General features: G+C 42.2%; 1 protein-coding gene and 1 non-coding gene across 2 annotated transcripts; both read right to left on the bottom strand.

Moving 5' to 3' along the window:
- Positions 1-13,217: 13,217 nt before the first annotated feature.
- CREBL2 (cAMP responsive element binding protein like 2) lies at positions 13,218-38,128 on the bottom strand. The gene is made up of 4 exons (XM_032253675.1): positions 37,763-38,128; positions 21,455-21,652; positions 20,104-20,248; positions 13,218-16,353 (listed from the first exon to the last, which is right to left on the bottom strand). Exons 1-4 carry the CDS (start codon positions 37,775-37,777, stop codon positions 16,349-16,351), a joined length of 363 nt encoding a protein of 120 aa, XP_032109566.1. The 5' UTR covers positions 37,778-38,128; the 3' UTR covers positions 13,218-16,348.
- Positions 26,828-26,961, bottom strand: LOC116533904. The gene has a single exon (XR_004261510.1). It is a non-coding gene; the product is annotated as a small nucleolar RNA SNORA5 (small nucleolar RNA).
- Positions 38,129-53,033: the final 14,905 nt, after the last annotated feature.

Genomic DNA, 53,033 nt, shown 5'->3' with positions numbered 1-53,033 from the left:
CTCCCAAAGTGCTGGGATTACAGGTGTGAGCCACCACGCCTGGCCTCTTTTTCTTTTTTTTTTTTTTAAGATGGTGTCTCACTCTGTCACCCAGGTTGGAGTGCAGTGGTGCAGTGGTGTGATCTCTGCTCACTGCAACTTCTGCCTCCCAGGTTCAAGCAATTCTCGTGCCTTAGCCTCCCAAGTAGCTGGGATGACAGGAACACACCACCATGGCTGGCTAATTTTTTTTGTATTTTTAGTAGAGACAGGGTTTCACTATGTTGGCCAGGCTGTTCTCAAATGCCTGACCTCATGATCCACCCACCTCGGGCTCCCAAAGTGCTGGTATTACAGGCATGAGCCACTGTAGCCAGCCCCTTTAATGTACATTTCTTTATAAGTGAGATTAAGTGGCTTTTTATATTTAAAAGTAACTCTTTTTTTCATGTCCTTTGCCTGTTTTAGTAGTGAATTGTATATCAGTTAGGTCACTTCTGATCTCAGTGACATACTCAAATTGACAAAAGGAATGAAATACTCCCCTAACTAAAAATTGTGGGAGTAGAACTTTAGGCGTAACTGGATTTGAGACTCAAACAATGTCATGATGAAGTGGCCTCGTTGTCTGGGGTGATACCCAAGGTTTGTTGTCTCATGCCAAGAAAATCCAGGACGTGGACACACAAGGAGGGAAGTTAAGAGCTGAAGTTTAACAGACAAAAGAAAGAGAAGAGCTCTCTCCTACAGAGAGAGGAGTCCTGAACAGGTTTCCACTTCTGCAGTGAAATGCAGTACGTTTTATAGGTGAGCTTGAGGAGGCAGTGTCTGATTTACATAGGCACAAAAGATTGGTCAGAACAACTGTGCCATTTGCATAAGGTATGAAAACTGATTAAAGCTAGGTGTGCCATTTGCATAGGGCACGAAAAGCTGGCTGCCCCCACCCTAATCTTTTATTATACAGATAGGATCTCTACCTGGCCAGTGCCATGTTGCCTGTTTCTTTAATGTTCATGTGGTAATGAAGAAAAGGGAAGATGGAGCCTCCATGCTGAACATACCTGTTTCCCAGGTCGCCCTTTTCTATTGGCACAGCTGCTGGCATTCACCCTTGCAAGCTTCCAGATTGCTTATCTGTTTTTGAAGCTCAATTTTTCAGGCTGTTCTTTGTTAGAAAAAAAAATTTGGGGCTGCTTTTTGTTAAATGGGAAATTCCACCAAAGACTCTTTTACCATCACTATCTGCCTAAATACTTTGTGGTTCACATATCAGTGAGAGAATTGGTATTCACTCTGCCCTCTGCCTTGAAGTAGTTTGGCTTTACCGGGAGCAAATGAGAGTAGCAGCTCTATCCCCTACAGCTTTTAATATGCCAACTTCAGCAGGAAAGAGCAAATTTACTTCCCACAGGTATCTTAAAAGTTGCAGAATTGAGTCTCTTTGATTCTGATTGGCTGGACTTTGGTCAGGCCCAAGCCAGTCCCTAACCCAGTGATTTTCACCTGGAAAACATGATGCTCTAATTACTTAAGGAAAACACTCTGTCACTTTGAAGTGGATTGTATTAGTCTGTTCTCACATTGCTGTAAAGTACTACCTGAGACAGGATGATCTGTAAAGAAAAGAGTTTGAACTGACTACTCACAGTTCCACATGGCTGTACAGGAAGCACAGCTGTGGAGGCCACAGGAAACTTACAATCATGGAGGAAGGGAAGAGGGAAGGAGGCATGTCTTACATGGCTGCTGGAGGAAGAGAGCGGGGAAGGTGCCGTACACTTTTAAACAACCAATCTTGTGAGAACTCATGGACATGAGAACAGCAAGAGGGAGATCTGCCCCCATGATACAATCAGTTCCCACCAGGCCCCTCCTCCAAGAGTGGGGTTACAATTCAACGTGAGATTAGGGCAGGGACAAAAATCCAAACAAACCATATCATTCCACCTCTGACCCCTGCCAAATCTCATGTCCTTCTCAAATTGCAAACTACAATCATCCCTTCTCAACAGTTCCTGTAACTCATATCAACATTAACTCAAAAGTCCACAGCCCAAAGTCTCACCTGAGACAAGGCAAGTCCCCTCCAGCTATGAGCCTGTAAAATAAAAAATAGCCAGGTGCAGTGGCTCATACCTGTAATCCCAGCACTTTGGGAGGCCGAGGTGGGCGTATCACTTGAGGTCAGGAGTTTGCGACCAGCCTGACCAACATGGTGAAACCCCGTCTGTACTAAAAATACAAAAAAATTAGCCAGATGTGGTGGTGAATGCCTGTAATACCAGCTACTCAGGAGGCTGAGGCTGGAGAATCTCTTGAACCTGAGAGGCAGAGGTTGTAGTCAGCCTGGGAGGCTGAGCGAGACTCCGTCTCAAAAAAATAAAATAAAATAAAATAAATAAAAAACAAACAGTGAGTTACTTCTAAGATACAATGGGGATACAGGCATTGGGTAAATACACCCTTTCCAAAAAGCAGAAATCAGCCAACACAAAGGGGTTAAAAGTTCCATGCAAGTCTGAAACCCAGCAGGGAAGTCATTAAATCTTAAATCTCCAAAATAATCTCCTTTGACTCCATGTTTCATATCCAAGGCCTTGGGCAAGAACCTCAGGATACAGAAAACCCTCTGTCCTTGTGATAAGGCAGGGGTCAAAATTGAGCTAACACCCACCTGTGGATGGCTAAACAGAGAGCACCCTATTACACGCCCACTGGGGCTTCAGCTGTAAACATTCACCCCTAGACAATGCCGGGGATTGGAGCCCCACAGCCACCCATCTATACGCTCCTTTAAAGGTTCCTGTGGCTCTGCAGAGTACAGCCCCCTTGGCTGCTGGGCTGCTTTCATGGGCTGGGGTTGATGCCTGCGCTGATCCAGGCATGGTGCAAGCAGGTCTCAGAAATGCCTTTGAGGCATTTTCCCTATTGTCTTGGCTATTAAGCTCCTCTTTACTTACACAAATTTCTGAAGCTAGCTTGAATTCCTCCCCAGAAAATGGGTTTTTCTTTTCTACCACATGATCAGGCTGCAAACTTTCCAAATTTTTATGCTCTGCTTCCTGTTCAAATATAAGTTCCACTTTCAGATCATCTCTTTGCTCATGAATATAAGCATAAGCGGCTACAAGCAGACAGGCCAAGTCTTGAACATTTTGCTGCTTAGAATTTCTTCTGCCAGATACCGGAAATCATCACTCTCAAGTTCAAAGTTTCACAGATCTCTAAGGCAGGGGACCAATGCTTCAGCCTCTTTGCTAATGCATAACAAAAGTGACCTTTACTCCAGTTCCCAGTAAGTTCCTCATCTCCATCTGGCACCTGGACTTCATTGTTCTTATCACTATCGGCATTTTGGTCACAATTTAACAAGTCTCTAGGAAGTTCCAAACTTTCCCTCATCTGCCTGTCGTCTTCTGAGCCCTCCAAACTGTTCCAGCCTCTGCCTGTTACCCAGTTCCAAAGTTGCTTCCACATATTCAGGTATCTGTATGGCAATGCCCCCACTTCTTGGTACCAATTTTCTATATTAGTCCATTCTGGCATTGCTATAAAGAACTACCTGAGACTGGGTATTTATAAAGGAAAGTATTTATAAAGAAAATTGACTCACCGTTCCACAGGCTGTACAGGAAGCTGGCTGGGCAGGCTTCAGGAAACTTACAATCATAGCAGAAGGTGATGGGGAAGCCGCCACATCTTACATGGCCAAGGAGGAGGAAGAGAAGGTGGGAGGTGCCACACACTTTTAAACAACCAGATCTCATGAGAACAGCAAGGGGAAAATCTGCCCCCACAATCCAACCACCTCCCAATGAAACGAGTGAAGTTCCCTTGTCCCCATTGAAGGCCATGTGATGGGGGTGTGCCTCACTTCTTCAGTGCCCCACTGCTCAAACCTCTAAGGAAGCATACAGATGGGCAGGTGGTGAGACTCCAACCCCATGGCAGTGTCTAAGGGTGAATGTTTACAGCTGAAGCCCCAGTGGGCATGTGTTACAGAGTGTTCTTTTAGTTTACCCATCCATAGGTGGCTTGTGTTAGCTCAATTAGGCCCCTGCCTTATCACAAGGACAGAGGGCTTTCTGTATCCTGGGGTTCTTGCCTTGGTTATACTGGAAGAATCGTATTGCGTGTTGGCTTGGAGAATGAGTGCAAGGTTTTATTGAGTGGAGGTAGCTCTCAGCAGATGCGGGAGCCAGAGGGAGATGGTTTTCTCCTGGAGTTGGGCCGCTCAGCAGCCCCGGCTCTCCTCTAACCACCCTGGCCAAACTCCACGTCGTTCTGCTGGTCGATGGCCTGCTGGCATGCCGGCGTGCCTGTCAATGTGTTCATGACATCCTCTCAACATCCAGCCACTTGTGTGTTCCTCCATCAATGTGTTTCTCTGGACATCCAACGACTTGGGGACCTGCCTGCTAGGGTCTTAGGGGTTTTTATAAGCATACGACGGGGGCATGGCAGGCCAGAGTGGTCTTGGGAAATGCGACATTTGGGCGCAAAGACAGGAGTACCTCTCCTCACCTAGGTCAATGGGCACAGGGTGGGGGATGGAGCCCTCGCCAGGGACCACTTTTCTCTACCCAGCACTTCCCTGCCCCCCTTCCATATGACCAACACTGGAGGTTGCAATTCAACATGAGATTTGGGTGGGGACACAAATCCAAACCATATCAAAGATATTTTCTATTTTATCATTTGTCTTTTAAAGCTTTGTTATGACATTTTTTTCAAACAGACACTTTTGTGTAGTCCATTTATCAGTCTTGTGGGTCTTGCCTAAAAAGCCCTCCCAACTCTGATTTTTTTTCCTTTATTTTCCATGTTTCCTCTTAGATGTTTTGTTTGTTTGTTTGTTTTTTGTTTTTTGAGATGGAGTCTTGCTCTGTCACCCAGGCTGGAGTGCAGTGGCACAGTTGTCTCAGCTCACTGCAACCTCTGCCTCCCAGGTTCAAGTGATTATCTTGCCTCAGCCCCCTGGGTAGCTGGGACTACAGGTGCATGCCACCACACCAGGCTAATTTTTGTATTTTTAGTAGAGATGGGGTTTCACCACATTGGTCAGGCTGGTCTCGAACTCCTGTCCTTGTGATCCACCTGCCTTGGCCTCCCAAAGTGCTGGGATTAGAGGCGTGAGCCACCATGCCCGGCCACCCTCTTAGTATTTTTATAGGTTTTTTGGTTTTTGTTTTTGTAGAATGTTTACATCTTTGGTCATCTAGAATTAATTTGGTCTAAGGAAAAAAAGTTTTTAATTGAAAATCGGACTGGCCAGGCACAGTGGCTCACACCTATAATCCCAGCTCTTTGGAAGTCTGAAACAGGCAGATCACTTGAGCCCACGGGTTTGAGACAGGCCTGAGCAACATGGCAAGACCCAATCTCTACAAAACATACAAAAAAATTAGCTGGGTATGGTGGAGTGTGCCTGTAGTCCCAGCTACTTGGGAGGATGGGGTGGGAGGATTGATCACTTGAGCCTGGGAGGTGAAGGTTGCAGTGAGCTGAGATCATGCCACTGTATTCCAGCCTGGGCAACAGACCAAACTCTGTCTCAGAAAGAAAAACAAACAAGAATCAGCCTCTGTAGTACTGAAGTATTTTGAAATACATTTATTTCATTCAGGCCACAAAAGGACCTAACGAACCATCCCAGCCCAATATTTGCATGTACCTCTTCGACAACTAGACTTTTGTATGCCATGTTCATAGTCTCTTTCTGAAGAATTCTGAATAAACTCTGCCACCTTCTGATTCTTCTGATTTCCATTTTCTTTGCTCTGATCATCCTTCATCTAGCATATATTCTCATAAGAGGGCAGGATTGCTTTGTACTTAAAACATTATATCACATTTAGGTATGCTTTCTCAAAATTCTACCAAAGTCACCTTGATTGGAATTTAGGAAGTTCTCCCAAAGCTCAGTCATTTGTTTACTGATGATCTCTGGTTTATTCCATAGATAGTTATCTGCATTCATTTGTTGTGGTAGACATTGTTGGTCATACTTCCTAACGGCCACTCTACCTCCTTCCTTGCTAATAGCACTGATTTTGTTCAGGTATGAAGTAGCAATGAAGGCAAGGAAAGCTGGTCTTAAGGGATTAACTGTGTTTAAGTCAGTTGTGGCAATTCCATTCCCTCTTATCAGTGATTGGCTTATTGGTGTTCATATAGCCCAAACTTCTGGCCAATGAGATGTAAAGATAAGTCTGCTGAGGGGGCATCTGGGAAAGGTTTTTCTCCCTGATAAGATGAAGTAGTAAGGCAGGAAAGTACGGTCTGGAGGCAGGGAACATAAGGCTGATTCCTACTTCAGCTATAACAGAAAATACCCTCTCCATAGGGCAAACACTGAGTAGATAACTTTGTAACTTTACTTCGCCCTCTTCATTTACATAGGGCATACCCCAAGTAGAGGGTATTCAAACTCACAAAAACTCTGTAACAGGGCCATTGAGCTCCTATGCTCAGTCCTGCTCCCACACTGTGGCGTGTACTTTCATTTTCAGAAAATCCCTTCATTGCTTCCTTGCGTTGCGTGTTTTGTTCAATTCTTTGTTCAAACCGTCAAGAACCTGGAGACCCTCCACCGTTAACAGTAGCGAGAAAAAACTCCTTCTGTTTAGATCATGGTTGTGAGAGAGCGATGCCTGCAGCAGTTATGTTACAACCATGAGCGGGTAAGCTGAAGGTGACAGCCAATCTGCAGAGGATGGTGGAGCAGAAGGAAGGAAAGATTCTGGGTTTTAAATGACTTTTTTTTTTTTTAATGAAAACCAGTTTATTGGGAAGGTAAAGAATAAAAAAATGGGGTGGGCATTGTGGCTCACACTGTAATCCCAGCACTTTGGGAGGCCAAGGCGGGCGGATCCCTGGAGGTCAGGGGTTCAAGACCAGCCTGGCAAACATGGTTAAACCCTCTCTACTAAAAATACAAAAATTAGCTCGGCATGATGGCGGGCACCTGTAATCCCAGCTACTCAGGAGGCTGAGGCAGGAGAATCACTTGAACCCAGGAGCCAGAAGTTGCCATGAGCTGAGATCGTGCCACTGCACTCCAGCCTGAGCGACAGAGCGAGACTCTGTTTCAAATAAAAATAAATAAATAACTAAATAAAAATAAAAGAATGGCTACTCCATAGACAGAGCAGGCTGAGGGCTGCTGGTTGCCTATTTTCGTGGTTATTTCTTGATTATATGCTAAACAAGGGGTGGATCATTCATGCCTCCCTTTTTAGACCATATAGGGTAACTTCCTGACTTTGCCATGACATTTGTAAACTGCTTAATGACACTGTTGAACCACTGTAGTCCTCAGACTTATTATGTGAGATAGGTCTTTGTTATTTATGTCCATTTTAGTTGTGTATTCTTTACTTGCAGCTGAAAGCTTCCTAATGGATATCCCATGATATAGGTTATCCAATGATGTGCAGTTGGCTCATACACACTCGCAAGAGCCAATCCTAAATTTTCAAAAACGTTAGGAGCTGGTTAAGAACACAGTAGCTTGAAACCAACTATGGTGGGAACATTTCCACCCCAGAAATTGGCAAATACTACAAATCAGGCCGCCCCCCAACCAAGAATCAGTTGTTAAACATCTATCAGTACACAACTGGTTACATTTTTACTAAAAAGAATGCTCCTAAAAAGCCATATTTATTAAAATGACATTGGCACATATCAGACTTGTAGCGCCATTCTATTTTCATCTCACCTAATAACAAATAGATGAGCACATTTTAGCTTGATGTTTTGTGTCACCCCCAGTCGAATAATGATGAGCCTAATGATCCGAAAATGTTAATTTCATTAAGAGTGATAAGTTAAAGGAAGCTGGGCATGGTAGCTCACATCTGTGATCCCAGCACTTTGGGAGGCTGAAGTGGGAGGACTGATTGAGGCAAGGAGTTCAAGACCAGTCCAGGTAACATAGCGAAATATCTCTACAAAAATTTTTAAAAAAGAAAAAACAAACAGCTACTTACTCCCAGCATAGCCACAATAGAAATTTTAAAAATTAGGCAGGTGTGGTGGGACCTATAGTCCCAGCTACTTGGGAGGTGGAGGTGGGAGAATCACCTGAGCCCAGGACGCAGAGGTTGCAGTGTGAACTGAGATCAAGCCACTGCACTCCAGCCACAGAGCAAGACCTTGTCTCAAAAATAATAATAAAAATAAAGGAACCCTGTGAGGAGTCCCACGTATTTGAAACCATCTTCCCAAATTTCCTACTTCAAATCTGTCTAGCTGGGTACCCCTGCATCATCTAAAATGAGTCATCATCTCCTGAGCTCAGATTTGTTGTGGTTTGTTTCTTACACTGGTCTGGGTTCTTCTGATTTGTGCTAAAGACTCCCTTCTCCCCACTACTCCAGAAAGAGGACTGTTGTTACTATAGTCAGCTTTAAAGACATTTTATGGGTTATTGCTAGGTAGATTTCTCACTCTGCCTGGTTCAAAAGGCTCATGGGCACATAGGTTTTTTTCTTTTTTTGTCTGGAGTGGTAAAAAGGTGAGGTTACTCCAACAAGGGAAGAGGCATTGCCAGCTTTCACCTTTGGTTTGGCTCCTGATATGATTTGGATCTGTGTCCCCACCAAATCTCGTGTCAAATTGTAACTCCCAGTATTGGAGGTGGTGTCTGGTGAGGGGTGACTGGATCATGAGGGCAGAGTTACCATGAATGGTTTAGCACCATCCCCCACTTGGTACTATATAGTGAGTTCTCACAAGATCTGGTTGTTTAAAAAAAGTGTGTGGCATTTCTCCCTCCCCTTTGGTCCTGCTCCTGCCATGTAAGACACGGCTCCTGCTTTGCCTTTCACCATGATTGTTTCCTGACGCCTCTCCAGAAACAGATGCTGCCATGCTTTTCAAACAGCTTATGGAACCATGAGTCAATTAAACCTCTCTCTCTTTTTTTTTTTTTTTTTGAGATGGAGTTTCGTTCTTGTTGCCCAGACTGGAGTGCAATGGAGCAATCTCAGCTCACTGCAACCTCTGCCTCCCAGGTTCAAGCGATTCTCCTGCCATAGCCTCCTGAGTAGCTGAGATTACAGGCACCCGCCACCATGCCCAGCTAATTTTTTTTTTTTTGTATTTTTAGTAGAGTTGGGGTTTCTCCATGTTGGTCAGGTTGGTCTCAAACTTCTGACCTCAGGCAATCCACCCACCTTGGCCTCCCAAAGTGGTGGGATTACAAGCATGAGCCACCGTGCCCGGCTAAACCTCTTTTCTTTATAAATTATCCAGTCTCAGGTATTTCTTTATAGCAACATGAGAACAGAGTAATACAGAAAACTGGTACCAAGAGTGGGGTATTGCTGTAGAGACACCTGAACATGTGGAAGCTACTTTGGAACTGGGTAACAGGAAGATGTTGGAAGAGTGTGGAGGGCTTAGAAAAAGATAGAAAGATAAGAGAAGATTTGGAACTTCCTAGAGACTTGTTAATTGGTTGTGACCAAAATGCTGATAGTGGTATGAACAGAGATGGCCAGGCTAACGAGATCTCAGACAGATGAGAAACTTAACTAAGAAATGGAGCAAAGATCACTTTTGTTAAGCTTTAGCAAAGATTTGGAGGCCCTTTGTGCCACTGTGCCCCTGCCCTAAGTATATGTGAACATTTTAACTTGAGAATGATGATTTTGGATGTCTGGTGGAAGAAATTTCTAAGCAGCAAAGCGTTCAAGATTTAGTCTGGCTGCTTTTAACAGCATATGCTCAAGTGCATGAGCAAAGAAATGACATAAAACTGGAACTTATATTTAAAAGGGAAGCAAAGCATAAAAGTTTTTAAAATTTGCAGCCTGGCCCTGTGGCAGAAAAGTTCATTTTCAGGGGAGGAATTCAAGTCCACTGTAGAAATTTACTTAGTAAAAAGCAGCCAAATGCTGATAGTCAAGACAATGAGGTTAAGCCATCAAGACATTTCAGAGATCTAAGAGACAGCCTTTCCCATCACAGGCCCAGAGGTCTAGGAGGATTGAATGGTTCCATGGGCCAGGTCCAGGCCCTGTTCCTCTGTATAGACTCAGGATCTGCTCCCTGCATCCCAGCCACTCCACCTCCAGCCATGGCTCAAAGGTGCCTGGATAAAGCTCAAGCTGGTGCTTAAGAGGCTGCAAGACATGTCTTAGTTTCCACATGGTGTTAAGCCTGCAGGTGTACAGGGTGCAAGAGTTGAGAATTGGGAGCCTCTGCCTAGATTTCAGAAGGTGTATGGAAAAGTCTGCATGTGCAGGCAGAAGCCTGCTGCAGGGGCAGAGCCCTCATGGAAAACCTGATAGGGTACTGTGGAGGGAAAGTGTGGGGTTGGAGGCCCCACAGAGTCCCCACTGGGGCACTGCCTGGTGGAACTGTGAGAAGGGAGCCACCATCCCCCAGATTCTGGAAAGGTAGAGCCACCAACAGCTTTCACCATGCACTAGAAAAGCCACAAGCACTTAACACCAGCCCATTAGGGCAACCATGGGGGCTGAATCACAGGGGTGGAGCTTCCCAAGACTTTGGGAGTCCACTCCTGGTACTAGTGTGCCCTGGATGTGAAATATGGAGTTAAAGGAGATTTTGGAGCTTTAAGAGTTAATGACTGCCCTGCTGGCTTTCAGACTTGCATAGGGCCTGTAGCCCCTTTCTTTTGGTTGATTTCTCCCTTTTGGAATGGGAGTATTTACCTAATACCTGCACCTGTTTTGTATCTTGGAAGTAACTAACTTGTTTTTTATTTTATAGGCTCATAGGTGGAAGTGACTTGTGTTGTCTCAGATGAGACTTTGGACTGTGGACTTTTTGAGTTAATGCTGAAATGAGTTGAGACTTTGCGGGGCTGTTGGGAAGGAGATGCTTGTACTTCGCAATGTGAGGACAGGAGATTTGGAGGCAGAATGACATGGCTCGGATCTGGTCCCCAGCAAATCTCATACCAAAATGTAATCCCCAGTGCTGAGAGGTGGGGACTGGTGGGAGGTGACTAGATCACAAGAGTGGAGTTTCCATGAATGGTTTAGCACCATCCCCCTTCAGCCCTGTGTAGTGAGTGGTCACAAGATCTGGTTAAAAGTGTACGGTAGTCCTCAATCCCTGGTTCCACTCCTGCCATGTAAGATGCCTGCTCTTGCTTTGTTTCCATCATGATTGTAAGTTTCCTGAGGCCTCCCCAGCCATGCTTTCTGTACAGCCTGCAGAACCACGTGAGCCAATCCAACCTCTTTTCTCTATAAATTACCCAGTCTCAGGTATTTCTTTATAGCAACGAGAGAATGGACTAATATAGCCCCTATATGAACTCTCTTCCTCCTTCTGAAAGAAGGCTTGGCCATCTTTGTTTTTGTTTTCTTTCTTTCTTACTTTTTCAATGTTCTTTCTCTTCTTTCGTAGCAGCTGAGGCCTGTCCTGGCCCAGAAGGAGATGGTTTAGGGGTATTTATTGCCGTAAGTCTTGTACAAACTTTTCTTGTGGTGCTGACAAGCATGGTCTCTGTTCCATTTAAGTAGTAAGATCTGAAACTCAGTGGGGGCTTGGAACAGCCTTTTGGCCTATTTTGTTCTGGCCTATTCAGCCTACCTAGCTTAGACACAGGTGTTGTCACATCCAGCCTGTGAACTTAATTACATGTTGGGCTCAGGTTTATAATGTGCTTGCCAGGCACTGCTTTCCTTCTCAGGAAGGGGTTTCTGAGGCATGGTTAAGATTGGGTTGGGTTCTGTTGGATCATGGGAAAATTTCCTGCCCAAATATTTATCTTACTGCAAAGTCAAAATGGCCTGTAAGCCAGAGTTACAGGCCAGAGTTACTGTCCAGCTCCAGCTCTCCTCAATGTAGTAGAGGCTGGTGAACTGTGTCACAACACAGTAGATAAATTAGTTGTGCCTGCTTTTACCCCAAGGCTTAAGAATTCAGCTGATTCGGCCAGGCATGGTGGCTCATGCCTGTAATCCCAGCACTCTGGGAGGCCAAGGTGGGCAGATCACCTGAGGTCAGGAGTTTGAGACCAGCCTGGCCAACATGGTGAAGCCCTGTCTCTACTATAAATACAAATATTAGCTGGGCGTGGTGGCGCATGCCTATAATCCCAGCTACCCAGGAGGCTGAAGCAGGAGAATCATTTGAACCACAGCTACCCAGGAGGCAAAGGCTGCCGTCAGCCAAGATGGCATCACTGTATTCCAGCCTGGGTGACAGAGCAAGGCTCCGTCTCAAAAAAAAAAAAAAAAATTTTGGCTGATTCACTTCCCAGTCATATCTAGAGTTGGACTGTCTATTTCTCTGTGACCCATAAGTTTCTGAGTCAGAACTACCATGTGTCTGTGAACCTATCTGAATTTGATATTAACATCTCCAAGCTGCCTACACCTTTATAAAAAGAGTTCTTCCAGCTCTATGTGTTCTTCAATCACACACACTTTGGGACTTCAATGTGCCTGCTCTGGTAAGTGCAATGCTAGCCTACAATGGGCCTTTTTCAGTGGTGTTAGAAACTGACTGAGAAGGTGGGGGATCCACAATTTGTAGCAATTACTAATTTCTATGATGTAAATACTCCCACCATTGTCCACTGAAAGCTACTATGCTGTAGTCACTGAACATTGAGTTGGGAAGAGATGTACACAATTGGTTCTCCTCTGGGGAGCCAGCAAAAGTCAGCTGCAACACACCAAGGTTTTGCACATTTTTTAGTGGAGGAATTAAGAAAGGTATCTCCTTTGGGCAAATTAAAAAAGACATCTCTTCTGGGCAGAACTGTGCCACATGTATACCTTGGTGAAAAGGCAGGAGCCCCTTCTTCCACACATAGCTTGTTGAGGGGAATGTAAACTAGATTTTTAAGACCATTCACCTCCTTAACTATGTACTTTTGTGCAGTACAAAATCAGCACAACCTTACAAGACAGTCATGCCTCTGATTCATGACCAGCCTGTAGTTAAGTAAAATGGATGGAATAGGAGAAGAGAACTAAGTTACCTAGTCAAAAGCTGCTTTATGCAGATAATTATAGGATGATATTGCCAGTTGGAATATTAGTTGTTCTTAAAATTAGTCTAATTAATAGAAGGCTATTAATGCTAAAAAGGGCCTCCAACTATAACATTCTAAGGATAGACATGATATAGCTAGAAAGACTTGGGAAATGTGATAGCTACAATACTACATATTTAAAGTCCAACTCACTAAATATACTGATCTTTAGTGATTTAAATCCTAACAACAGTCAAACACATGGATGTGATATTTAAATTTAATGCAGTTCTTTCCTATTTAACAAGCAGTTTTCTATAACTCCTATTTAGCCTACCAATTGTTCTGTGAAAGTTATCCTCCCCCGTTTTACAGAATTGAAAAATCAGGTTGAGAGATCAAATAATTCAAGATGACTCAGAAAATAATTTAAGGTTATTCTTCCTTTTAAAAACTAAATATGTAATGGATAATATGCAACTGATTTCTTGTGAAATATAACAATTATGTTTTTGGATTTTCTTTGCCTTTATTTTAATTCACGGTAAGCCCAGTTTAAACCTATACTTTTTGCAATTAGCCAAATCAAATGATCATAATTCTAAGATGCCAAAATAGAATGCTACATAGTGATGTTGATAAACACTGTCAATTAGCTGGCAAACAGTGATGTGAATTTGCTGCAGGAAGATCATTCTGATTTAGATATAATAGAAAGACTTTAGATAAAATAGAAAACTTTTTAAAGAACTTCAACCATATCTTAAAACTTGATCTAGTCAAACTTATTCTGCATTATATTCAGTTGCTCTAATACACAGCAGGTTGACGATAAAATAATGACAGAATTTGACTGGTCTAAATATACAAATACATTTCCCCCCTTTTCTTTCTTTCTTTGGGAAAATAAGAAAAAGAAAACATTACTTGGTTTACTCAGAAAGCAAGGAGAGCAGCACCTTCTCCTGGACTCTATGACTCTCAGCCTTCTTGCCATCACAGGTGAGGAGTGCCAGGATTTCACTATGCTGCTCCTTCACTGGAATGGGAAGGAAATGCTCCAGCTGTTTTAATCAGTGACATTTATTAACATGCTTCAAAAGTGACCAAAGTGTGCAGCCAGCACAATAGCCGAGGCAATCAACGTTCTCTTAGTGTGAACTCCTCCAAAATACCAAATAAATAGGTTTAGGAATAACCTCAAATAAACTGTAATTTAACTTCACCCAAAATTACACATCCTCTACCTGAAGACAAAGTCACTGCTCTTCCCTGCTCCTATAAAGATACTAGCGGGAAGGGAGGAAGCTCAAATGACTCTGTAATTTAGAATTACAATCAGAGAAGAAATACTTCAAGCACAATACAGACATTCCATTGAAGAGCCACATTCATTTTGGAATGTTTGTTTTGAAAACAACTCTTCTGGGGTAATTCAAAAGGTACTGAACGAAGCAACATAAAGTCAGTCTTGGGTTGTTTTGCAAAACCAAAATATACAATTGAGTAGACCAGATGGCAAAAACCTACCCAATTACAGTCTGAATGCTATATTTAAAACCTTTAAATTCTTAAGGCCTAAATATCAACAAACCTCTTTATATTTATGATCTTAAAAAGACATTAAATATTATTAAACCCCCAACTTCCAAAACATAGAGAGACCCAGCAAACTGGGCTAGTGGTATGTCAGTACACAGTCACACACGACTAGACTAGACTAGAGATCTGAGTTTGCAACCCAAGTACAAGAGGTCTTTAGGAGCTCAGGCTAAGGGGAGGCACTTTATTCAAATGCATGGCCTGAGAGAAGAGGGAAAGTACCTTGTAATCTTAAACTATGTGGTCCATCTTATGCCCTTCCTCAAAGACAATCGAGACTACGATATCTCCTCTTAAACTGCCAGTTCAGAACAAAACATATTTTGTTTGGAAGCTAAATATTTGCTTCACTTGAGTGAAGAATAATTGAGCAGCGACAGAGAGCATAACTCCTGTTTTAACCATGGGGAAGAGAAGAGAGAATGATAAAGTATCTCACTGGGGAAATCAAAAGATCCCTGGGTCTGTCTGGGTGTATGACATTATGAGCTTGATTCTTCAACCATCACTCTATTTGGTAGTCAGGAAGAAAATAAGTGTAGCTGCAAGGGGAACTGGAAAGAACTACCCTGCCCTTCTGCACCCCCAGCCAGGCCCACTAGCTGCGGTGCTGTGCACAACTCCAGCTCCAATGCCTCCCTCCACAGTGGAGGCAGAGCCCGGCTGAACCAGATGCATGCCCACAGTGTGTTTCTGGCTCAGAACCTGTCAGGAAATTCATGTCCCGGCAGAAACTAAGTGTTCTGGTCATGGCTTCGGTTAGCAGATCTACCAGCAATTTGTCCCTTTTTTTGTTCCAGATCTTAAGGCAGAAACTCAATCTCAGCAGCTGGTTTCATCCCATTTTCTTCAGAAAAATTCTCCAATTTAGTGGAGCATACAAGAAAATGTGTGTGAACATTCGCTCCTGTCCTCCCCAGATACATATATAGACATACAATAAGAAATATACGTACATATATACCCTAGGTTGTCAAGATAATGTATGCTGCTGAAATGCCTGAAAGGTTGCTTTTCACTTAAAAATAAAATTTGATGAATTACTCTCGAAGTATGGATTTGGCCCTAGCAAATTTTTATAAATATAGTTTGAGAAGACAGCAACAAAGATTTTAAACAGAAGCTGTCTTGAGAGTTTTCCTGATAGATTTTATCAACATGTATGTTATTTAAAACAGGCATATCCTTATGGATTATAAAAATAGAAATGTATATATTTGTTAATACATATTCACAGCTTATGCTGGAATGGCTCACAGGAGAAATCATGGTTCATGCAGAGAATAAGAATTACTCAAGTAAATAGAAATAAGATTAGGTCCATAAAGGCTGAGAACTTATAGACAGTAATCAGCTCATCTGGTTTCTCTCTGTAGGGCAATCAAAAACATGAAAGGCAGTGACACGTAAACACACACAGACATACAATTACATGAATTACATGGAAAGAATATAAATTAACCAATAAAGCAATGTGGAGTTAAGGTGCAAAAATACAATCTTCATCCATTTTCTCTACTCCCGTGTTTTCAAGCATCACAACATGTTAAATGTCATGGGTGGCAATACCAACCCAGACAGGTCTGAATGTCTGTAGACTTTCTAAGTGTTGAAAGTTAAAGCAAGATCCTTTGAGATCTATGATCACACATTTTGGTAGAAATTGCAGATTTACAGAGATGACTACTGAGCAGTAGGTAGTAAATGGAGCCAAGAAGTACACTCTTGTCCATTCATCTTCCATGGGAATCAGAATATTGGCTTCAATCACTGACTTATCATTTTATATAATCTTCACCCTGAAAAATAAAAGTTACCAATGTAAGAATGTTTTTAAAGTAAATGAAGTTTGATTAATCTGTTTTAAGATGCATGAATTTTTTTTTTTTCAGTTTAGTATCTTCAGGAAGGCTAATTTTTAAAAATACAGACTAAAAAGAAGCTGATTTGGCTTTTTTCCATTAATTCAATTTAGATGAAGGCAAATGTTTTGTTTTTCTAATTTTTAAACATTTCAGTAGCTTTTGGGGTAGAAGTGGTTTTTGGTTACATGGGTGAATTCTACAGTGATAGAGTCTGAGATTTTAGTGTACCTGTCAACCTAGATGAAGACAAATGTCATCTAATAAAAGTTATCAAAAAGCCAATTTCTTCAATTTTGTAAAAAATATTTAAAAGATAAAAAGTTTGTTCTGTGCTCCCAGAAGTTGACCTTAAAAAAGTTAATTAAAAAAGAGTTTGCAATGTTTCCTTATAATTATTTAAAGTATTCCCAGAGTAATCATAACAATGAAGAAATCAACATAGGATATATTCATTTCAAAGCCTTTCCAGTTTCTTCAACAAATGTTGCTGGGACAGCTAGTTACTCACATGCAACATCCTACCTTACGCCATATAGAAAAATTAATTCAAAATGGATCAACCACCCAAATAAAAAAAGAGTAAAAACCACAAAATGCTTAGAAAACACGAGGTGTGTAAATCTTCATAACTGTGGATTTGGCAATGGAGTCTTAGGTGTAACACCAGAGGCATCAGTAACAAAAAAACAAAAATAGATAAATTGGACTTCATCAAAATTAAAATATTTTGTGCATCAAAGAACACTATCAACAAAGTGAAAAGATAGCCACAAGAAGGGGAGAAAATATCTGAAAATCATTTAACTGATAAAGGTTTTATAACCACAGTAAAAAACTGTTAACCACTCAACAACAAAAACAACTCAATTAAAACATGAGCAAGGGACTTAGACAATTCTCCAACAAGCCTATGAAAATATGCTCACATCATTAGACATTAGGGAAATGCAAATCAAACACAATGAGATACCACTCCATACCCATTAGGATGGCTATAGTTTCAAAAAATGGAAAATAAGTGTTGGTGAGATGTGGAAAAATTGGACAGACAAACATTGCTGGTGGAAATGTAAACTGTTTTGGCCACTGTGGAAAACAGTTTGACTGTTCCTCAAAAATTAAACACAGAATTGCCATTTGACCCGGCAATTTGAATCCCAGGTATATATACAAATAAATTCAAAACAGGTATGCAAACAAATACTTGTACACACATGTTCACAGCAGTTAATATTCACAATATCCAAGAGGAAAAAGCTTATGTCCATAAATGGATAAACAACAGCATATATATGAATATGATTTGACCATAAACAGGAACTAAGCACTAATGATACACACTACAATGTGGATGAACGTTGAAAACATTATACTAGATGACAGAAGCCAGACACAAAAGGTCACATACTATGTAAGTTCCATGTATATGAAATATGAATATACAGAATAGGTGAATCTATAGAGACAGAAAACAGACTCATAGTTGCCAGGGGTTGGGGGAAGCAGGAAATGGGGAATAACTACTTAATGGGTTCAGGATTTTCTTTTGAGGTGATTAAACGTTTTGTAACTAGATAAAAGTGATGGTTGCATAACAATGTGAATATACTAAATAGCTCTGGAAATTTTTATGTTATGAGAATTTTACCTCAATTAAAAACAATCCTTACAGTGATGGGCTACTGTACTAGAGAGCCTGGACTAGGTGAGGACAAGTTCTACCATTAAAGCTGTGTGATCTTGGGCACCTTACTCGGCCTTTCTGCTACTTCTTCATCTATAATTCCGCCAGGCATGGTGGCTGATGCCTGTAATCCCAGCACTTTGAGAGGCTGAGGCGGGCAGATCACAAAGTCAGGAGATCGAGACCATCCTGGCTAACACGGTGAAATCCGTCTCTATTAAAAATACAAAAAAAAAATTAGCTGGGCGTGCTGGCACACGCCTGTAGTCCCAGCTACTCCGATGGCTGAGGCAAGAAAATTGCTTGAACCCAGGAGGTGGGAGTTGCAGTGAGCTGAGATCACACCACTGCACTCCAGCCTGGGTGTCAGAGAAAGGCTCCATCTCAAAAATAAAATAAAATAAAATATGTATAATTCCCTAACACCATCATTGGAGGAAATATTTAAGATAAAGGAAAGTACTTTGTAAACTGTAAATCAAAATACAAATAAAAGGTAGCATTATTAACAAAAAGCTAGATTAGTGCCACCCCCATTTATGGACTAAGTCTATTAATAATAAAATTTCGATAAATTTATCAGCTGCTCTTTATAGACTCCATGCAAAATGCATTTTAAAGTGCATTTAGGCCAGGAGTGGTGGCTCACACCTGTAATCCCAGCACTTTGGGAGACCCAGGTGAGCTGATCACCTGACGTTGGGAGTTTGAAACCAGCCTGACCAACACGGAGAAACTCCATCTCTACTGAAAAAACAAAATCAGCTGGGTGTGGTGGCGCATGCCTATAATCCCAGCTACTCAGGAGGCTGAGGCAGGAGAATCGCTTGAACCCGGGAGGCGGAGGTTGTATTGAGCCAAGATAGTGCCATTGCACTCCAGCCTGGGCAACAAGAAGGGAACTCCAACTCAAAAAAAATAAATAAATAACAAAAATGCATTTAGAATCTAATTGGAATCTAATGCCATTTAGAATCTAATGCCATTTCATTTTTTCTTCTTCTTCTTTTTTTTTTTTGTTTTTGAGACAGGGTCTCACTCTGTCGCCCAGGCTGGAGTGCAATGGCACAATCTCGGCTCACTGCAACCTCCACTTCCCAGGTTCAAGCAATTCTTGTGCCTCGGACTCCTGAGTAGCTGGGATTATAGGCACACACCACCATGCTTAATTTTTGTATTTTTAATAGAGACAGGTTTCATCATTTTGGCCAGACTGGTCTCAAACTCCTGGCTTCAAGCAATCCGCCCGCCACAGCGGGGGACTACAAGTATGAGCCACCACACCCGGCCAGAATCTAACGCCATTTCACTTGCTTATTAGTGTGTTACAAATGGCACCCACATTTTATTTAAAGACATACTCCAGCACCTTGGGAGGCCGAGGCGGGTGGATCACGAGGTCAGGAGATCGAGACCATCCTGACCAACATGATGAAACCTGTCTCTACTAAAAATACAAAAATTAGCTGGGCGTGGTGGCGTGCGCCTGTAGTTCCAGCTACTCAGGAGGCTGAGGCAGGAGAATTGCCTAAACCTGGGAGGCGGAGTTTGCAGTGAGCCGAGATTGTGCCACTGTACTCCAGCCTGGTACCTGGTAATAGAGTAAGACTCTGTCTCAAAAAAAAAAAAAAAAGACATACTAAGAAAAGTGATCAACAGAAACCCTACTTTGAGATACCCTTTTTTTTTTTTCTACTCTTTTGAGGCAGGGTCTCACGATGATGGCTCACTGCAGCCTCAACCTCCTTGGGTTCAGGTGATCCTCCCACCTCAGCCTCCCAAATAACTGGGACTGCAAGCATGCACCACCAACCTCAGCGAATTTTTGCATTTTTTTTTTAATAGAGATGGAGTTTTGCCACACTGCTCCAGCTGGTCTTGAACTCCTGAGCTCAAGCGATCTGCCCCCCTTGGCCTCCCAAAGTCCTAGGATTATAGCCATAAGCCACTGAGCCCAGCCAAGATATCTTCTTAAATATAAATTCTCCCACTATACTCACAGGAATTGCTATTAGCATCTGTCTTCCCAGCCTTGGTATGCCTGCTTGAGTTCTGCTGAGATTTGTTGTGCTCTTCTCCAGTGAGAAGGGCCTTTATTTCGGAAGGGATTTTTCCTTGGTCCATTGCCATGCACCACTGCTTGTACTGAAATATGTAAAACATATTTAAATAAACTTTTACTCATCAGAGTTTAGGAACCACTGGTAGAAATGCTAGACATAAGAACTCCCATGGCTAGAGGTCACGTTGGCTGCTGGGAATCCCACCCTCCATGGTATTACCTATTTGTAACTAAGGACATCTATGAGATCTGCCATCTTTCAGAAGAGGTGGAGAAACTGCTGCTGAATTGTCTTGGATGTACTGGAGTGCTGCTCAGATTTAAAAGCCCCCTGTGGTTAAATGGACATCTCCCCACAGTGTATCACTAGTTAGAATTCATTTTTTTTTTATAATTGTCACAGTATTATTTCTACTCCCAAAATAAAGAAATAAATGTTAGTAATTTCCTTTCTCTAACAAGTAATCATTAAATATGTACTATCTACCAGAATACACACTAGGGACTTCAAGGGTCTTTAAAGACGAAGCTGACCAAAGATTCTGCCCTCAGTGGCTTACAATGCAGGAGGTAAGAAATAATTTATAGCATAGGTCAAATTCAAAATATCTACTGAATAGTATATATCTGGACAATATATACAACACTATTCATGTCCCTCTCTTCATGTTCCAACCTTATTGTCTTACTTCCTAAAAATCTGTGGAAGCCTGTCCCAGTTGCGTAATGATCACGGTAATATCTTTCTCTTCTGTCACCTCCACCCTCAGCTCACAATAATGGAGTTTCAATTCTGTCTTATCTACTCTCTTTCACATTTTTACAGCCACTGCCCAAAGTCTGAACGGATGAACGAATAAAACATGTAAAATGAAAAAATTCACTTAAACACAAATGGCATGCTACACACATATTGTTGTATTGCTTTGTCCACTTAGCAACATATTGTATCTTTCTACATCAGTAAATATATGTGCATTGTGATTTTTACTGGCTACAAAGTAGTCCAATATACAAATGTAGTAAAATTTACCTAACCAGTCTTTTATTGTTGTCCATCTGAGTTATTTTCCATTTTCTTTTCTCATAAACAGTCCCTCAGTTTAACAGTCATGTACACTCTGCGCCCACCAGCAAGATGTCTACTTGCCTCCATCCTGGCTAACAGATTACTGTTCTCTCCAATATTTGCCAACTGGACAGGTGAAAACTGGTATCTTCGTATTTTAATGTATTATTTATTTGACTGTTAAGGTGATTTTTTCATGTGTTTATTGACGCTTTCTTACCATTTCCAGTTCCTCTCTGAGGGCACATATAGCTCTTTCTCGACTGGATACCAACTCTTCCAAATACTGATATCTCAGCTTTTTTCGGGCTCGGCATTCTCTTGCACTCTGCCGGCTTCTCTCAAGTTTTGCTTTCAAGTCAATTTTGGCTGGCTTCCGACCACGTTTACCAGGCTTCTTTACTTTGCCTCCAACCACCTTCAGCAAGCAAGAGAAGAAATAATTTTTCCCTCAATTCTGCATACAGCAAAGTGACTATGGCTGCATGTTAGCAAAGAGAACATTTACAAACAAAACATACGTGCAGCCTATGGAACTGAGAAAGTATAATCCCATCAGATGTCTTCTGGGTCTTTAAAAAGAAAAAGTAAAGCTATTGCTATTTGAAGGTGACACGATTTTATACATAGAAAATCCAATCCAAAAGAATTCTTGCCGCTCCCTGCCCCACCAAAAAACCTATTAGAGCTAATAAATGTGTAGAGCAAGGATGCAGGACACAAGATCAATACACAAAAATCAGTTGTGTTTCTATACACTATCAATGAACAATCTGAAAATGAAATTAAGAAAATGACTCCACTTACAGTAGCCTAAAAAAGAATACAATACTTAGGAATAAATTTAGCATAAGGAGTGTAAAATATGTGCACTAAAAACCATAAAACATCATTGAAAGAAATTAAAGAAGATCTGATAAATGGGAAGGCAGCACATGTTAGTGAGCTGGAAGACTTATTACTATAAAGAAAGCAATAGTCCTCAAATTGATCTATAGTTTCAACAAAATTCCTATCAAATCTCAGCTTCATTTTTGCAGAAATTGGCAGGCTAATCCTAAAATTCATATAGAAATATGAAGGACCCAGAATAACCAAAAGAATCTTGAAAAACAAGCAAACTGGAGGCCTCACTTTCTGATTTCAAAATTTATTAGAAAGCTACAGTAATCAAGACAGCATAATACTGGCAAAAGGACAGACATGTAGATCAATGGAAAAGCATAGATAATTCAGAAATAAATCCTTACATTTATGGTCAATTGATTTTCAACAAGGTGCCAAAGTGATTCAACGGGGAAAGAACAGTGTTTTCAATAAAGGGTGCTGGGAAAGGTGGACAGCCACTTACAAAATAATTGAAGTTGGGTCCCTACCTTGCACCATATACAAAAATTAAAAATTGAACAAGCTGGGTACAGTGGTTCACATCTGTAATCCCAGCACTTTGGGAGGCCGAGGTGGGAGGATCTTTTGAGCCCAGGAGATCAAGACTGCAGTGAAGCCATGTTCACGCCACTGCACTCCAGCCTAGATGACAGGGTGAGAGTCCATCTCAAATTTTAAAAAATAGAACAAAGGCCTAAATGTAAGAGATAAAACTATAAAATCTTAGAAGAAAACAGGATTTACTCCTTGTGACCTTGGATTAGGCAATGGTTTCTCAGATATAAGTACAAGCTACCAAATTGTATTTCAAGGATAATCCAGATAAAAAGACAACTCACAGAATGGGAGAAAATATTTGTAAATCATAAATATAAGGGACTTGTATCTAGAATACATAAAGAACTCTTACAACTCAATAATAGAAAGACAACCCAACTTAAAAAGGGGGCAAGGATTTGAATAGACATTTCTTCAAAGAAGATATACAATCACCAATAAGCAAATGAAAAAATAGTCAGCATCATCAGTCATTAAGGAAATGTGAATCAAAACCACAAAATATATCACTTTACACCCACAAGGATCCTTATATAATAAAAAAGACAGCCAATAACAAGTACTGGTGCAGATGTGGAGAAAGCGAAATCCTCATACATTGCTGGTGGGAATGTAACATAATCCAGCCACTTTGGAAAACATTTTGGCAGTTCCTCAAAAAGTTAAACATGAAGTTTATAACCCAGCAATTCCAATCGTAGGTATATTCCAAAAAGAAATGAAAACGTATGTCCACACTAGAACTTGTATATCAATGTTCACAGCACTGTTATTCATGATACCTAAAAAGGAGAAACAATGCAAGTGTCCATCAACTGATGAATAGATAACAAAATGTAGTATATCCACACAATGGAACATTATTCAGCTATAAAATGGAATGAAGTACTGACACATAGAACAACACTGATAGCCTTGAAAACATTACGCTAAGTGAAAGAAGATAAATACAAAAGGCCAAATACTGTATTATTCCAAATCTATACAGACTTAAAGTAAATTAATGGTTGTTTAGGGTTGAGAAGGGGAAGAAAAAAATGGGAAGTGCCTGTTAATGGTCTCAGTTTCTTTTTTTCTTTTTTTAAATTAATAGACTTTACTTTTTAACAGCTGTTTAGGTTTACAGGAAAATTAAGCAGAAAAGTACAGAGTTCCCATACTATCCCCCCTCCACTCTCACAGTTCCCCCATTATTAACATCTTTCATTAGTGTGGTACATTTGTTAGAACTGGTGAACTAATGCTGATTTATTAGTAGTAACTGAAGTCCATAGTTTACATTAGGGTTCTCTCTCGGTATTGTATATTCTATGAATTTTGATAAGCAGTATCATACAGAATAGTTTTATTGTTCTAAAATCCCCTGTGCTCCATCTATTCCTCCCTCCTCCGAAGCCCTGGCAATCACTGATCTTTTTACTATCTCTATAATTTTGCCTTTTCCAAAATGGCTCTTTTCACTTAGCAATGTACATTAAAGGCTCTTCCATGACTTTTCAGGGCTTGATAGCTTGTTTCTTTTTCTTTTTTTTTCTTTTTCCCTAAGAAACAGGACCTCACTATGTTGCCCAGGCTGGTCTCAGACTCTTGGGCTCAAACTATCCTCCTGCCTTAGCCTCCCAAGTAGCTGGAACTAAAGGTGCACCTAGCAACTCGTTTCTTTTTACTGCTAAATAGTATTCCACTGGAGGGATGTACCACAGTTTGTTTATAAGAGTCTCTTCTGGGAGTGATGGAACTGTTCTGGAATTAGATAGCAGTGATCATTGCAGAACTCTGTGAATATACTAAAAATCACACAATGAACAAATTAAAAGGATGAATTTTATGGTTTGTGAATTACCTTTCAATAAGGCTATTATTTTTAAAAGAGACATGGTTACTTAGTGAACCTGAAAAAGCAAAAGGAATAGCTGAAAGGGAAAAATCAAGGTAGCACAGACACAGAACGTAGGAGGAGAATGAGTATTCTGGAGGGGAGGGGTCAAGCATAAGGTTCTAACTCATGAGTTTTAAGGTTGACAATTCAGATAAAACTGGACTTAATAAAGTAGGGGGGTTGCTGATAATGCTAAAATTAGCCATTACAGCAAAAGATAAAATAGAAACCAGTCTGCAAAGGCCTGAGGAAATTATGGATGGCCTAGGCTTCACAGTCAACAGGTTTAACTTCCACAGAAAGAGAACACATAATTAGAGTTGCATGCTCTTTAGGAGTTAACTGGGGCATCTTAAAATGAGGAAGCCTCCAGCACCCCACATTTAATCCTATTCCAAAGATTCCTGGACCATTTACATCCCATTTTTCAGGACAAAGAGAATAAAAACATAAATTCAGGGTGTGTGGTCGGAAAGCACTCATTATGAACAAGGCCTTGAGTTAGACACTTTACGTACTATCTCATATTATTTCACACTACCTCAGATGAGGTAAGAACTATTATCCTCATCTTTTCAGATAAAGAGGGGCACAGTAATTCCTTTATTCAGTGACCCTTTATTAAATACTCACATTATGCCAAACACTGTAAAACTCTAGAGATAAATACAAAACAATAGGATACTTAACCTTGATGCATTTAGACTAGTGAAAAGCAGCCATGAAATAAACAATAACATTGCAGATGGCGGAATATCAATACAGACAAGAATGCTGGTGGTAGAGGGGTGTGTATACATAGACGCAAACAGGGATATGTGATCTCTTCATTTCATAGATGACCAAATTTTAGTCCAGAGAGTTCCATCAGAGCAGGGACTAGAATCCAAGTCCCCAGATTTGTAATACAGCAACCTGTCAGAAGGTCATCAAGCATACGTAGTCTTATTCTCATTTTAGACAGGACTCATTAACTTGATCATGTAATTCCCTGAAAAAGCTCTAACACTGACAGGTGCATTAAATGCACTGTTGTATTCATGCTGTATAGTAATTCATTTAACGCAATTCACTTTTGTATTAGGCACTCACTTAAGGGTTGTGCTGGGGTTAACTTACAAACTTTTTCATTTTACACCTCATTGAAGTTTCCCCCTATTATTGTGGCTCTCCATGCCCACCCACTAAAGTCATGACAATGTATTCCTTTATAAACCTCTGATTTCTCTCTTCTTCTCCATTCCACCTGGCAGTGATAGGGGGCAGAAAATTCTAGACAGAAAAGGGTGGGTCCCAGGCAAAATCCATCTTCAAGCCAAAAAGCCTGGATGGCAGCCCAAAATAACTTACATCCCTATTTATCCACTTGAATGTTGCCTTTTCCTAAACCACCCATGGCTCTGCTCCACCCAATCCTGTGCCTATAAAAACCCCAGATTCAGTCAGTAGATGAGACGATAGCTAAATGTCAGAGAGAAGCAGCTTGACTTCAGAGGAATGGATTGATGGCGTAACTTCAGAGAAGAGTCTGGCCAGAGACAGCCAGAATTCAAGGGAGGATTACCTACCTGTCCCATCCCCTTTTCAGCTCCCCTTCCTGCAGAGAACCACTTTCATCGGAAATAAAATCCCCTGAATTCATCATCCTTCAATTCGTTTGTGCAACCTCATTTTACCTGGATGCTGGACAAGAGCTTAGGAGCCACAAGTGCAGCTATAAAAGGCTGTCACACTGGTCCTTTGCCCTTGCTGGTGGAGGCCAGCTGCCTCACATGAAAAGGCAAACACGGTCCACTGAGCTATTAACAGTGGAGACATCCACAGATGGCAGAACTCAACAGAGCGTTGTAACACTCCCTCTAGGGCTTCGGAAGTCTCAGGCACCCCCCCCACCTGGATGCTGCCATGGGCCTGCACGAAGTTCACTATTGCCAGCATCAAAACGGCTGGCCAATTCCAGCGCTCATTCACTCCAGTTCCCTCTCTCATTTGCTCACATGCTCCCTCCTGCAAGGAGCTGAGAGTGGTAGGCTAAGTATATGAGGCACCCCTGTCGCAAGTCCCACAAAACAGTCAGGGAAATATCCTACTTCACTGATACCCCAACACTAGTCAGAGCACTACTCACAGATTATTACGACAGATTCCCAGTGCATCTCCCCACCATCTCTTCTTTTCTACCCCACTTCCCTTGTCAATTCATTTTCCAAAGAGCTGGCAGATTAACCTTTCTTTTCATAGCTTTGTTTGTTTGTTTTGTTTTTTGCTTGGTGTCTGTAACCAAATTTATCCCTGAGCCTGAGACACAGGAACAGGGCCCATGAATCACAGTATTTCTGTGGCAGCCTTCTGGGCCAGTGCCTACCATGCGAAGGACAGGCACTGAATTTGACACGGCTGCCTTTTCATAACTTTTGTGTGTTTTTCTTCACTGTAAAAAAGTAATACCTGATCATTATAGAAATAAATTTTCTCTAATGGCCCCTGGCCACGCCACACTCAAGTTCAAGAAAACACCTCTGGCTCAGCACTACTTACTAAGTCGCCATATACAATATATTCATTTCTTGGGGCTGCTGTAACAAATTACCACAAATGTGGTGGCTTAAAGTAACAGAAATTTATTCTCTGGTTCTGGAGGTCCAGACTGGAGCAGTCTGGTAGAGCTGCATTCCCTCTGGAGGCCATGGGGAGAATCCATTCTTTGCCTCTCCAGCTTCTGGTGACTGCCAGCATTCCTTGACTGTGGCTGCATCACTCCAATCTGCCTAAGTGGTCACACTGCTTCCTCATCTGTCCATCAAAGCTCCCCCTGCCTTAGTCTTATAAGGACACTTGTCCTTGAATTTAGGGCCCACCTATATCATGGAGGATAAGCTCCTCCTCTCAAAATGCTTAATCACATCTTTTGCCATACAAGGTAATATTCACTCTTTTACCACATAAGGTGATAACCACAGGTTCCAGGGATTCAGACATGTACATAGCTTTTTAGGGGCCACCATTCAGCCCACTGCATCCAGGATTCCTGCCTCAAGTCACTCTTTTCTTTCATTATCCCCAGCAGGCACCCTCTGTATCAAGTCAAACCAGTCTCCTTAGAGACCACCGGCCTTAACTCCATTGCCCGCATTTCTAACTAGAGCTACATTTCTGTTTTCTATCCCCCACCATCCAAAAGGGCAAATCTTGCTTTCTTTTGTTAAGATCAGCTCTAGCCCATTTTCTCTGAAGCTCTCACTGACCACCATCCTCAGTTCATAAGTCATTTTTCTTCAAAGTTCTGGAACACAGAGTTAACATCACACGGAATTGATATGCTTTGTTATATATATATTTTTAGTGGACTCACACGTTTTTCTATCTCCCCAAGTAGTCTGAGCTCCTCAAGCACAAAAGCTATGTTTTCTACTTCTTTTGAAACCTCCATAGTATAAAGCACAGAGCCAGGCATTTAAGAGATATTTATTAAAAGATTGATAATTTAATGAATAAATGAGAAAGAAAAATCGGTAATATTTTGAAAGTGATTTAAATTACTACTACTACTACCACCAACAACTATAAAGAAGCCGTTAAAAAGAAATGCTCCCTCTCAGGTATGTAAAATCTGAAAACCAATTAAGAACTCTTCTTTTATCACCCTTTTTACACTTATTTACATCCTGATGCTCTAATTAAGGTGACTAATAAAACTTTCAAGTTGTTAAGGGTTAGAGAACTACTGTATTTACATGAAGAAGTGCCAGCAGCCTCAGCCAAAGAGGAAAACAGGAGGGCTTGTTTTGTCTTTCTCTTAAAAACGGGAAGAGAATAGTTATCTCCCACGGATTAAAGAAAAATAAGATAAATATGAACGTGGCTAGCCACTGCTCTTTACCACTTTAAAGAAAAAACAAAACAAGCAGCAGTATTTTCATTTGGTGTCAGGGCTCCCGTAACTTCCTTCACAGCTGCGGGTTAGGCTTTTTCTCTTTTATTTGCCAGGTCTACAGAATGCGGCAAAGTCTACTCACATCTTCCTGTTGCTAACTTTCTACCAGTTTTTCTAGTCGACAGGAGAAAGATCAAGTAGGCATCTTTAGCCTGAGTTAACTTCTGCCTCTCCTCTCTCAACCCCTATGCCTTCCCCCATCCCCGCAAATGATTAGTCCTCTTTTTAAAAATCTCTTCACCCTTAGATTGATGGCATAACAGCTCTGTCTTCTGGTTCCCTTACATCACTGACTTCTCTTTTCAATTTATTTTGCTGAGTCCTATTCTTCAGGAATATTCTGATCACTTTAGAGTTTTCCATGGCTCTCTTTAGCTCTCTATTCTCTCCACTCCTTATCCTTAAGGGATTTTATGCAGCTGCATCAACTGCAACTTACATTGTAAAGTCTCTAATGCGGTCTTCAGTCCAGGCTTTTCTTCTGTGCAATCTAATCGCACCAGTGAGAAGTTAAAAAAGACCAGGATTTGTTTAACTCAGTATGTGTTAAGTTCTTTTGGTATGAGTTCACACATTAAATTCTCACAATAACTCAATAAGGTCCTTATTAACACACCCAATCTGTATCTGAAGAAAGTAATATCTAAAGAGATCAAATAATCTGTCCAAAATCACAACAGTTAGAAAATGTGAAAATGAGGCTTGAATTCAGGTCATATACTAAAACCCATGTTCTTTCATAATTGGACCATCTGCCTCTGGTCTTGCCCCAGTTCCTACATTTTTACCCTCATCTGTTCTCCATATAGCCAATGGCATTTTTCTTCAAAAACACAAATCTGATTTTGTCACCTCTGCTTTAAAACCCTTGAAAGGCTCCCCAACATCTATGGCCTTGGTTTTAAAACCTCACTACACATAAGAGCCACTCAACTGGGAAGCTTATTAAAATTCAAATTCCCAGACCCAATCTCGAAAGAATCTGGTTCAGCAGGTCTCTTCCACACTGAAAGATACTGACCCAAATTTCTCAGCCTTGTCTGCCAAGCATATTGCAATTTGGTCCCTGCTTATCTTTCATCCTTATCTCTGACCACACCACTACTTGTGCTTCACGCTACAGTTCAGAATTAACAAATTACGGCCCCACTAGCAAACCAAATACAGGCTGCTGCCAATATTATTTTCCCCCGCCCCGAGACAGTTTCGTTCTTGTTGCCCAGGCTGGAGTGCAGTGGCACGATCTCCACTCACCACAACCTCTGCTTCCCAGGTTCAAGTGATTCTCCTGCCTCAGCCTCCCGAGTAGCTGGGATTACAGGCACTCGCCGCCATGCCCAGCTAATTTTGTATTTTCAGTAGACACAGGGTTTCTCCATGTTGGTCAGGCTGGTCTCGAACTCCTTACCTCAGGTGATCTGACCGCCCAGGCCTCTCAAAGTGCTGGGATTACAGGCGTGAGCCACCACACTCAGCCCAGTTTTTGAAAATAAAGTTTTATTGGAACACAGCCATGCCCATTCATTACATTCTGCTGTGGTTGCTTTCATGATACAATGGTAGAGTGGAATAATTCCAACAGAGACCATATGGTGTGCATGGCCCTTTACACAAAGTCTGTCGATCCTTCTCTAGCTGTACCAAAATACTTACTTTCCTGTGCAAGATGCTTTTAGTAGAGGATATTGCATCTTTCCTGTTTTGGAGGGGACTCCAGTTCTTTAAAGATTCATTCCTACTCTGTGAACCCATGTCTGACATACCTCGACAGTTAAGCATCCACTGTTAGTGCCCCAAAAGAGCTATGCTTCTATTGCCCTCATTTTCTACCTCACTGTACTGTAATTACTTTTCTATGTCTGCCTCACCCAATAAAATATAAGTTCCCTGAGAACAGTTACAAACTCATAATCATTTTTGGAACTCCACTGCCTAGCACAATGCCTCATATGTATTAGGCATCCAACAAATGTTGGACGAATCAATAAACTTTTCTGAAAATCTTAGAGGACAAAAGATTCTGAATAAGGTTATTTAAACTTAGATTTCAACTGGTTTCTGGGGTATTTAAATTACTCCTTGGTGGCCAGGTGTGGAGGCTCACACCTGTAATCCCAGCATTTGGGAAACTGAGGTGGGCAGATCACAAGGTCAGGAGTTCAAGATCAGCCTGGCTAATATAGTGAAACCCTGTCTCTACTAAAAATACAAAAATTAGCTGGGCATGGTGGTGCATGCCTGTAGTCCCAGCTACTCACGAGGCTGAGGCAGGAGAAACGCTTGAATCCAGGAGGTGAAGGTTGCAGTGAGCTAAGATCAGCCACTGCACTCCAGCTTGGGAAACAGAGTGAGACTTTGTCTCAAAAAAAAAAAAAAAAAAAAAAAATTACTCCTTGATTTCTGAACTATCTGTAGAGGTACTCAAGTTGAAATATGCATGTAACCTAGACAGGAAAGGAAGATAGCCTTTCAGGCAGGGTGGCTCATGCCTATAGTCTCATCACTTTGGGAGGCCAAGGTAGATAGATGGCTTGAGCTCGGGAGTTTGAAACCAGCCTGGGCAACACAGTGAAACCCCAACCCTACAGAAGATATTTTAAAATTAATCTTCTGTAGTTGGGTTTGGTGGCAGGTGCCTGTGGTCCCTGCTATTCCAGAGGCTGAAGTGGGAGGATCACTTGAGCCAGGGAGGTAGAGGCTGCAGTGAACCATGATTGCACCACTGTGCTCTAGCCTGGGCAACAGAGTGGGACCGTTTCAAAAAAATAAAGAAAAGAAAGAAAGCACATTAATATCAACTGTCAGAGATCTGTTTAATAAATGACATGGCTCTTCTGTCTTGGTCTTGTAGAAAGTGTTGATGTGAATAAGACGACAGGAAAAGCAGAAAATGTCTGGGCTGCAAGGAATGGCCCAAGGAAGTTAGCTCCAACTGCAGCAGAGGATGGTTAAGGAGCCAAAGGATAGATGTGGGAATGTCAAAGGATCTTTTTGCCAAATTAAAAATTTTTTTGAGAACTAGCACTACTTAGAACTGGAAAGAATCAGAAGACTTTGGCAGAGGGGGGGGGGTTAAAAAGTTATGGAAAGTATAAGAAACCTCATTTCCAGACAATCACATAGAGCACAAGGTGGAAAGGAAGCATGGAGCGAAATGGTAGCCCATGTTGGCATACTGTGGCCAGTCGCCAGCCCAATCCTGCATTGGTCCCTCAACTGGATCATGACACCTTAGGCTATTTCAATGTATTCATGTATTCATTCAATAAAGTCCAACATAAAATAAAAAATGAGAACCTTCTATCTATGATCAAAGCCTCTGAAAATAACACATTTCTATTTTTTTCTTTTTTTTTTTTTTTTTTTTTGAGATAGAGTCTTACACTGTTGTCTGGGCTGAAGTGATCTCAGCTCATAGCAACCTTCACCTCCTTGGCTTATGTGATTCTTGTGCCTCAGCCTCCCTCCTGAGTAGCTGGGATTACAGGCATGCACCACCAAACCTGGATAATTTTTTGTATTTTTTTGAAGAGACAGGGTTTCACCATGTTACCCAGGCTGGTCTTGAACTCCTGAACTCAATCCACCTAACTTGGCCTCTCAAAGTGCTGGGATTACAGGCGTAAGCCACCACGCCTGGCCAAGGAGAAGAAACTTTCATAAAAACAAGCACATTTTCCTAGTGGTAAACATGGACATGGCTTCAGGAGACTACCTTTCTCACACTATCTAACAATTAAGGACAGAACATAAGTTCATTTTATGTCCCATCCCCCTGCCCTGTCCCATCTGGGGCATAGTCTGGAGCAAAGGGTTGTGTAGGTGCTGCAAACCTTATACAACAGCATATACTTAAAAATTACTAAAATGAGCATCTCAGGGACATACTGCACTGTAGTAAGGCCCAAGGAATCACTGCTAGGTAATATAATGATAACGTGTTTTGAGAGCCTACCATGTGTTAGAGTCTGTACTAGAACTTTAAATGCATCATCCCTAATCCTCACCAAGGCCTCACCTACTGACCACATTTAACAGATAAGGAAATGAAAGCTCAAAAAGGTTAAATAAGTTAGCTGAGATTTTTCCTTCCCAATTAGCCTAGTAGGAGATCTGCTCAGTTAGTATTTGAGCTCTGCTACTTAACACACTTCTAAGTCCTCACTTTGAGATGCCCAATCTATCTCTTGCTTTATTTCTCTCATATGCCATTGTATGTGCTGGCTGGTTTGCTCAGCTGGAGCACACTTAATAAAGCCTGGGTACATCAGGGCAATCTCCTTAATGTCACCCTGATCCAATTCAATTCAATCACTATTAATGAGTACTTTATGCCATATTAGGCACACTGTTAGACACTTTGGAGGCAAAGCTGTTCCCCATTCAAATCTGTCCTGTTCTCACTCCAGCCGGCTAGATGGCAGAGTGTGGGGAACTCGGGGCAAACTCATTTATCACCACTGGTAAAAATAAATAAATAAATAAAAATAAAATAAATAAACAAAACTCAGAATATGGAATCTTTATAAACAAAGGTCCTCACATTATCATCATGTTCCTGACCTACTCACTCAAATACTACCTCTCTATAACTGCCGTTCCTGCCTACTCTGTCCTCTTCCTGTTGCCCTGGACTTGCTGTCAGCCAGTTTGTCATCCTTTATGCTCTCACTGGCACAGCCACCATACTTCCAAACCCCAATCCTCATCTTCCCTTATACTGAGGAAAACAGAACCAGAGACTGTGACTCATACAGAATGGGAGGGAAAAGTGTGTTTTGTGTGTATGTCTGTGTATACTAGGAGGACAGTACAATTTTGTGGGATTATAACTAGGACACAGAAAAGGCAGGGCTGGGAGCTGCCAAAGCCTTACGTAAGGACAGTTTCACACTGCCTGACTGTTGAAGGAGAGTCCAGTATTGTACGTGACGTGTAAGTATTACTCATCTACAACTACAACATGCATTCGAAGTGTAAGTAGAGTACTCCAGAGGCACTCTCTAACCAGAGACATTTAAAATGAGTTTTCTTTTTGATACTCACTAAGGTTTTCAAAGCTGCTGGTTTTTAAATACTTATAAGAACAATGAATGAATAAAGAGTGAGAATTGAATTCATTTTGCTTACCTGTGTATCCTTTAGAAAGCAATTCATGGATGGTTTACCTTCAAATTTTAAGTTCACTCTTTTAGGCTAAACAATGACATTTTGAACCTTCCCCACCCTACCAGATTGCTAGTTTTAGAAACAACCTTTATGTGATCTTATAGCTAAGTAAAATAGCCCAAAATCCTATGTATTTTTCTTGGATTTATTTGAAATTATTGAAGACTATCAGAAAGTTGTTAAATGTTTCAACGGTTTGGAAGGAAAAAACTGAGAATCAGAAATAATATACTCTGAATCTCAAGTTAAAAAAAAAATAAAGAATACGTTCTACTATTCTTAAACAGCCATAACATTAGTATTATTTCCTGGACAAGATAATGGATATAGCCATAAGATTTAATTTCAAAATTAACACTGAAAGATCAAGCTAGCAAAGACTTTTCTGAAATATTATTTCTGCCTTTCAGCTGGAACTGCCATCTTCCAGTAATTCACAAAAATGATGAACACAAAGGGAAAAAGAAAAGGCACCAACAGATGTTCTCCAGGCCTTTTAGAAAACATGGAATTGTTCCTTTGGCCACATACATGGAAACCAGTAAGAAAGGTGATATTGCAGACATCAATGGAATGGGGACTGTTTAAAAAGGAATGCCTTACAAAGATCACCCGAGTTCAGGAGTTTGAGACCAGCCTGGCCAACATGATGAAACCCCGTCTCTACTAAAAAATGCAAAAAATTGGCCAGGCTCAATGGCTCACGCTTGTAATCCCAGAGCTTTGGGAAGCTGAGGAGGAGGGCAGGTCACTTGAGGTCCGGAGTTTGAGACCAGCCTGGCCACCATGACAAAACCCGGTCTCTACTAAAAATACAAAAATCAATCCAGCCTGGTGGTGTGTACCTGTAATCCCAGCTACTCAGGAGGCTGAGGCAGGAGAATCGCTTGAACCCGGGAGGCGGAGGTTACAGTGAGCCGAGATAGCGCCACTGCACTCGAGCCTGGGCAACTGAGCGAGACCCTGTCTCAAAAAAAAAAAAAATGCAAAAAATTAGCTGGGCATGGTGGCACATGCCTGTAGTCACTGCTACTAGGAAGTGTGAGGCAGGAGAATTGCTTGAACCCAGGAGGCAGATATTGCAGTGAGCTGATATGGTACTACTGCAATCCAGCCTGGGCAACAGAGGGAGACTCTGTCTCAAAAAAAAAAAAAAAAAAAAAAGGAATAAAAGGAATGTCCACAAACATTACTGTGGCAAAACTGGAAGAGTCTACAATGTTACCCAGCATTCTGTTGGCACTGCTGTAAACAAACAAGGGAAAGATTCTTGCCAAGAGCATTAACGTGTGATTGAGCATATTAAGTACTCTAAGAGCTGACAGCTTCCGGAAACCTGTGAGGGAAAATGATCAGATAAAGAAGCCAGTGAGACCCTCATCTCTGCAAAAAATTAGCTGGGCATGGATGTATGTTCCTGTAGTCCCAGCCACTTGGGCAACTGAGGTGGAGGACTGCTTTGAGCCCAGGAGTTCAAGGCTGCAGTGAGCTGTGACCATGCCACTGCACTCCAACCTGGGCAACAGTGCAAGACCCTATCTCAAAAAAAAAAGGAAACTAAAAAGAAAGGTACTTGGGTTCAACTGAAGCACCAGCCTGCTCTGCCAGTAGAAAGGAGCCTGAGTTACTGGAACTTCTTCTCTATGAATAGAAATGTGAGATCCCAGAGTGCACAGTGGCCCACCCCTATACATAATCCTACCACTTTGGGAAGCCAAGGCAAGCAGATCACCTGAGGTCAGGAGTTCGAGAACAGCCTGACCAACCGCCCCATCTCTACTAAAAATAAAAAATTAGCTGGGTATGTTGGCACACACCTGTAGTCCTAGCTACTGAGGAGGCTGAGGCAGAAGAATTGTTTGAACCCTGGAGGCAGAGGTTGCAGTGAGTCAAGAGCGTGCCACTGCACTCCAACCTGGGTGACAGAGCAAGACTCTGTCTCAAAAAAAAAAAAAGTGTGACGTCCCCTCCCCAAAGAAATATTCAAAGCAAAAACAAAAAAAAACAAAAAATTACTTGCTGATTTTTCTGGAAAACCTTCAGAATGCTCCCCTTCTCTCTTGGAAATACCATTTCCCCAATATCATACCCCACGAATGTTACTATGCCCGAACTGGAAGAGTCTACAATGTTATTGGCACTGTTGTGCCAATAACAAACAAGGGCAAGATTCTTGCCAAGGGAATTAATGTGTGTATTGAGCATATTAAGTACTCTAAGAGCTGACAGCGTCCTGAAACATGCCCCCCTTCTGTCTTGGGAATACCACTTCCTATTAAGAGGGGTTTGCTAATTCACAAGCAATCCATTTCTCTAGGTGAGTCCCAATTCCAGAGTACTGCACTGGGCTTTCCCTTCCATCTGTCACTTTTCTTACAGTCTTCTACATGAAGGGGAAGAGAAAACAAGAAAGAATAAAACAATGAGCACAGAGAGTTGGAAATTTTTAAATCCCTCTGAAGACATGTGAAACAAAAACTGCAGCAGCGGCAAAAAAAGGCACCCAGACAAAGCTATCACAAAGAGTATGCCAGAGACTGTGAAACCTAAGACGCTGGGAAACACAGGGAAGGATGGTTTTTACTTTAAAAGCTGGCAAATTTGGCCGGGCGCGGTGGCTCACGCCTGTTATCCCAGCACCTCGGGAGGCCAAGGCGGGCGGATCACGAAGTCAGGAGATCAAGACCATCCTGGCCAACATGGTGAAACCCCGTTTCTACTAAAAACTGAAAAAAAAAAAAAAAAAAAAAAAAAAAAAAAAAAAAAAAAAAAAAAAATTAGCCGGGCATAGTGGCGCAAGCCTGCAGTCCCAGCTACTCTGGAGGCTGAGGCAGGAGAATCGCTTGAACCCAGGAAGAAGAGGTTGCAGTGAGCGGAGATGGTGCTATTGTACTCCAGCCTGGGCGACAAGAGCGAGACTCCGTCTCAAAAAAAAAAAAAAAAAAAAACTGGCAAATTTTAGAAGTCTGATTCCTTAAAATAAAAAAGTCCAATTCCAAAACATCGTGAAACATCAAAAAGCAAATCCCTGAACATCCCTATCTTCAGGAAATAAAACTAAAAAACACTAATGTGGGTAGATAAAAAGAAAGGCAGCCAGGTATGGTAGCTCACGCCTGTAATCCCAGCACTTCGGGAGGCCAAGGTGGCAAATCACTTGAAGCTGGGAGTTCGAGATCAGACTGACCAACATGGAGAAACTCCGTCTCTACTAAAAATACAAAATCAGCCGGGCGTGGTGGTGCATACCTGTAATCCCAGCTACTCCGGAGACTGAAGCAGGAGAACCGCTTGAACCCGGGAGGTGGAGGTTGCGGTGAGCCGAGATGGCACCATTGCACTCCAGCCTGGGCAATAAGAGCGAAACTCCCTCTCAAAAAAAAAAAAGAAAAGAAAAAGAAAAAAAGTCTATACACAGATAAACTATATGGATTAACCAATAATGAACATTACCTATTATCTTACAATCATAAAGTAAGCGATTTTTACAGGGAAATCGAATAGTGATGGGATGTTAAGGTTAACAAGAAGAAAATCACTATTTTTTAAGAGAAGGTTTCCCAGAGGAGGTTAAACTCCAGACTGGCCAAAAAGCAACAGGAGCTTAGCAGTGTTCCAACCAACCACAGGAAAATACCTCAGAGTGGGAGTGAACTGATTATATGAATGGGGCATTGAGTAAGGGAGCCTGAGAAAAGAAAGGGGAACCGTCAAGGGGAATAAGGCTGGTTCAGGGTGCACTACAGTCTCCAAACGGGAGACAGGGTAAGAGGCAGCAAAAGAGTGCAAGAAGAAAAAGCACAGTAGTTTCTTCACTTATCTCGACAGGGAAGTTAAGGACTAGGGGTTCCACTACCTAAAAAGCTAGTAAACAGGGTTGCCTGGGAGTGAAAATTTTCCAGGGCCCTTCCTGGAAAAACGGATCCCCGGTGTTCCCTGATTTCCCGGCTGGGTACCTTCGGGCAGTGACTGGAGAGGCGCAGGGATGTTTTAGGCAGGTGTCTGTTGGGTGTTGGCATGGACTACACAGCGGAGGTTCAGCCGCGGGACTAGCATTGAGCAACAAGCAGGCGGCGGCGCGTGAAAACCACAATACTTACCTTACTGTCATCCATCTCGGCAGACAGGCCGGCCCGGCCAGGCACTCCCTCCCGGAGTCCTCCCCCGGCTCAGCTGGCCCAGCCCGGCCCCCAACCCCGAGGAAGAAGGGGATATGGTTCTGGCTGCCTCCTCCTCTCGCCTAACAGTTCGCTTCCCTGATGCCACAGTCACGGGGACTAGGGACCAGTTCAGGAATGGCAAAGCGGACCCTGGAGGCGGCCCCAAACGCCTCCCTTCGCCGCCACCGCCGCCGCCGCCTCCTCCTCCCCCTCCATAACAGTCTCTGGGTGTTTACAGACGCGCTGGAGAGCCGCAGAGACCTGAAAGTGGGCGGGAAGGCTGCACGCGGAATGGCCCCTTCGGCTGCCGTAGCACCATAGTGTTCTGGGAATTGTGGTTTTTCTTATCGCAGTCTCTGCGCTGCTGACTGGGGAAAAAACTACAACGTCCACATAGCCTCAGCAAGGGGACGCTGTTTTCCTTTTGCCTACTAGCGCGGAGGAGGCGGGGCCGGGCTGCAGGCCCAAAGTGCGCCTGACCTGATGTTTTGGTTCCTAGGTGCCAGGCCCTGGCAGGGCGGGGAGGGGAGTTTGGGGCTCTGTGGAGGCAGCCCCGAAGGCGGCATGCCGGGAGCAGGCCCTTCTCTGGGACGCTGAGGAAACTCTAAAGGTTCTTTATTTAAAACACCGAAAAACAAAAACTAAGAATGTAAAATGGTGCAGCTACTTTGGGAAACAATTTGATAGTTCCTCAGAATATTGGCCACTCCCATACCCAAGAGAAATGAAAACGAATGACTACACAAACACTTGTGCATAAATGTTCTTTCCTAGGAGCGTTATTCATAATAGTCAAAAAGTGGAAACAACTCAAGTATCCATCACTGGATGAATGGATAAACCAGTGTAGACTATACAAATAAATATTATCCAGGCGTGGTGGGTCACTCCTATAATCCCAGCACTTTGGGAGGCCGGCAGGAGGATTGCTTGGGCCCAGCAGTTTGAGACCAGCCTGGGCAAAATAGCAAAACCTATCTCTACAGAAAATTAGCCAGGCATGCTGGCACATGTCTGTAATCCCAGCTACTGGGGAGGCTGACGTGAGAGGATCACTTGGGCCTAGGAGGCAGAGGCTGCAGTGAGCCTAGATTGTGCCACTGCACTCCAGCCTGGACTAGAGAGCCAGACACTGTTTCAAAAAAGAAGAAAGAAGAGAAAGAAAGAGAGGGAGGGAGGGAGGGGAAGAAGAAGAAAGAGGAGGAGGAGGAATAAGGAGAAGAAAGGAAGAAGGGGAGGAGGAGGAGGAGGAGAAGAAAAAAGAGAAGAAAAAGAAAGAAAGGCCCACATAGTGAGATTCCATCTCTACAAAAAAATTTAAAAATTATTTGGGTGTTGTGGTGGTGCTTGTACTCCCAGCTACTTGGGAGGCTCAGGTTGGAGGATCGTTTGAGCCCTGGAATTGGAGGCTGAAGTGAGCCATGATCACTGCACCACAGCTTGGGCAACAGAGCAAGACTCTGTCTTAAAAAAAGGGAAAGAAAGAAATATTATTCAGCAATGAAAAAGAATGAAGGCATATACAGACTACAATGTGTCTGAACCTTGAAAACATTATGTGAAGTCAAAGAAGCCAGACACAAAAGGCCGCATATTGTATGATTCTGTTTATAAGGAAGTGACTGGAACAGGCACATCTAAATAGACCAAAAAATCCATTAATGATTAAGGAATGTCAGAGATGGAGAGATCCTGGAAAGGAGAGTGACAGTTAATGAGTACTGGGTTTCTTTTTGAGGTGATGAAAATGATCTAAAATTGATTTAGTGACAGTTGCACAACTCTGTGAATATACTAAAAACCACTGAATTGTAGTTTAACTGTAGTTAAACCACTTTAAATGAGTGGATCATATCTCAATAAAGTTACTTTAAAAATAACTGGCTGTGTCCTCATTTAATAAAGTCGGCGAGCTTGTTTTTGCTGTCGTTGTTTTTGTTTTGGCCTACCTTGGGCCTTTGAGAACTTGACAAAGATTGCATATTTGTCAAAGCTGCTCCTGAAGAGCCCTTTGGCTCACACCTTTCCAAAGACTCATAAAGTGCTTTGTTAACCCTTGCAAACTCCAGCTGAGGTAGAGTTCCCAGATTTAGCAGTATGGACACAGAATACCCAATTACATTCAAATTTCAGATAAACAGCAAATATCCTTTTAGGAAAGTATGTCCCATGCAACTTTTTTTTTTTTTTTTTTTTTTTTTGAGGCAGAGTCTTGCTCTGTCACCCAGGCTGGAGTGCAGTGGCACAGTCCTGGCTCACTACAACCTCCGCCTCCCGATTCCAAGTGATTCTCCTGCCTTAGCCTCCTGAGTAGCTGGGATTACAGGTGCCCACCACCATGCCGAGCTAATTTTTGTATTTTTAGTAGAGACGGGGTTTCACCATGTTGGCCAGGCTGTTCTCGAACTCCTGACCTCAGGTGATTGCTCACCTCGGCCTCCCAAAGTGCTGGGATTACAGGCATGAGCCACCACACCCGGCCCCATGCAATATTTGAGACATACTTTTACTTTAAAAAAAGTATTCACCGGGCACGGTGGCTCACGCCTGTAATCCCAGCACTTTGGGAGGCCAAGGTGCATGGATCACAAGGCCAGCAGTTTGAGACCAGCCTGGCTAATATAGTGAAACCCCATCTCTACTAAAGATAAAATAAATTAGCTGGGCATGGCGGTATGCCTGTAATTCCAGCTACTTGGGAGACTGAAGCAGGAGAATCACTTGAACCCAGAGGCGGTGTTGTGGTGAGTCAAGAATGTGCCATTGTACTCCAGCCTAGGCAACAAGAGTGAAACTCTGTCTCAAAAAAATAAAATAAAATAAAATTCATTGTTTATCAAAAAATCAGATGTAATCATGCATCCTCTATTTTCTCTGGCAACTGTAAATTCAGTAGTAATAAAAGGAAAATTGAATGGTCTCTGTCCCATCTGTCTAATACTTTGGAGGAGGGCAGTTCCTCCAAGTTAATGCCACCCAGCCTGGTACCAATGGAAAGAAATGTGCCCTGCTGGGTTTGCAGCTCCGACCCAGCCCTGGATATACCAGTAATCCCCAAACTGTATTCCCCGTGGCCACGAGAGATGCCTAGCTCCGTCCTCCCTGAGGATCGATCTGGGAGCAAAAGTCCATGTTAGAGCCTCTTTCCATCTCTGGGCGCCTCCTTCTTTTCCCAGGCCCAGCCACGCCCTTGTCTCTGCTGTGCCCTTTTCTTCAGAATGGAATTTCCTTTCCCAGGGTTGGTCCTCTGCTATGCTCTCTTCCTGCATCCCAGCTGCTGTGAAGAAATGTCTCCTGACAAAAATCCACCCAGCCCTGGAAATGTCTCTTGTCCATAGTCCTTTTGCCTTTGGGAAGCACACAGATAGCTATGCTTGGCTGTGTGTGAGCGGCTTTAGAAAGTCAGTTGCCAGCCCCTCTGGAGAGCGGACCAAGACCTTCTGGACCATGTAGTGGAGCCTAAAAGCATGCAGGGATAGTATATACCCCAGCTCAGGACTGTGGTTATCTCTAGGGAGGGAGGGAGAAAAATGGGATGAGGATGGGGCAGTGTTGGGGAATTAGCTTAACTTTTTTCGTTTAACTTTTACTTTTGAAAAGGTGTATAGCAAATGTGTTAAATCTGGCGGCGATAGATACGGGGAGTATGTTGTATTATTTTCATTATGTTTCCGTATATTTAAAATATTACCAAAAATAATTTGAAAATGAAAAAAATAAAAAACACTGTAAGTAAACACACTCATTCTAAAAACTATGAAATGTTTTAAATTAGAAACAAAATGTCTGGGTAATTTTTTTTTTAAATTTTTTGTAGAGATGGGGCTTTGCCGTGTTGTCTAGGATGGTTTGAACTTCCGGGCTCAAGTGATCTGCCTACCCCTTCCTCCCAAAGCATTGAGATTACAGGCGTGAGCCACCACTCCTGGCTTTATAAAAATGAATTCTAATCACGTCATAAAAGACTTTTTAAAGTGAAGAAAATCTGATGAAATATTGTACAGTTATATGTTAAACATTTGCTGAGAAGTACTCAGAATTGGTGACAAAGAGGTGAAGAGAGAACAAGAGGGTGCATTAACTTCTAAAAGTACCGTGTAACTCCTCAAGGACTTTATAATCCAGGAGGTGACGTACAGAAAACTTAGATCATTCACTAAAGAAAGCATCTGGTGAAAAATCATACAGATCAAGTTTAATATCTATGTGCTGATAAGTTGAAGGGAAGAGGGTGTTTGTGGTAGGCAGGGAAAGCCGTGCATCAGACTGATTAGGAGAGAGAACACAGCAAATGAACTTTTTTTTTTATTTTTATTTATTTTTTTTTGAGATGGAGTTTCGCTCTTGTTACCCAGGCTGGAGTGCAATGGCGCGATCTCGGCTCACCGCAACCTCCGCCTCCTGGGTGAACTTTTTTTTTTTTTAAAGTGGTTAGGGGAAGAATGAGCTCTCAGGGTCCTGGGTGTATTCTATATCCGTGGTTCTCAGTCTTTTTTTCCTATACCATCTTCTCAAAAGGAACCTCCAAGGCATGCAATTCCTTCAGAAAACACATATGTTTCTCCTCTCTTCACCCTCTCCTGAACACTCACAAACACAGTTAATATACTCTCAGACACCCACATAGAGGCACTGTTGGCCTATGCTGCATTAAGCCTTTGTCACTGCTATGGAGTTTCTTGTAGTAACTTTCTAAGTAGCATGGCACACACCCACTCCTAATGGGTCTGCATGCCTCCACGCCTTCATCTCTTTGTCTCCCTCCTGGTCCCCTTACCGCTGGGCTAAAGTCACAGGTGTCTAAACAGAGCCAGGATGATCATGTTACTCCCTGGGCCACATGGGTCTGCTTAGGCTCATATCCCCTGGGGAACAGTAGAGAGAAAGAATACTCATTAAAATAGCTTGTTAGCCCCCCCTCCAGCTGACTTTCTATTTAGTTTGACTTTTTTTTTTTTTTGAGATGGAGTCTAGCTCTGTCACCAGGCTAGAGTGCAGTGGGGTGATCTCCAGTTCACTGCAACCTCCGCCTCCCAGGTTTAAATGATTCTCCTGCTTCAGCCTCCCAAGTAGCTGGGATTACAGGCATACGCTGCCACGCCCAGCTAATTTTTGTACTTTTAGTAGATACATGGTTTCACCATGTTGGCAAGGATGGTCTTCATCTCCTGACCTCATGATCTGCCCACCTCAGCCTCCCAAAGTGCTGGGATTACAGGCATGAGCCACCACACCTGGCCAGTTTGACCCATGTGAGTCTAAAAAATTTAAAACTGCCCAACCCTTTCCAAACATCCTTTGGAAATGAAAAATGTCTGATGCAATTCTGGCATGGAAATTTTTGCTAGACTCATCTCCAATAAGATCTAGAAATAGCAATTTTTTTTGAAGGCCCACCAAGGTAAAGACAAAGATGGCCATGAAATCTACCATGGTAGCTTCTGACCCACCTTACCACACATCCTAAACTTGGGGAAGAAGGGAATCCCAGAGTCATCCTAGAAATGCCCATTCATAACTTCTCTGTCTTTGACTTGTCTTTTCAAAGAATTGATCATCTGTGGCTGAGTGATAAAAAGTCTTAAATGCAGCATGGTTTGTACAGAGAATTTGAGGATAGTTCAAATTATGGCACAGAGACTGAGAAAGGAAAGGAGAAGAACTATTCAAAGTGAAAAACAAACCACTGATTGAAGAGAGGTAGGGGGTGGCATGAGATTAAGTGAGGAGGGTAAGGGAACAAAAATTAACCTTATGGTAGAAACCACAAACGAGGCGAGCAGTACAACATTCTACATTCAGGAATGCCATGGCTACGTTGATATGTAAATCTGGCCCTTGAACAACAGAGTATTATTGCTGCTAATATGGTAATCCTCAGAGGTACAGAGAAAAAGTGGGTGGGTCATGTGAAATTCATGAAATGCTTGAGGTGAACTCACTGTTAAAGTATTAGTCATGTTTTGTTTTGTGTGTGGTTTTTTCCAATTTATTTTATAGATAAGTATTCCTCTGTACTTTTTTGTTTTCTAAAAGTTTAGCTTATTTTTGTGAGACTATAAAATATTCTGTTGGAAAAGTTTGTTTTTGTTCTAAAGGCATTCTGCAACATGCCTCCCCTCCTTTGGCCTACACGAACAAATATGCGTACATTTGCATACAGCACAGTACCTATTTACTCTCTGTATTGGTTAGAAAGTTCAGAGGCAACAGTCAAAGGAAACATTTTCAGACTGAGCACATAACTCAGCCTCCAGCTTGTTAGCAGGAGCAAAATAAATAAATAAAGCCAAGAAGTACTGAAGCAGTCTGTTGACGGGGAAGGAAAAAGAGACCCAATCAGCATAAAAATAAGGAAGAGAAAATGAGGCTCAAGGAACTAAAACTTCCCCAGCTCAAACTTTCCCTCCCCTCTTCCCCTTCACCAACATACTAAAAGCTTCCCCTCAAACGCAACAACAGCAGTTCTTGATGCTTACTGTATTAGCTACTCTTTTCTACTTAAAATATGTTGCTTTTTCTTTCTTTCTTTCTTTTTTTATGGATTCTCACTCTGTCGCCCAGGCTGGAGTGCAGTGGCACGATCTCGGCTCACTGCAACCTTCACCTCCCGGGTTTAAGCGATTCTCCTGCCACAGGCTCCCCAGTAGCTGAGATTACAGGCACCTGCCACCACGCCTGGCTAATTTTTTGTATTTTTAGTAGAGATGGGGTTTCACCACGTTGGCCAGTCTGGTCTCGAACTCCTGACCTCAGGTGGTCCACTCACCTCAGCCTCCCAAAGTGCTGGGATTACAGGCATGAACCACTGTGCCCAGCCTACTTTGGTATTTCAAAGCTGTATACGTACATCCCTCACCCTGCGAAAAAGAATAAAATGTGCCCTTATTTGAGGAAATAATAAAAAAAATGTATTTATTTGGCCAATAAGCGACCATTTAAAACTAAGCTACTCTTTGTAAGAGAGGCCTTGCCAAGCATCCCTATTAGTCATTTACACTTTAGTATGAATATGTATTTTTTCCTCTTACCTGCTCCCTAAATATTAGTTTAAGGCAGGGTTTACGGGGGAGAAAAGAATAATATATGGTTTTGGAGGATAGATGTTATAAGAGGGGGAAGACCTGGGTAGATCTGATCACTGTGGCTGGGCTTTCAGCATTTAAAGAGCAGCAAGTAGACACTGGATACCTGTGGGGGTTAGGGTGGGGGAGGTAGGATAGAGCTGAAGAAAGTACGGTCAGGTACCTTCTTTAACAATTCTCCCTTCTGGGTTCCTTTCTGTCCAAAAGGAGTAATTTTCCATTGTACCTTAGATTTCTGGTATTAGGATTGAGTGCCACAGCCTTCATTCAAGGGGCCAATAAATCCTTCTAGGGTCACTAGCGCTTCAAATTCCCAGGTGTCCCTAATTTGCGAAGTAACCTTCTGGGAATAGCATTAGACCCTGGCTGTACCCTCCCTGCCATTATACACAGTATTTCATTCTCAACCCAGCAGTTATGAACCCCTTCACCACCAAGAGCCTGATCATTTAGTTGGGTGGTGGTGGCAGTGGGGGTGGCCAGCAGGACCAAGGGCCCCTCCCACGTACACAGGAGGAATGTTTCACATCTCCCTAATGAAGGCTCTGGCCCTGACCCCTCAGCACTGTCTCCAGGTAGGAACATACCCAAAGCAGTTAATTAGGCAGCCTGGAGAAAACCAGAGATGCAGTACAGAAAGGAAGGGATATTTATTGATGAACAGAAGTCACCTTTTAAAAAGTGTTTATTTTTGGCAATAAAGAGGATAACATAGAACATTTTTCTTCTGCTGCTGAAGAAGTAAAGGTGCCTGGCTCTGTGTGTGTGTGTGTGTGTGTGTGTGTGTGTGTGTGTGTGTGTGTGTGTGTGTGTGTGTGTGTGTGTTGGGTAAACCCTCAGGAGATGTCTGCATCAGATCTGCAGATGTCTAAACTTGCTGTGGCACATGTTACACAGTAACTTAAAAAACTCAGCCTGCACTTAGCGCTTGAAACCTTTTTTTAAAAACAGGTTTTTTCTTTCAGAGTCCACTTTTGAGATTGTTGTTTCCAGTGAGAGGATGGCAAACCCAGCATTTTCATTGAATGGAAATCCAACAGGGCTCCTCTTCTGAATCCTGTATTTTTAAGGGAGAAAAGATTGGGAATCTAGGTAGTTAGGAGGAAGTGTGCATTTGGTACCTGGAAACTTTACAACAGTAGCGGGGAACCGTTTCTTACCTCATAAGTAGCCTTAACTGATCCAAGTTTTGCTTCAGCCTTCCCCATTTCTAAGAAAAAACTACAAACAAATTTACTATTGGGATCCTATCAAACCTACTTATGACCATAAAGGTATTTTCAAAAAGCCATAAACAATATCTATGAGGATTTAAGTGCTAGCAACGTTTCTTGACTCTCAGTTACGTACTAATTATTGCTAGATGTAAATATCTCTGTTTCCTTCTGGCTTACTTTATAATACTATGGATATTCTGATTCTTCTGTTCGGGATTATATCGTAGTCACATATCTTTTTTTATTCTTTTGATTAATTTATATTATCTACATATTTTAGAGCCTAAAAGCATATTTTCAATTCCTTTTTTTTTTTTGAGACAGAGTCTCTCTCTGTTGCCTAGGCTGGAGTACAGTGGTGTGATCTCTGCTCACTGCAACCTCTGCCTCCCAAGTTCAAGTGATTCTCCTGCCTCAGCCTCCCAAATACCTGGGATTACAGGCGCCCACCACCATGCCCAGCTAATTTTTGTATTTTTAGTAGAAACAGGGTTTCTACTAAAACAGGAAGATTTTTAAAAATAGAAAGAAAAAGAATAACATTATTTTAAAAAAAGGAAATAGTTATTTTGCTTGCTCCAAGAAACAGTCCTTTAAAAATGTATTCTATGCTTATTTCAAAAAAGTTTCAAAATACTCTTTCATCTTTATTTTGTAAGCATGCCCATGTTGATTCTATGCTTGCTGTGGATGGTTTTTATAGACTCACATCATGCTATTTCTCAGCTTTTGTCTATTCGAGGTGAAAGGCACTGTTTCAAAAAGATGTCTCCCTATACCTAGCCCCCATAAAGTTTTCCACTGGACTTTTCTAAACAGTTCCTGACACCATCACCTCTTTCCAGAGACAGTCACCAGAGCTGCCTTGGCAAGCTCTTCCATTTGTATATGAATGATAGTTTTGCTTGTTTGCTCGCTTATTTGTTTGTTGTTGTTGTTTTGGAGATGGCATGTCTCTCTGTCACCCAAGCTGGAGTGCAGTGGTGCGATCTCCGCTCACTGCAACTTCCGCCTCCCAGGTTCAAACAATTCTCCTGCCTCACCCTCCCGAGTAGCTGGGATTACAGGTGCACGCTACCCCGCCTGGCTAATTTTTGCATTTTAGTAGAGATGGCCATGTTGGCCAGGCTGGTCTCGAATTTCTGACCTCAGGTGATCCACCCACCTCAGCCTCCCAAAGTGTTAGGATTACAGGCATGAGCCACCACCCCTGGCCCGTTTGCTTGCTTTTAATCTGAATAAAATAAATATTCTGTTTTCATTCCTGTTCTGGACTTGGTGCCACCCAACATTTTCTGGGGCCTTCTGCTGGGACCTTTTGGACACGTAAGAAACCACAGTGATCTATAGGAACTTGGTGAAGTCATATACGTATTTTTCACACAAATGACTAAGCTCTTAGTTTCTTTAATTTTCAAAAATTAGCTCTTTAGACAAACACCTTGTTTCCCCAATAAAATAGTATTATTAGAACTAGGAGTTTATACAACTATTCTGTTATGGGGATTATTTTATGATGTAGCATAGGAATTTTAAAGTCCTAGGAGATTAGAGCTACGGCCTCTCCTGACACTCCTGCTGCCCTCGCAATAATGAGATTCAAAACACGAAAGTAGCAACAGCCTCTTTCCGCATTTTACCAGCAGAACATATATATCATGGTGAATATTATAGATTTGCTTTACAGTGAAGCCCTGGCCTCTAGATATTTCTCCAGAACTAGGATAGAAAGTCATTTTGTCTTAAGTAATGCTGCCTTTCACATAAGCTTCATGACTTGACCGCTGCTAGTTCAAGATGGCCTTGTGCTGGCTGACGCAAATGCAGCGAAGGATTTTGCAAGAAACCTTGATCTTTTCCCCGAAGGTATTCAGCACCGGGGTCATCAGCCTGGACTTAGCTCCTCCTCCACAGCTTCCCCTTTCCCGTTTCTGCACGTGGTCCTTGTGTTGTGTTCTGTTATTTATTTATTTTTTTTTTTTTAAGACAGAAAGTTCTTGGGAGGGGGGAGCATCCTTTCCCTAATCCTTAAGGGTTTCCGCAGTTGGCTTTGTTTTGTCTTGGAAAACTTGAAGCCTTATGGCCTCCTTTCCCACTCAGCATGGAGCATGTCTATTCATCTGCTCTGTTCTTGCTGCTGCAGGTAAGGCCCAAATAGGCACTTGTGACCTTCCTGCCCATGGCTTCCAGATGACAAGATCATACCTTCTCTTCATGGTTGCCCCCTCTTCCCCCTATGCGGTTAAGTCTCTGAGTTGAGGTGGAAGGTGTAGGCTGATTACACCAGCCCAATTTTCCTTTTCTTTTTCTTTTTTGAGACAGTCTCACTCTGTCTCCAGGCTGGAGTGCAGTGGCACGATCTCGGCTCACTGCAACCTCCACCTCCCAGATTCAAGCAATCCTCCTTCCTCAGCCTCCTGAGTAGCTGAAATTACAGGCTTGCACCACGTCTGGCTAATTTTTGTATTTTTAGTAGAGACGGGGTTTCACCATGTTGGCCAGGATGGTCTCAAACTCCTGACCCCATGATCCGCCAGCCTTGGCCTCCCAAAGTGCTGAGATTACAGGTGTGAGCCACTGCGCCCAGCACACCTGCCCAATTTTCTATCATACAGTTGGGTCCCTGCACACTCCCCTGTGGGCCTCCACCACGTGCTGCCACTTCCCAACCACCCCTCATTCATGCTTTTTTGCCTTGTTCCTACTCCTAAACCCCCTCCCTGCCACTAACTCAGTGCTAGACAGTTCTCCCCTACCCCCTTTACTCTGCTACCCTTTAGGCATAAGAAGAGCTACCTCTGCAGTTTCACCAGGTTCCTGCTGGGCAGCTCGGTCCCCAGCCAAAGTGCTAAGGTTGGCTGGGCGCGATGGCTGACGCCTGTAATCCCAGCACTTTGGGAGGCCAAAGCGGTGGATCACCTGAGGTCAGGATCTTGAGACCAGCCTGGCCAACATGGTGAAACCCCATCCCTACTAAAAATACAAAAAATTAGCCGGGCGTGGTGGCATTTGCCTGTAATGCCAGCTACTCAAGAGGCTGAGGCAGGAGAATCACTTGAATCCGGAAGGTGGAGGTTGCAGTGAGCCGAGATTGCACCACTGCACTCCAGCCTAGGCAAAAAGAGAGCAAAACTCCATCTCAAAAAAAAAAAAAGTGCTAAGGTACACAGCAAGGCTGTTCTTCTATTTCCACAGGTGCTACTGGGAAGTGGTTTGTTGTGGGTCAGGCTGGTGACAGAATTAGATCTTTTTCAGCATTCTCCAAGAGAGCTGCCTCTTCAGTTTTTCCTCTTTAATGTTTCCAGCAAACAGGTGGTTTCTCCACTGGTAACAAATTCCTGGATATTTTTACTCACCACTCCATAAACAAAATGACAATGTTATTGGAAATGTCATACAACCGGCATATGAGTAATGTCCCCATTAATCAATTCGCCAAAGAAAACAGGTTGCTATCTAAGCTTGTTTGGAGAGATGCTAGCTATGTGAAGGAAGAAAAACTGAAGCATCTGCTTTAAAGTACACTGTCAAGATAGAAATGATATATGCTTGGTGATTCAGTATGTTTTAAAATTAACGAATTGCTACAGGAACTTCACTACAATGCTGTGAGTAGTGCCCGTGGGAGAGGGGAATCCAAGAGAGATGCAGGTTTTACGGGATTCTCACTATATTAAGAAATGTCAAACTACGAAGAAATCTGTCAGCTATAGTATAAAAAATGCATTCTTTTATCCAGGCATTCATTACAAAATGTGTTGAGCAGGCACTGTGTTGTATACTACAAATACAAAGATTAGCTAGATAGGGCCTCTGGCCTCAAGGAGCTTACACACAAATGGGGATTTATTTTACATTTCATTCCCATACTTCCTTAAGAATGTAAATGAATGACTTCAGGATACTGCCTTAGGTGTGATAATAAAAAGTATACAGAAAATATAGAGAGGAACCAGGGCAAGTTTTTACTGAAAGGCTGATATCTGAGCCAGGTCTCAAACACTGAGTACATGTTTGTTCAAGCAGGCAGGAAAAGAAATATTTGCAAAGTCATAGTTCTGCGAAATAACAGGGGGACTGCAAATAATTAGATTTGGGTGTAACACAGGCATCTCAAGAGATGAGAGCAGTGTCAAGAGCTAAGGCCAAAGAAGTGGACAGGTAATAGATGATGAAGCACCTTGAATGCCAAGTTTAGGATGTGGACTTAATTTGAAGGTACTGGGGAGCTACTGAAGGTTTATGCAGGAGAGTGACAAATCTGAGGGAACTTGGCTTGTTCATATGCAGATGGCAGCTCTCTATACCTATTATTTTATTTTCAAAATATTTTATTACACTAGATTATATCATTTTCATAATATATGCTATATGGTGGTATGGTATACAGAACTGAATGTAACTGAGTGTAAGGGCCTGCCATATAGTAACCACTCCCAATAGACGATGACTGCACAAAAACTCTGACATAAGTGTCTCACTCTTGGTCAGATGGTGGTGGGACTGGAGGACCACAGGCCAAGTGTCCTGACTTCATTGTCCTCCAGGTTCTGTCACATACATGTAACAAGTGACAAAGGAACTGCTGGGATGTCACCGTAAATATGTAATGCAGTTACATGGAAATGCCCAGTATATGTTCTGGAAATCATCTTAATCCTTCTTCAACCAAAAAAAAATTGTTTTTTAAATGGAGTTGTGTTTGCTCTTGTTGCCCAGGCTGGAGTGCAATGGCACGATCTCGGCTTACTGCAATCTCTGCCTCCTGGGTTCAATTGATTCTCCTGCCTAAGCCTCCTGAGTAGTTGTGATTACAGGCACCTGCCACCACGCCCGGCTAATTTTGTATTTTTAGTAGAGATGGGGTTTCTCCATGTTGGTCAGGCTGGTCTCAAACTCCCAACCTCAGGTGATTCACTCACCTCAGCCTCCCAAAGTGCTGGGATTACAGGCATGAGCCACTGTGCCCAGCTCAATCAAAATTTTAATCCAATCTATCGTATCTGGGAAAGAACACTAACTTCTGAAATGTTAGCAAGACATGGATTTCGCTCTACAGAAGGCTTTTATTTTCAGTTTTGCTGATCAATGTCAATTTTGCAAGGTGAGTGATACCTGTAATGGATACACAGCAGTTAAACGAAAAATCTTCAGTGCACTTTGTTTTCCTAGGCCATGCCTATTAACGTCTATTACCAAGAACTGATGGGTGGGCAAATAGAACGATAAACAGTGAGACTGAATTTAGACTCCTATCACTTATTCAATAGAATTGAATAAATATTATTTGAGAAAGGTGGGCCGTCAGGCATGGTGGCTCATGTTTGTAATCCCAGCACTTTGGGAGGCCAAGGGGGGCGGATCACTTGAGGTCAGGAGTTCAAGACCAGCCTGGCTAACATGGTGAAACCCGTTCACTACTGGGGCACACACCTGTAATTCCAGCTGCTTGGGAGGCTGAGGCATGAAAATGCCTTGAACCTGGGAGGCGGAGGTTGCAGTGAGCCAAGATTGTCCAGCCTGGGCAACAGAGTGAGACTCTGTCAAAAAAAAAAAAAAGAAAGAAAAGAAGAGAAAAGAAAGGTGGGCTGGCACAGTGGTTCATGCTTGTAATCCCAACACTTTGGCAGGCCAACGCAGGAGAGTTGCCTGGGCCTAGGATTTTGAGACCAGTCTGGGCAGCATAGCAAGACCCTGTCTCTTAAAAAACAATTTAAAAATTAGCCATGTGTGGTGGAGTAGGCCTGTAGTCCTAGCTACTCAGGATGCTAAGGTGGGAGAATCACTTGAGCCCAGGGGCTCAAGGCTGCAGAAAGCTATGACAGCACCACTGCACTCCAACGTGGGTGACAGAGTAAGACCCTCTCAAAAAAAAAAAAAAAAAAAAAAAAAGGTGGCAAAATGAAAAAAACACCCTCCATGTTCTCTACAGAAACTTTCTTGAACCAGATGGAATTTTCTTTTTCATTTGCAAGAGTTAAAAATGTAGTTTTTTATTTCAAAAGTAATACATGGCTATGGTAAAACATCCAAGCAATAAAAAAGGCCGTAAGGTAAAAAATAAAAACATTTTTCCCATCCCTCTGATGCACTCTGTAGCATTAACCACTGTATACTTCTAAAATTTTTCTATGCACTACAAGGAATATAGGTATCTCCCTTTCATTTTTATACAAATGGTTCAAATGGTTCATGCATACTGTTCTACATTTTTTAAATTAACTATATGTTGGATATTGTTCCTCATCACAGTATACAGCACTATTTTCATCCTTCATTGTTGGTTTTCTTTCCTTTCTTTCATAATTTACTTCATTTTACTTTTTATTTTTACTAGTTAATGCAGAAATATACAACCTTTATTATACATCTTTCTGTTCTTGTGTGAATTTATCTGTAGAACAGATTCCTAGAAGAGGAACCTCTAGATTAAAAATAGACGCACTTGAATTTTTGAGCAATATTGCCAAATTTTCCTCCAAAAGCACTTTAAATGTATATATTTCCACCAGTAGTGTTTCCCCACTTGTTAGCCAACATGTTTTGTTATTAAACTTTTAAAGCTTTGCCAATTTGATTGGTTAACAATTGCATCTTATTGCTATTTTAATTTGCATTATTTGACTTATCAGTGAAGTTGAGTTTTTATTTTTTTTGTTTTTTTTTTAAGACAGAGTCTTGCTTTGACTCCCAGGCTGGAGTGCTATGGCACAATCTCAGCTCACTGCAACCTCTGCCTTCCAGGTTCAGGCAGTTCTCCTGCCTCAGCCTCCTGAGTAGCTGGGACTACAGGCATATGCCAGCACACCTGGCTAACTGTTGTATTTTTAGCAGAGATGGGGTTTTACCATGTTGGCCAGGCTGGTCTCGATCTCTTGACCTCGTGATCCACCCGTCTCGGCCTCCCAA

Source organism: Sapajus apella, unplaced genomic scaffold (assembly GCF_009761245.1).
Source record: "Sapajus apella isolate SASKATOON/1434 unplaced genomic scaffold, GSC_monkey_1.0 scaffold84, whole genome shotgun sequence".
In the NCBI taxonomy this organism is placed as follows: domain Eukaryota; kingdom Metazoa; phylum Chordata; class Mammalia; order Primates; family Cebidae; genus Sapajus; species Sapajus apella.
The sequence above is the reverse complement of the archived record's forward strand: the minus strand, read 5'-3'. Positions and strand labels throughout refer to the sequence as shown.

Excerpts from the sequence above, each read along its gene's own strand:
- CREBL2 (XM_032253675.1), bottom strand. Across the intron at positions 20,249-21,454 it reads TCAGAGAGGAACTGGAAATG|TACAAGCAGTGGTGCATGGC; the intron begins GTAAGAAAGCGT and ends TACATATTTCAG.